Source organism: Rhinolophus hipposideros, assembly GCF_964194185.1.
Source record: "Rhinolophus hipposideros genome assembly, chromosome: 14".
NCBI classification, from domain to species: Eukaryota; Metazoa; Chordata; class Mammalia; order Chiroptera; family Rhinolophidae; genus Rhinolophus; species Rhinolophus hipposideros.
In genome coordinates, this window is record NC_138060.1 from 57247440 (window position 1) to 57318115 (window position 70676).

Sequence of the window (70676 nt, forward strand, 5' to 3'; positions counted from 1 at the left end):
TAACCTTTGTCTGGAAGATGGCGAGCTAGATATCGTTGACCAGCTCTAGTGAGGACCGTAACTGAGTTTCTTGGAAATGGTCAAACAAAATCTCCATTTCAGCAGAGAGCTCTGCATGATTGAGAGCTCCACTGGTACATGTGTGTGGTGGTGGTGTGTGTGCGCGTGTGCTGGGGTGCAGGGTGGAGTTTAAGGAGGTCCTGTTTTCCTGGAAGAATAGTTAGACCTGAAGGTCTAAATCTCCTCAAAACTTTGGCTCAAAACTTTCAAATAATACTTTTTTCACTCTCATCAAGTGTTCAAAGCCCACAGAACTGAGTCTAATTCAAGGCTCAGCTGTGAGGTCCCGGGTGCTACCTGTACTCCCAAAACCTCTGCAGGAAGGCCCTGTCCCCAAGCACAGGTCTCGGGTCTGGGAAGTCCCCTGAGCTGGGACACAAGAAGGTAGAAGGTCTTTCAAAGTCTCTTTATTGTCGTACGTTTTGTACAGTAGGTAATCAGGTGGTATACTTAAGTAGCTTGTAAAGGTGTAATGCATATATATGAGGATATACTCAAAAACTTACTGCTGCTGAGCTGAATAATCAGAAAAATCTGGAGCCTGCTGGTATATATTATGAGTTCTTTGAGGCTAGAGAACGTACGTGTTAATTTTTGTTTTACGTAGCTTTTTATTGAAAGTTAACATACATACAGACAGGTGCACACTTCACAAGTACTACAGCTCCATGCATTTTCATCTGTAATTGGTACTGACACCAGTAGTAGCCAGATGGAGAAACAAAACACTAGCAGCACCACAAAAGCCCCTCATACCTCCTTCCCCGTCATCACCTTCCTTCTGGGCAACCGCACACCTGAGTTCTAACAGCAGAAATTAGTATTGCCTGTTTGTGTACTTCAGATATGTGGAATCAGAGGCAGGCCGATTTTTGTGGCTGGCTTCTTTTCCTCCACAGAGCATCTGAGTGTCATTGTGTATGCAGTTCATGAATTCTCATTGCTGTAAAATGCTCCACTGTGTGAATGTGCCACAATTAACTTATCGTTTCTACTGTTGATGGATATTTGGATTGTTTCCAGTTTGGAACCACTGCCAATAATGCTGCTATGAGCATTCTTGTACATGGCTTTTGGTGCCTAGTATAGGCAGTTCCATTGGGTACAGGCCTGGGAGTGGGTTTGCTGGGTCACAGAAGACGTGGACATTTAGCTTCAGTAGATAGGCAGACAGTTTTCTAACACGGTGGTACGTCTTCCTTGTTCTTGACATTTAACACCAAACACAGGGTGTGCGACAAATGTGTTCTGGACGAATGCATGGAGCGCGAGGAAGCAGGAGGATGGAATGAGAAAGGGCATTGACAAAGAATGTCAGCGTTGTAGGCATGTTGAGGCACAGAGTCACAGGCACGGCGGAGGAGGATGTTATCATGGAGGTAAATCGCCACATCTAAGATAATCAGGATAAAGTGGTCTGAATGATAGGACTCCAGAGCTGGAAGGAGTCAGCAGACACCAGGAGTTAGGAAAGAAAGGGAAGTTGATTTTTCTAGGCAGAATCCTGCAAGGGCCAGGGTTGTCGCTGCAGAACTGGGGTGCACACCCAGCTCGGTGGGTCCAGAACTCAGTTTTATCTGCTTATCCCGCGTGGTCATTCGCGGAGTACTGACTGCTCATGTTCAGTCCAGGTGACAGAAGTGGTAGTTGTTCATTTACAAAGGGAGTTCCTACACTCACCGTCTGGGAGCCCCCTTAGCTGAGCAGAGTATCAGGTGCTGATACAACATGGTGCTGAGCTTGGGAGTCAGGGAATGTAGAATTTTGACTCTGTTCTTACGTGACACTTCATGTGGCTGGGCCAGGTTCTGGAGCAGCTTTTCGCAAGTATGTCCCATGAGTCCTCTGACCTGATTCCTCTGAAAAAGAGTTTTGCATCCAGGAAACTTGGGAAAAACTGGGCACTCTCCTTCTGTCTCAGAAAACCTCAGTGCGTATTAACCTCAAAGCCTCTGACAAGTTCTACTGCAAAAACCAAAAATCTGTTTAACTATGCTCAGTGTCCTCACACTTGACCAACAGAATCCCTGCCTTTTAAACTCTTTTTATATATAACAGATATATTCTGCAGAACACCACAAAACCCTTTGAAAACTCTTAAAGAAATCGCTCTGTTCCATTCTCTAGCACAGTGTTTTTCAAACTACACTCCTTCGTGGATATTAGTGAAAAAAAAGTTAGTGATTTGAGACCATTAAAAAACAATTAAAACGGAATAGAAGAGAACACAGAGTGTACCACATATAATAATGGTTTATAAAGCTTTTAGTTACATTTATACACACGTGTTTGTGTAAAGAGTCACCATACAGAATGTACGCGTTACGTGGGTCGCAGACAAGGGAGGACCATGTCGTCGTCTCCCCAAACGCTTGGACAAAGCACTGAGAAGTCTGGAACGTCGCACTGCCTCTTCTCACTCCTCATCCAGTGCTCAGTCTCTGCACCCGCTCGGCCCCCTGTGCACACACACGCTGCAGTTCTCAGCGCTGCACCTGCCTCGGCTTTTTATCAATGTCTTCCTGCACCGCGAGCTCCTGCTCTGGTAGATAGATTTTGGTTTGCTGAACTACTTCCTGACCGTCCTCCGTCAGGAAACTCACTTCAACGCCCTGAGCCTCAGTTTCCTCATGTGTAAATGGTAATAATAAATTTGTTCTCTTAGGATTGTTTATGATGATGACACGAAATACCCTACAGAACGCATATGGATCATGATAAGGACTGAAAATACTCTCCCTTAGATCTGTGCCCCCTGCCCACACTTTAAGGAGACTGTCTGGGTCGTTGCTCTGCTTAAGTAGCACTATTATCAGTGACAACTTCAAAGTATTCTGCAGCGGGGCACTCCTGGGAAGAGGCCAGTTTCTGACCATGAACAATGATTCCTGTTAGTTTCAATCTCGAGGGTCACACACACGTCAGCCTGGCTCCAGGTTCTCTCAGGGAGCTCTACCGCTGACTGCCTACAGGCTCTTAAGAATCCTGAGATCCAAACCTTGGGTTACTCAGGGACACAAGTTTCAAAGAGGTCCAGGCGCTGGTTGAAGGTCCCTCAGCTGTTAACAGAGGAACCAGCCCCCAATTCCGGGGCTGTGGACTCCATGCCCAGTCCTTTCTTCAAGGAGCGTGCAGACCCTTAGGTCCTGCTAACACTGTGCCATAGCGCACCTGTAGGTGACGCAGGGGACACAAGGCACTGTCTATCCATCCATAGTGGACGGCTCTGTAACAGTCACTTACTCCAGCTAGTATCCTTAAACACTGATTAGTTCTCAAGGAGAGAAACTGTTCATGTGTTCAACAGATTTTCCTTCCAAACTGCCCTGGGGTACTGAGCCCTAAGGAGACTAGCAGCTGCCAGGAAAAGAGACTTGTTTTCCTGCGGGTTTGCCTCGTGCTCACTGAGCGCCCGCACGCCTTGGAGGTGGGATCTGGGCACTGCGCCCAGGCCCTGCCCGCGCCCCTTGCCTCCTGCCTCGGTGGCGGCGGGACGGCTCCTTCCTAGCACCTGGGCCTCTGCTTCGCGCGGCTGTGGCCGCCTGCGCCCCGGGCAGGGCTTTTATTGTGAAAGGAGCTCCCCCCTCCCGCGCTTTCGGGGACGTGGGGAGGCTGGGCCGGGAGCCGCCGGCAGGGACTTTGCAAACTGTGCCAACGTCCCTAGCTGATCCCGGAGGCTCGCGGCTGCGGGAGGGCCCCCGCAGACCCGCAGACCCGTGGTGCACTCGCCCAGACCTCCTCGAACAGCCCCATCCGCACAGCACCCCGCGCGCCCCGCACGCCCGGGAGTTGTCGCGGGGCCACTTGCCGCTGAGAAGCCGCAGACTCTCGGTCCGAGAAACCCGCGTCCCGGGAATCCCGGGCGCCGCGGGATGAGCTGGTGAGCCGGTTGAGCGCGCCACGCAGCGGGTCCAGCCACCGCGGGGGACATGGTAGGAAGCCCGGGGGGGGGCCGCGCGGGCCGAAGGGAGGGGTGGACACCCCGACAGGTGGCCGCAGACAGCGCTCACAGCTGTGGGCACGCAGAGCGCGCGCGGTTTCCGGGGCCCAGAACTGCTCCCCGAAGGCTGCAATGGGGCGGCAGCAGCTTTCATTTGTGCACCTAGGACGGGGGTGGGGGAGGTGGGAGGGCAGGACAGTCGGCGTTCCTGCTCCCCGAGGCGGGGAGGAGCGCCAATCAGGGGCTTGCGTCCGGATCCGCACGCCCCGGCTGGACCCACACCTACTAGCAGCGCTGCACCGACTTCCTCAACCCACAGCGCAGGGAGAGGAGAGGGCTCTGCGGGGCACCCGCGGCGGCCTCCGAGGAGTGAGACACATGCCTCTGAAATAGCTTTCTTCTACTGAAAAATGCATGTGAATTTGGTGTTGTCTCCTGTCGCTTAGCCATGTTTGCATATTAAACAAGGAGTGCCTTACATTTATCACCATAGAATTCAATTGGCTCTGGTAAGGTCGCAACGCCCAGCTCCCAGGTGCCCCATCCTTCTCTGCCTCCCAGGACCACAGGGCGGGTGTGGGAACGCTGGTTGGTCTGGGATGTCCTTTGTGAAGCCGGGGACCTTGTGAAGGTCGCCCTTCCATTGATAGAGCTCACAGACCCCAACAAGTTGGTAAGATAGACCCTCTGAGAACGTGACCAGGCAGCTTAGCTTCAGCTCACGTCTGGCCTCAGGAAAGGGGCTTCCCCTGGGGCTGGCAGCTGATGGGCTCTGTCCCAGGTAGAAGGTACCTGCAGCCCCCACGCACCTGCTCCTGCTGGTCCCCCACTGCCCTGCCCTGGGGGTGGGTGTCAGCCATTTTGATGAGTTTGAACTCTAGAAGAACCCAGGGGGCCTCCTGTTGGCTTCTATGACCTACTCCCGCACCCCAAACTCAGACAAGGCAACATGGAGCTCACCAGAGATACTTCTCTGGGAGTTTAGCTGTGGGCCAGGAGTTTAGAAGAGTGTTTAGAGATTCTGCATAGGATGGAGGTCTCTGGGAAAACAGCTCCTTCTGTGCACCTGAGGCTGAGGGCTGGTCAGCAGGAGCTGGGGACTCAGGGAAGGGTACTATGGGGCAGTGTGTGTGTGTGTGTGAGTGTGTGTGTGCGCGCCACTTTCCGCTGCATAATATCCCCTCCCTAATCCTTCTAGGTTTTCTTCGCAAAGCTGCTAAAGAGAAAGAAATAATAGAATCTTAAGGTTGAAAAAGGGGAGTGATCACAGATACAGGATGTGAAACTAAAAAAGTGTAGAGATTTTTTCCTATACAATTTCCTGTTGAGGGGCAAGAGTGTTGCCAGAAGAGACTGGGGGCCAAGCCATCCCTCAGAAGACCATCCCTGGTGTGCAGGAGTCTCGGGCTTCAAAAGTCTATGGCAGAACCTCTCAGGCCTCCTGCGGGGGAGGTGGAGTGCCGGGAGGGGAGAAGATACCTGCCTTCTGCTCTGGCAGCTTAAGGCTGTGTGGATGTGTTTGCTCCACTGCCAATGTGGGCTTCCTGTTCCCGTGAGCCAGCCGTCTCCTGGCTTCTCATCCTCAGCTCTGGGGTTGTGTTAGGAAGACGACTTGAGTCAGGATTTCACTGCGTCAGGCTCCACTTGCCAGAGATAGAGGCCTTTTGGGTAACCCCTGGTCACAAAATAGCCTTGGAGATGGGAAGGTTTCCTTTGCTTAGCCTTCTGAATGAAGGGTCCTGTGGTCCTGTGGTCCAGAGGCCTGCAGGCCCAAGGGGCAGCCTGACACTGGCTGGAACCAGCAAAAGAAGAGGCAGGGGACTGGGAATCCTGCCTCTTCCTTGGGGCAACTTCAGTTTCCTCCTCTATAAAATGAAAGATTGGATTAGATGTCCATTGAGGCTCCATCTAGTTCCAAAAATGGGTGATATGTGAATAATTTTGAGGTTGGACCCCCTCCCTGGTGTTGACCTCTTCTTAGCATGGGCAACTTAGACAGTGTGAGGAAGAAGTGGTTCTCAGCCCTGGCTCTGACTGTTCCCCAGGCCGAATCCAGAGTGGGACCCAGGCCAAGGGGTTGTTTGAAGGCTCCTGAGTGAAGCCAGTGCACAGCCAGGACTCAGGACCACAGGACTGGAAGGCTGAGGGAACAGGGAAGGCTGGGGCTCACCGCTGCACTTCCCCAAATATCCCTGCCACTCCTTCATCGCAAGTCTTAAAATAGAAAGTTTTGGTGAAAGTCACCTGGGAAATAATACATGGTACATGCCCATCTTGGGGAATTCTTCGGTAGAGAAATCTTTTTAAACTCATTAAACCTGAGATGTGAGGTTCCCCAGCTTGTTTGAAAATGGAAGCCCTTATCCAGTAATTCCTCAACACCATCATGTTACGGACCCAATGTACATAAGATGGGAAAGCCTGGGTTAGAAACATAAAGCTACAAGTCTGGAATTCTTAAATGTCTTTTTGAAAAAGTAAACACTGAGCTGCAGGAGCTATGAGGGCATTTTTTGATCATCCTGAAGGGGTGTGGGCCTCTGCCATGGCTTGGTGTGTAAATTTCTAAAGCTAAGATTGGAACACTTGCCATCTTTCCTTACAATAATGATGGGAGACTTGATGTATGCCAGAGACTCTGAGCTTGGATGAAAAATATTGGTAGAAGTTAAGACTATTGCTGGCAACTTAAAAATAAAAGTTTTCTTCCTGATTCTTGGGGGGTAAATATATATATACACACACACACATATATATGGCAGCCATACTGCCAACTTCTACGGTAACCATTGTTATCATTGTATTGTATTTCCTACTCTCTGGATATTATTTTAAAGAGTTGAAATTATACGAAACATGCAGTTTTACAGCTTGTTTTGCTTCACTTTTCATTAAAGAATGTTTCCATGTCTACATCTCTAGAAAAAAATCTTCATAACCATACTTTTAATGGTTATGAAGGAGCAAGAAAACTACTTTAATGGTAGTTTAATGGAACCAGGATTTTGATAATCATCTCCCTGCTTGTGGACTTGAGCGCGTTTCTACTTTGGGGCTGTTTTCAATGGCGTGTGGCCAGCTTCTGATTATCCACGGACATGGGGATCTGAGTGCCCGGCTAAGTGGAAATCAGACCAGCTCATGAGAACAAATTGCTTCAGCCTCTTCATCAAAGATTTCACTGCAGCCACCCTTGAGGGCCCAGAGTGTGGGTGTGGGAGATGTGTCTGTGCTTTAGGCATGACATCAGGCAGGCACCCTGTGGGGAAAGGGGGTCCCAGGAGAGCCCACACGTGGGTCAGTTCTCCTAGGAAGAAACAAGAGCTAAATCCCTGGATTGTAGTTCAGAGGGGGGGTCTCCAGGTGAAGGAGCCAAGGACAGAGAAGGAATGTGAGCTCCAGGTCACTCAGAACTGGCCTAGAGCCCAGATCTCCTGGTTCTCCCCGCTGCCCCCCACCATGCAGGCCCCACCACAGACACAGTGGCCTCTTCATATATTTGAGGCGTTTGATACAGCTTGCACAGGCACAGGGTGTGAAATCAGAAGGAGGTTTGTATCAGACTAGGTTAGCGTGTGATCTGAGAAAGCACTCCAGTACTCCAGGCTCCTTATCTGTAAAACGGGGTATTAATAATGGGTTGTTATGTGGAGCGAATGGGATCACTGAGGTGGAAACACGTGGGACCCCAAAGGAGCTATCAGAATGGGGGTTTCACAGAGGACCCACAAAAACAGGCTTTCTTTGTCAGCAAACAGTAAGGAAGTCACCGATGCATTTCATTCACTTCCAGTCAAGCGGATGCTTCTGGGACTCTTCTCTAAATGTTGGTCCAGTGTAAATAGATTCTATTCTAAAGTAGTTTTCTTGCTCCTTTAAAACTCTCTTCTCACCAGGCAGGAAACACCCAGTCTGTGGGAGATGTTGGCCCAGTCTTTGTTCCCTGGGCCTCCTTGTCGGATGGGGAGGCAGCCCCCACTCAGCCACAGGCCCTGAGGTCTAACGCTGGGGTAACCAGCAAATCGCCCTGCTGAAGGTCTGGGCGAGTCCCTTAGGAAGTTAAACCGGTTTTGGAATCAGAACTGGGAATTGAGGCATCCAGCCCCTGGAGCCTGCCGGGAATTTGATACCCTCTCTCTTGTGGTCACCCCCCTCACCTTGCAGCTCCTGCTGCAACTATGAGTCAGGGTGTCCACAGGGCTGGCTGGGAGCAGACGGTTTTAAATAATCCACAGGCCTCCACCAGAGCAAGCAGGGGTTGGTCTGAAAATAGTGGGTTGGAAGGGGTCGGGGTCGGTCTCGCAGATGAGTTCCTTAAGCTGTTTCAGGGGCCAGTGAGAGAAATGTGCTTCAGATGGGCCTCAGTTATGCTGACAACCCCCTGAGAAAAGGCCTGGGAGGCCTAGCCTTCCCTTTCCACCAATATAGGTACCAACGTAGAAGTGGAGTGCCCCAGGGTTCCTGGGGGCCCCGGGTGCTGTGAGTGGCCGGGACTGTCTTTCTTTGGATCGCTTCTTGATGTGACTGCTTAAGTTTTTCCGTCTGGGGCATGTGGAGTACAATCCTGTATCGTCTGCATGTGTCTTCATGGGCTTGCTCTAAAGAGCCACCTGGCCTGAGAGTGAGGATGGATCAGTAGTTTGTGGGTCATCCCCAGGCTTCCCTTCTCTGTGTGAACCCCTTGGTCCCCCCACAAACACAGACACATATTCTTGGAAGTGGCCTGGTTATATTCCCAAGGGTCTGGCCTGGTGGCTCCAGAACTGTTCGCTGAGAGGAAGCTGGAAGGTGCTTTAAGGTAGCTGGTGAATTCAGGGGTGAAGGGAGATGAGAGTGAAAGGGAGGGTGACGGAGATGTGGCGATGAGGAAACAGTGGGGGCCTCATGCTGGTCTCTGGGCCTTGACAGGTTCTGAACAAACGTGTGTCTTTTTTGGGCAGGGCCTGAGTCTTATCCCAGTGCTTTGGAATTCTTGTGGCACATCTACGAGGCCACAAGAGGGGAATTAACAATCTGTGTGTAAGTGTGTATTGGTGCTCCCTCTCTCTCCCTGCTGCCTTGACATTCATTCCTTCATCCACCCACCTACCCATCCATCCATCCATTCAGAAAACAGCTGCTGTAAGCCAGACATTGTGTTAGGGTGCAAGATATAACAATAAATAGAGATGCTGCTTGTGTGGGTGTGTATGTGGAGCAGAGCAGGTAGCAGGTTCAGGGGTAGCAGGTGCTTCCATTGAAGCACCAAGAAATGTTCCTTTTCTATGAGCTAAATGCTCTGATGAGGATGCAGATAAGAGAGCCCCCCAACCCCAGCCTGAGGAGTGAGGGGACACGGGGAGGCTCTAGGACAGGGAGTGTCTAAGAATAGCCTGGACTTTTCAAGTGAAGAAAAGAGAAGCCACTGTGTATCTGCCGGAATAGCTGGCAAACAAAGCATCCTGACAATGTCAAGTGCTGGCCAGGATGCGGAGCTACTGGAACGCTCAGTGGAAATGCACAGTGTTGCAGCCACACTGGAAAGCAGTGTGTCAGTTTCTTCTAAAGTTAGACATACACTTACCACATGCCCAGAGATCCCATGTATTTATTTACCCAAGAAGAACGAAAACTTATGTCTACACAAAACCCTGGATCCAAACATTTGTAATGGCTTTATTTAGAATCCCCCTAAACTGGAAACAACCCAGATGTCCCTCAATGGTAGATTGGATAGAAACACACTATGGTCCATCTCTACCATGGAGTCAGCAACAAAAAGTACTTACCTAAAACAACAGGGAGGACTCTCAGAGGCATGATGCTGAGTGGAAGAAGTCCATCTCCAAGGTTATGTACTGTGTGATTCTGTTTACATGACATTCTGGAAAAGGTGAAACTATGGGGATGGAGAACAGGTAATGGTTGCCAGGGGACAGGGATAGAAAGGTTGTCACTACAAAGGGACAGGACACGGGAGATTTTCGGGGTGATGGAACTGTTATATGCTGAGTCTGGTGTTGGTTAAAGGAATCTGTACATGTATTCAAAGTCAGACAACTGTCTGTGAAGAAATTTAGTTTTGATGGACGCAAATTTAAAAAATAATATAACAACAAGAAGAGGGAAAGGCAGCCCAGCAGAAGGAACAGCATATGCAAAGCCCTGGAGGCAAAAGTTGGCTGGGAGGAAGTTGGGGGGCACCTCCTAGAAACGAGGCTCCTGGCAGAGTGGTCTCCCAACCCAGCCAGGAATTTGTATAATTCTGAGGGCAGAAGGGACAATGGGAGCGCTTTTGAGCTTGGAGAGGTGAGATAGTGTTGGAGAACAGTTTTGGGGGTAGGGGAGAGTCCAGGGAGTGGAGTAGAGGGAGGAGTGTCTGGGGAATGGTGGTGATCCTGGTGGATAGCATGGAGGAATGGGCCCTGCGGCTGGCCAGAGGGAGCCGCTGGGAGGCATATTTGGGCAGGAGAACCCCAGCCCTTGGTAACCTCTGATGGGGAATCTGAGGGTAGGTCAAGAGGGACTTCAGCTTCTTGTTCAGACTTCTGGGTATACAGGCCTCTCCTTGTATAACTGCCTTCCTCCTTGCTCTTCATCTTCATTTTTATTTATCTTACGTGTCCTTTAATTACACTTAGAAGTAATCATGATATGGAAGTAACTTATTTAAAAATGATGCTAATCATTTTAATTCTATAATTATGTTATATTCTTAATATTATTTGTTATATTATTATGTTATGTTCTTACGAGCAATGGTGAAGTTTTGACATTTTCCTCCAATCCTCTGAATTGGTTTTCCCTTTCTAATCATAAAGATAGGCTAGAGATAGTTGCCAATAATAAATGATGGAGATGTTATTTACTTGTTTGTCGCCTAAGCCACCTTGCCTGCGATCCCTGGTGCCCTCTGCCAGCCAGCTCAGCTGCACCAGTTCCCTTCCTCCTGGCCCCAGGCCCAGCTGACCGCCACTGCTGGACGGTGGGTAGGGGCTGCGGCTGCTGCACCTCTTCTAGCCCAGCTCCCCACCGACCAGCCTACCATGGGCTTGGGTTTCTGCTAAGTGGCAGCGGGAAGGGGCTGTGTCACATGTTGTTTACTTGTGGGCAGTTTTTGTTTGGCTTTTGAGGGTGTTTGCTTGCAATGAGCAAACAGCTCATTCTCCAGAACCATCTGGAGAATTCAAATCCTTCCATCTTGGCTTGGGCAGCAAGTTCGCGGTTCCACGTTTGGGAGCCAAGTCGGGTAGAGATTTTTCCAGAAAGACCATCAGCCAAAAAAACTAGTCAAAGACAGCAGAGGGGATAGGGGATAGGGCAGAGAGAAAGGGAGAGAAAAAAGAGAAAAATCAGAGCCTGCAATGTGTGGACGTGAGATGGGACAGTGAGACTCAGAGACCAAAAGGACCTGCCTGTGGATGTCCCAACACACATGGGTGTCCTTCCGCCCCGTGGGCACCTGCGCTGGAGTAGACAGGTGCTCCTTGCAGCTTGGCAGCGTGCCACTGGAGGGGCCCAGCAGTGGGTGGTGCACTGGGCCTGGGGTTCTGAGCGGGGTCTCAGCAGTGTGTTGCCCTCCAGCAGGGCAGTGACGTGCTCCGCTGGCCTGGCTGGCGGGGCCTGACTGCCACTGCCTCTCTGTGCTTCACGAGCCCCAGGCGTCAGCCCTGTGCCCCTGATGGGAGAGCATTATCCGCGGACAAACTCGGCTTGTCCAGGCTGGCCTTGCCTCTGTCCATGCTGGTTTTGCACCAGTGATATGAGGTGACTTCCAATGGACCCGGCACCACGGAATTCTCAAGATATTCTGTCAAGGACTTACAAAGTTGCTTTCGTACTTTTAAAAGCTTGGTAATATGTTTGTGTGGGAAGGGAAGACCCAAATATAGTCAAGCTTGTACCATCAAAGGGCCATGATTTCAAAAAGTACAGGAGCCACCATTCCCTTCATCCTTTTTCCCAAAGGAGGTGAATGAACTCCGGCCTCAAGGGTAATCTGATAGCCCCCAGAGCATCTGCAGATGGTGGGGGTCACAGCACCCTGCTCTGAAGCAGGGATGTTTGTTGGAGTGGAAGGGCCAGAGCTAGGCTCCAGCGGTGCCCAGGCCTGGGTGGGGGCTTTGGGACACGCCGTCTGGGATGCCTGGACCCAGTGGTGGTGGAGGCTGCAGCCGGTTTGAGGATGGGAAGCTGGATGGCCAGGTGAATGGGCCGTTTGGATGTCCATCCTGTGCTTGGAGGACGGTGGGCGGGACACACAGGCCTCCTTCTCCAGGACAGAGTGGGTCTGTTGTCTGTCCACACAGAGGCTCAGTGTGCACCTCCTGGGGGACCTGGACCCTGGCTCAGGAACTGGCTGTTGGCAGTGGGTGGCCTCCTGGATATCATGAGCGTTCCCTGCTGGCCGCGCTGCACAACCGGCCACTATCTGCAGGTCCCGGTCAGAGTCAGCTTGCCGAGCTCTGTCTACCCCCACCCCCAACTACCCCACTTCTGGTGTCCTAGAGATCCTGTCGCAGCTACAAAGAGGCTATTGTACTCCTTTCTTTCAAAACGCTTTCTCTTGAAACTCTAGTTAGAATCTCCTCATTTCCCCTTGAGGAGGGGGTGCCACCCTATTAGTCACTTTGCTACAAGTCAGGAAAGGTTCTTGGCTCCTCATTCACACTCACTCACCTGCCTGGCAATGGCCCAGGGTGACTGGGTTTAAATTGTCATTGTCACAACTCTTAACTTGGTGCAATTGCAAGACTTGAAGAATTCGGAGGGTGAGTTCTAATCAGAACTGAATTCAAGCCCTGCTTACCCCCTTGGGCAAGTCAGTGAACCTTTAACCTCTCAGCCTCAGTTTCCCCATGAAGCATACACTGCCCCCTTGTGGGGTTGTGTGTTTGATGTTATAATGAGCATAAAGCACCTTGTACGACCATCATTGGCATATACCGTGTTTCCCTGAAAATAAGACCTAGCTGGACAATCAGTTCTAACGCATCTTTCGGAGCAAAAATTAATATAAGATCCAGGCTTACTTTAATATAATACAAGAGTGGATCTTATAATATAATATAATAACATAATATAATACCAGGTCTTATATTAATTTTTGCTCCAAAAGATGCATTAGAGCTGATTGTCCAGCTAGGTCTTATTTTCAGGGAAACATAGTAGTAAGTGCTCAATTAAGGGTGAACTGTGATTACAGTGTCCCTAAACAACAAACAAGGCTGGAGAGGCAGCCCTATTAGGATTCTTCAGGGGAGCAGGAGTTGGGGGGTAACCTCGACCCCTAGCTCCCATGCCGAAGGGGTTGTGGAGTGGGCAAATATGTACTGCAAAGGGACTGCCTTTATATCAGCCATGTGGACCCATCCCTGTAATGGCGAACTAGAGAAAGACGGCAGCAAACGGTAGGCATAGAAGGGTACCTCGTTCAAGGGTTCTCTTTAAAAAAAAACAATTTGTTTTCCAATTACAGTTGATATACAATGTTGTATAAGTTTCCAATGTACAACATAGTGAGAAGACACTTATGTACCTTACGAAGTGATCACCCTGATAAGTCTGGTCCTTAAGGGTTCCCAACCTGGGGTTTATGCCTAGAATTCAGGGGAGCCCTAAATCTGGTTGAAGAAAAGCTCCACCGTTCTATTCATCAATCTCTAACTGAAATGCAGTGTTTCCTCAGTAAAGAATGTAGGCACTAAACACAGTGTTACTCGGCAGGAACTGTGACTTTGTCACCCAGAGGAGTCACAGATTCTGTGACTCCATCCTAAGTGGGAGTAGATGCCCTGACACACAGGCTTTCCTCCTCAATACTTGGAAAGAGCATTTGTTATTAGGTGTGCTGATAGATCTTGTTACTTAATGAGTTAATCAAGAAACACAGGCATGATTTTCTCACAGATTTGTTTTTGTGAATATTTTTTTTAAATTAATTTTATTGGGGTGACAATTGTTAGTAAATTTACATAGATTTCAGGTGTACAATTCTGATTACATCGTCTATAAATCCCATTGTGTGTTCACCACCCAGAGTCAGTTCTCCTTCCATCACCATATATTTGATCCCCCTTACCCTCATCACCCACCCCCCATCCCCTTACCCTCTAGTAACCACTAAATTATTGTCTGTGTCTATGAGTTTTTGTTTCTCATTTGTTTGTCTTGTTCTTTTTGGTTTATATACCACATATCAGTGAAATCAAAGGGTTCTCTGCTTTTTCTGTCTGACTTATTTCACTTAGCATTATACTCTCAAGATCCATCCATGTTGTCACAAATGCTCCTATATCATCTTTCCTTAACGCCGAATAGTATTCCATTGTGTATATGTACCACAACTTCTTTATCCATTCATCTATCGAAGGACATTTTGGTTGTTTCCATGTCTTGGCCATCGTAAACAAAGCTGCAATGAACATTGGTGTACACGTGTCTCTATAGAGAAATGCTTTTATATTTTTGGGGTAGATACCCAGGAGAGCGATTGCTGGGTCATATGGTAATTCTATTCGTAATTTCTTGAGGAACCTCCACACTGCCTTCCATAGCGGCTGCACCAGTCTGCATTCCCACCAACAGTGTATGAGAGTTCCTTTTTCTCCACAGCCTCTCCAACACTTGTTACTATTTGTTTTGTTGATGAAAGCCATTCTGACTGGGGTGAGGTGATATCTCATTTGTGAATATTTTGATAACTGTATTTCAGTACTGTTGATTGTCTTTGTAACCTATGTCTTTAACTTTATACGTTTAAAAATGAAACCTTCCGGAGAAGGAGCTACGGCTTCACCACGTGGCCAGAGCAGTCTTTGTCACTAAAAAGATTCCGAACCTCTGCTTCTGTGTAGATATTCATCAGTGTGATCTGATCTGGGGGTGTGCCAAGACACTGTCTGCCTAAAAGGGTCTTTCCTCAGCCTCTACTCCAGGGTCATTAAAAAAACAATCTTCAGGAAACTTCCAGTGTGTGCTACACCCCGTGATGGATGTTGGATGATAATTCCTTCTTACTACTAACAACAACATATATTTGCATTGGGCTTTGTAGCTTTCTTATCCACGGTCTCATGGAATCCTTGATCCTTCAAATGCTAAGACTTGGTATTATTACACCCATGGTGGAGACCAATAAATAGCGTTTTTTAGAGATCAGCGATGTGGAGTAATGTGTAAGTCACGCATTTCATAAATAGGAAGGGCTTCAGGGCAAGCCCTCCAATCACTTACGTGGTCTACTCAGTCTACTCAGTCAACCAGAAAATCCTTCCCTTAGACATAGGCTTTTATTCTGATATCCACTCTCTGGAAATTTTCTGTCAAAAGTAAATATCCTTGGAAATTAGTTTCTTTGATAGAGTGTTGACTTGCGGGTCTGGGTCTCAGGTATGGTGTTTGGATTGAGGTGAGGGAAAGGCAAGCAGCTGCAGCAGGAAATCCTGGAAGTGGAAAGACCTGGATAAGGAGGGCCCTGGGGAGAGGACGGCATTGGGGGCTACGAAAGCAGGGGACACAGGCAGTGGTGTGTACTGGAGCTGATGTGGGGGGCATTGGGATGGCCAAAGCTGGGGAGAGATGCCCTGATAGCGAGGGTGAGCTCTGAAGCCCAACTTGACTCCCTTTTTGTTTTGCTTGGGGAGCCTCCAAAACATGTGAGGTGGAGCCCCAGACATGGAGCAGCATCTGCACGAGGGGCCGAGGGTGTCCCCGTTTCTGGAAGCCTCCGACGAGACTGCTTGGGACTGGGCTGAGAGGGCATGTGATGGGCCAGCAGACATTTTTTTTTTTTGTATCTTGAAAATAGAGACCTGCTGCTCTTCTTTGACTCTGAGAAGGTCCCCGTGACACTACCAGGCACGTGCCATTGTCTCTTGTCTTTAGCTGTGACTTTCTCCTTGGTCAGGTAGTGAACCCCTGGAAGGCAGCAGCCCCCCACTCGGCCCAGCACAGTGTGAATGCAGAGGATGTGCCCAATAAGTGTTGTCACTGGTTGGTAGCCTCCTGTCTTTTATATTAAAATCTCTCCGGAGCTGTGCAGTGCGACGTCCTGAGATGATGGAAACCTTCTCTTCGGTGCTATCCACCATGGTAGCCACAACTCACAGGTGGCTGTTGAGTCCTTGAAATGCGGTCACTGCAACCAAGAATGGCAACTTTTAATTTTAATTAATTTAAATTAATGTAAATAGTGGCATGTGGATAGTGGCTCCCATATTTGGACAGTGCTGCTCTGGTCCAAGAAATAGAAACTGAGTGCTGATGGATCCCAGGCCACAGGTACAAGTGGGTGAAATGGCCAGGTGCGATGAAGAAAAAGTCAGCCTGGGTTTTGTTTTCTCAAGTTTTATTGTACTGCAGTCAAAGAAGTGTGTCTCTTGTATGAATAACAATAAAGTAAGTGAGATCCCAAAGGCAATCTCCTCTAGGCCTTACCCTGAAGAAGTGGATTGGGATGGGATGGATTGAAGGCCAAGAGTGAGCCAGATTCTTCCATAATTGACTCAGCTTCCCCTGTTGTCATGAGTTTGGTCAGAGAAGGGAAAAAGTGTGTCTGGAAGATAGAGACTTGCCCCCCCTCTCTTCTCTAGGCCTGTGTCCTGGCCTCTGAGTGGCCAAGAGTAGAAATCTCTAGAAGGCTGAAACATCCCAGAGAGAAACTTGCTTAATTTTTTTTCACCAGCAATCCCCACTCCTTTCCCACCCCAAACCCATTCCTGGGCCTGAGAGTAAAATGTATGGCTGTTAATACAAAGGCAGCCAGAAAAAATTTCCAACAAATGACAGGGTCTCCAAAATTCCATCTGCCTGTGGTGTTCCCACACTGGCACTCTTGTGAGCTGGAACAAAATGGTAATTCAGTTACGGATGTGGAGAGGGCTCCTGGGGCCAGCAGGGCTACAAGAGCCTCCATGTATAATCAACGTAGAGACTGGAGCCCAGCAACCAGCAAACGGGGAGGGAGAAGTAAAGGACACAGCGGTTAACTGCCTCCCACCTTGGGAGAAGGCAGGGGGTTCAGGGGCCCACCGATAGGGCAGGTTCCCTGCCAGGTTCCAGGAGCCCTACCACGGAGGTAATCCGTGGCGTGGTCAGGAAATTGTGGTCATAGTAGCGGTAACAATACTGATTGAACACCCCTCTATGCCAGCCTCTGTTTTGAATGCTTTGCCTACAACACCTCACATAACTCTCACCGTACTTAGTGGAGTGATTTGGTTTTTATTTGTGACAAGTCTTTTCCCACCAGAATGTCACCTTCGTCCGGGGAGTGATTTTTGTCTGTTTTGTCTATCTTCTGCCTGGAGCCGTGCTTGGAATATCAGGAATATCTACTCAATGGACTAATGCTGGGCCATCCTATGAGGGAGGTGCTGCTGGTATTCTTATCACCATTGTACAGAGGAGGAAGTTGAGGCCCAAGGTCACGCACAAGGATGCAGTGGAGCTGGAATCAACGTCCAGACAGGCTGGCTCTGAGCCCAGTGTTCATGGGCTGGTGATGGTAGGAGAGCCTGGTGAGCTGCTGCCTTCTCTGGGCCCAGAGAGGAAGCTTAGCAAACAGCTTGGGGACTGAAGAAAGGTTGGGTGAGCAGATCTGTCCTGGGGGCTGGTCTTTCGGTTGGGGACTGAGTGGGGCCCTCTCGGCGCATTTGGACATGGGGTGCTCAGTTCTTTGCTGAGCCTAGGCCGGTGGGCTGGGGGCTGTCCACACGGAGCCTGAGGACCTGTGCCGTCCCTGGAGAATGTGCACAAACCCGAGAGGCTGTTTGTCTTTCTGATGACAAGTAGGTTACTCTGTCTCTGGAGCCGAGACGTGGCAGCTGCACGTGCCAAAGGCCTCGTGCAGAAACACGCATTCCACGCTCCCTTCCTATGCTGAGCACTGAGTCAGAGCTGAGGTTGGGGCTTGGGCTGGAATACTGTCTCCTCTGTGGTGGGGCCCTGTGACAGGCGACCCCATGAGCCAGCGTTCCTTGCTTGGCACAGGAGAGGCAGAAGTTTTCCTGACTGCCCACCTTCCACCCTCTGCGACCCACACCCTGGGTGACACCTGCAACTCCCTTTAGCAGAGTCACAGGAAGGTAGTTTTGTGTGTGATTGTGTTTGGGGATTAGTAAGGGGGTCTGGGATCAAATTCCTGGGTCCGAGGGTGGGCAGACCCCGGACAGGTCCTGCCGGTCCCACTGCTGGCCTCTTCTCCTTGCTCAGCAGGGCTCCCTCTTGGCCTGCCCTGCTTTTCAAGTGGGAAGTATTAAGTGTGCAGGCTGCTGTTTGAGAGCGAGGGAAGGAGGGTGGGAGGGAGAGCGAGAGGGAGAGAGAGAGAGAGAAAGAGAGAGAGAAAGAGAGAAATAGATATCGGGTGTCCACAGAGGTGGGGAGAATCTCCACATTGAAAAACAGCATATTCTTCTGCGAAAATGCACCTCCTGGGGCCTCCCACCCAGGCCGCTCTGACCTTCACTGTGCAGACTCTTCCCTCTCCAGCTGTACCTCACATGACTCCACACAGGGAGAAACTCTCCACCTCTGCCTCTTCCTTCTAGCTGACATTTATTGAGCATGTACTATGAGTCTGGAATCGCTGAACATTTGGCAGTTACTTAATTCGCATACCTACCCTATAATGCTGTGTCTTAGGTTGGCTTCCCCCAGAAGCAGACCTTTAGATGAGGATTACAGTGCAAGTAGTTTATTTGGAAGGTGTCACCAGAGGACAGCAACGAGTGGGGGGTGGGGTGGGGGGAAGGGCAGCTGATGCAGAGTGCATGAATGAGCAGGTCACTGATGTGGGCAATGGGCTCCTTCCTGCTGGGGACTTGGGGGAGCCTGTGTAGAACATGTCTCAGGGTTGTCCTGCCACAGGGGTCATGACATGGAGCCTTTGCCCACCAATTCCTGTCGGAGAGCTGACCTTGGCTGTATTAACTTCCCAGCAGGCATGCTCCAGCATCCAAGGGAAGCCAGCTGGCAGAGAGCCAAGCTGCTTGTGGGAGGGGCCACCAAGAGCACCTACTATTGGTAAGCGTGTCAATTTCTCCCAATTTACAGGTGAGGAAATTGAGACACATTCCACATTAGTGAGTCACTACCAGGCTCCTTATTTAGGGAAAGGAAAAGGAAGAAAAGAGAAGACAAGAGAGAAAGAAAATGAGTCATTGTACCTCTTAAGGGTAAGTTTCATTTCATGAAACTTTTATTTCAGTTATACTTACATGTATTGGGTCAGTATGTCAAATGTATTTCTATGAATATGGGTAAAAAGGAAGTTTGACTGCTGGTAGGACAAATGACAGCTGTGGCAGTCAGGACCTGTTCAGAAAAAATGGTCAGTAACTTGCCCAAGGTCACACAGCAAGTAGGTGGTGTTGCTGGCATGTGAACCTAGACCGTCTGACTCGGGAGCCCTTTGCTGAGCTGCCATCTTGCCGTTGACCGCTTCCGAAGTCTTTTATGTCATCCTGATCACCACCATGTTGTTCGTCTATATGGGAGGATACTGGTTATGAGCACAGAAGGAATAGCTGGAAGAACTCAGAATTGAAAAGGTCTCTGCCCAAGAGTTGGTTGGATGAAGAAGGCCCAGCTATTGTGGAATATTCTGGGGACCTCAACCCCAGAACCAGGAGAGGCTGAAGGAGAAGAGGCGGGGTGGACATGAGGAGGGGGCAAGGCCAGCAAGGTGGGCACGCTCAGAACCAGCTTCTTCAGGGAGGTAATGACGGGCGTCCAGGGTTTGGACCTACGGCCAGCTCCTCAGCCCAGTTGGTCGTTCATTGTAGTTCATTCTTAATGGATGATCATGGCAGCTACCATCTCTCAAACGATGGCTACATCCCTGCAACTTCCTTGTGAGTTTTACACACATTAACTCATGAAATACTTGCATCCACCCTAGGAAGTAGGTGCCATGATTGCCACCATTGTAGAAACAAGTGAAGAGCAGGGTCACCTGCCCTGGGCGTTCTCCCCTAATATGGACCTGAAGTCTCTGCCTTCCGCCTCCTGGGGTGATGGGCACAGCCTTGTGGGGGGCCCTCGTCCTGATGGCTCTTCCTGCCCACTGGTTCACGCCCCCTCTTCATGACCTTTGTGCCAACCGGGAGTTTGCTGGTACCATTTCACCTGATACCACCTCTGTGGTCATTCCTGGTGCTGACTTGGTCTCCGTGGCTCTTGATGACGCCCAGATTTGGGTGGGGGCAGTGTCAGCTTTCTTAGGATGCATATGGTGGGAACAAACCTCTTTGATTTCTTGACAGGTCCTGACTGTCACCACTATGTCATTTAACCCATTGTTTTTCAAACTTTCATCGCTCGAGATGCCTGGGAATATGTGGCATTGTGACCTGATATGTGTGTGTGAGTGTGTAACTGAAATAAACGTGTCATGAAATGATACTCCCCCGTATAAGGTACAAAGACTCATGTTTTCTTTCTCGTTTCTTCTGATGGAGATGCAGACAGTACTAATGGGTTTTAATCTACAAGGCGACTATCTGATTGAACCCCCTCTCATTTTAATAGAGCCATCCCTCTTCTTGAACTTGGTTCAGGTTCCCAGGAAGGAAGCCAGTTTGGAAGCTAGTGTGCCCGTTGTTGCATTTTCAGATCACCACATCTCCTGCCAACATATACTCCACGTTCTGGACCAAGCTGGCACATACTGGTGCTTCTCCATAGGCCAGCACCCTCTACACCCAGCAAAGCCCAGGATGAAGGTGCTCAGGATCTCTGTCCTGGACCAGCTGTCAGCCCCAAGGCCACCCCCCTGCTGTTCCACCTGAGGTGGGGTGCAGGGGAGGAGGTTGTCCATTGGCTGTGCCTCCCCCGACTGCCCACCCTGACGTGGACGCTCAGATGCCCAGGGTGGGTATGCCAGACATGGCCCTCTTGGAACCCTTGCTGCTCGGGGACAGTAAGACATCTTAAAGGAGGCCATATGGCCAGTCTCTGCAGCGGCCAGGGTAGGGGGTGTATTAGTTTCCTCTTGTTGCTGTTACAAATTACCACGAACTTGATGGCTTAAAACGACACACATTTTTTCTCTTACAATTCTGGCCAGAGTCCAGAATCAATTTCCCTGGTTCCTTCTGGAGGGTCTGGGGAGAATCCGTTGCCTTGCCTTTTCCATCTTCTTGTAACCACTTGTACTTCTCGGCTTGTGGCCCGTTCCCCATCTTCAGATGGCATCACTTCAGTCTCTGCTTCTGTCATCCCACTGCCTTCTCCTCTTCTGCCATCAAATCTCCCTCTGCCTCCCTCTTCTAAGGATATTTGTCATCATAATTGGGGCCCACTCAAGTAACCCAGGATAATCTTCTCAGCTTGATACCCTTAATTTAATCACATTGGCAAAGTCTCTTCTTCCACACAGAGTAACTTTCACAGGTCCCAAGGATTGGGATCTGGATTTCTCTGGGAGCCATTATTCAGTAGACCACTGGAATCCTTCAGCCTCTGCTCTGAGGACCATGAGTTGTTTCCTGTCATCAGCTACCTACTCCTGTGAGGTGGTCAGGCTAGGGTATGCTCCTAGGGGTCCAGTGAGACCAATGTGACCTTCCAGTGTTTTCCTACTCCCATCTACCAAAACGAGGCAAATCAAGTTATTAGGTATGTAACAGATAACTTGTGTTCTACCACTTCCAGTCAGGTTTGCAGCTCTTCAATCGAGTTCCTCTTTGAGTCTTTGGAAGCACAGGGAGCCACAGAATCTCAGAAGTGGAAGGAACTGAGAGATTGTGTAAATCAGGGATCTCAAACTGGTGCCCCCTGGGCCAAATCATCCAGATTCTCCAGGCTTGGCCCTTGATACTAAAGAGAGAGAGATAAAGGAATCTAGGAAGTCTTCTCTCAAGACAATAGTCGTGCCTACAAGTGCGTGCATTTCCACATAATTCTGTTTCACACGTCAGACGGTGGACGTTACCTTGGTCTAACTCTGTCACTCTCCTTGTGATACTCCCAGGTAGATGGATAAGATGAAGCTCAGGTTCTTAGGAATGAATACAGGCAAAGCATGTTAGTAGTTTGTAAATACTGTCCTTTGTACATTCATTGTTGTAGAGTGCTACGCGCAGGAGATAAACCGTATAATTGTCCAACAAATGGCTGAAGTTATGGACAACGTAGGATGGGGGGCGTGGAGGACCCTGAAGACTAATTTCTCCTACTTGCTTGTTTTGCTTTTTAAAGTCTTGCCCTGGGCCCATTTCCTGAACTAAAATTTACATTCTCTTGAAGACAGGGAAAACCTCGTATTTTGGACCCCCGTGCACTGGTGGGGTGCCCAAGAGGTGCCTGCCACAGTAGGGAGATGGAGTGCAGTTCACGTTCTCCTGCCAGGAGGGCTGTCTCCTTGGCGTTTCTTCCCTTTTCCCTCTCTGCCCCTTCCCTGTCCAGCAGATGCACCATTCCAGGTGCCCCAGTGTTGGGAACGCCCAGCGCCAGACCTCTGTCTAACAAGGGCTCTGGCATCGAGCACTTATCCAGAGAGCCCTCCCTGGGTCAGATGCTGGATGAAGTTCCACGCATGACACAGAGGAGAGGAGCGTCACCCTTCCAGGTCTTTTTCTGGGTGGAACTTGGTGATCCACAGTCCGGGATAAGGGACCATTCCTTCTATCACTGGACTTAATCCAAACAGCATGTGGTCACATCCAGCCTGAAGTGGATTTGGCCCAGAGCCAGACCAGGGCAGTAGGCCAGCACAGAGGAAAGGGAGCCAGAAGTTATGAAATATTGGTTTGTGCTCGGTACGCTCACACAACTGTCACCAAGGACGTGGTCAGGGTTGCAGCCCTTGCTCATTTATTCAGACACAAAGCTGAGATGGGGCAAAGGCTGATTGACGTCATCGTTTTCAAAAGAGGAGAACTGACACTCAAGGTAGGGGGCTACAGCTACCGACTTCCAGGAACACCTAACTGCCAGGAGCCTCAGTGAGAATCAGAGGAGGAGAGAAAGGTAAGAGTGAAGGTGTGGACAGGTAATTAGAGCCCTGGACGCTCGGGCAACAGTACCTTTTCTGTTGACGTGGCCAATGAGGGCAGTCAAGCTTGCTTTAGAGAAAGAATTTCTGAGGCTCCCTGCCAGCTGGTTCCTTGACCCACTCCTCTTTCTTGCAGGCTCTGAGGACATGACCGGCTGCCTCTCTCCTTAAACACCCTCTCTCCCACCTACGTTGTGTCTTCTCAAGGTCTCCTCTGTGCATGGGGCAAGCTCCCTGATCTCCTTTTCTGTGGTCACACCCACCCACCTTTCCTCTCTGGATTCTTCTTGTTACTAGAAACTACACAACGTAGAAACTTCATTGACTAGAAAGCTGGTGTTGGTCATCACTAGTATCCTTCTACGTATGAATGGAGCTAGGGTAGGTCTGTCCTCAGACCTCCTCTCCCAGAACGCCCTGTTAGATGGTCCAGCGAACTTCTCAAGACTGATGGTGTCAGAGGCCGAGTGTGCTCCTAGAATTTTCCAGCTCTGTGGTTTTATTTTATTGAGACAAAACACTCAGCATCTGTTCTAAGGTGGAGGAAAAAGGGGTGGTATATCAATTGCTTTCTGAAGGGATTGTCAAGGGGAATCTTGATCTAGATTTAATGTTTGCCTAATGTGCTCTCTTAGCATCTAATTCCCATATGTTGGAGCTCCACTGTGCTGTAATTTTTATGCCTGCCTTTTTGTGTGTTTACAGTTACATTGGTCCAAGGGATCTGGTGCTGTTTTTCCTTTAATATAGCATATCTCAAACACTCTGTGGATTGCTGGGGTTCCCAGGACCTATGTCCCAGTTTAGAGCTGTGCTGTTCAACATGGTAGCCACCGGCCACATATTGAAAGGTGGCTAGTCTGAACTGAGATGTGCCATAGGTGTGAAATCTGCTTTGGATTTCAAAGACTTACTACAAAAAAATGTAAACTATCTAATTAATGATTTTTATATTGATAACCTGTTGAAAGGATGTTTTGCATATATTTGGCAATGTTTCGCATAGTAATAAAAATATTATTAAAATCAATTTCACCTGGCTTTCCCCCCTTTTTTAAATGTGACTACTGGAAAATTTAAAATCTTATGTGAGATTAGCAATATATATTTATTAGGCAGTACTGATTGGATAAACACTAGCTCACAGCAGAACCTCATTCTTCAGTTCTGTTTTGTTTGTTTGTTTGTTTGTTTGTTTTTAAGGAGGGCGCAGCTCACAGTGGCCCATGCAGAGATCGAGTTCGCAACCTTGGTGTTATTAGCACCGCGCTCTAACCAACTGAGCAAATCGGCCACCAGTTCTTTTATTCTTGAAAGTCATGCTCAACAATTCCCACACACCTTGTTTTCTAACCCTATTCTCTAATTTTCATCTCTGAACATGTGGGAACTATAGAGGTTCATTAGACCCCAATTTTCTTATTCAAATGTACCTGGACTCCATTTGATCCACATATTTCTGAGAGGAGTCTCTAGGCTGTTGACCTCAATCTTAGTAACTCTACTGATTTACACAAGAAAATATGTACTTTATTTGGTCCCATAGCCCTATCAAAGTATCTTTAGCACACTCGGGGTAAGTGTGCATTTAAAAAAAAAATAGATGCTCATAATCAAACTCAAATTACTCCCTGCCAAAGATATCTTGTGTGTGGAGAAAGCAGACGATGTCTGGGTCAGTCTCCAGAGTGGGGCTCAGTCAGCTCAGTGGGCACAGCACACAATCCACTGGGTTACGGTACGAACATATTAGAGCTTCTGTTCACATGTATTTTACCTAATCCTTTTATGATTTGTAAATGTTTTGTTCATGTTTTATGATGAACATAGTCATGCAGCACTCCCTGCTTATGGTTTGTAAATATTGGGAAAAATAATTTGTAGATACTGGAGGGATATGCTCAAAATTTTTACCAATAAGGGCCTGTCATCCAAAGGTTTTGAGACCCCTGGTTCAAAGAAAGTGATTTCCCCCCCTAGTGTTAATGAACCCCACCACTGTATCAGCTATGCTTTTGAATTTACACACTTCATTCATTCATTCATACATTTATTTAGGATCTACTAGGCAGTTGCTTTGGTGACATTTGGTGGCAGTTGCTTTGGTGACATTTGGTGGCAGTTGCTTTGGATTCTGAATCCGTTGTTTTTCTGCCACCTCATGGCTAGAAGAAGTTTCGGCAGGCTTCAGGCATTTGGAGGTGGAGAGATGAGTGACGGAGGCCTCTTTTCTAGGGCTTGCCAAGGGGGCTTCTTAGTACTTAGCATGTCTAGGTTAAGCTTTGGGGAAACAAATTAGATGATTTCAGGTGAGAGCTGTTCAGTTGGCCGAGGAGAGGTTTCACTGCTCAGAGCAAAGGCCAGTTTCTCCTCAGCAGCTGAGACTTGGGAGCTCTCACACATACTCTTTGCCTCCAGTCCCCTCAGGTGTCTGGGTTAACCTGTCACAAAACATAAATCAGCTAAAGAGAGATCGTCACTGTCATGCAGGGTGGCCTGTGGGGTGTCTGCTCCTGCTCCCCACATAAGAACGCAGGACATGGTGAGGCCAAAAAGGAACACCCACAGAGCCATAGATGGGGGAGTCATACCACTATATTCTTGCTGGTGGCATCCGCCTCTCTGCAATCTGCGCTTGCTAGCTCAGCCACCATCTTCTTGCTAGCCCCCATTTGCTGCTAGTGTAACCACAGCAGTTATATTAGTGGCCAATGGCTCACTGGTTACAGCTCACGGCCAACTAGCCACAGCTGATGGCCATCCAGTCACAGTTGATGGCCATTTACTACCTGAGCCAGCACCTTTCCACGTGAGGACGAGAGCCTAGAAACTGCACTCCTGGCTCTGTCCCCACAGTCACATAAGAGCCCACACCCAGCCACTCTCTTCTCAGGAGAAGCTAATTCACTGGATAACAACCACAGCTCCTGTGGGTTTCTTCCTCCTCATCTATGAGAAGTGAGAGTGGAGAACCAGAGCAGTGCTTCTCAAATGATCTGTTTTTCCGTTTTGATCATTATTTATTTACTTCCCTTAATGGAAGATGAGAATTTGTGTCTTTCCCTACCTCTGTCTCTCACACACACACACCGTTCTCATCCATCCATCTTCCCAATATAATAAGATAATTTTAGTAAGATCGGTGTTTACATAATTATCACTACATAAAAGCAATTCACGGCTGTATTAGTTTCCTGTTGCTGCTGTAACGTATTGTCCCAAACTTGATGGTTCAAAGCAACACGAATTTATTCTTGTGCCGTTCTGGATGCCAGAAGTCTGAAATGAGCCTAACAGAGCTAGATTCAAGGCTCCTCCTGGAGGCTTCAGGGGAGAGTCCATTGCCTTGCCTTTTCTGTTTTTTAGAGGCCACCTGTATTTCTTGGCTTGTGGCCTTTTTCTCCATCTTCCAAGCCAGAGGCATAGTATCTTCTCTCTCAGTGACTGTGCTTCCCTCTGCTTCAGTCATTGCATGGCTTTTTTCTTCTCAGTCAAATCTCTCTCTGCTTCCCTCTTATAAGGATACATATATTTACATTGGACCCATCTGGATAATCCGGGATACTCTCTCCATCTCAAAATCCTTAATTTAATCATGGCTTCAAAATCCCTCTTCCCATGGAAACTAACTTAATCATGGGTTCTGAAGATTAAGATATGGACATCCTTGGGCCATTTCAGCCTACCATGATAGCTGAGCTGTCTGTTGCTTTACGATCATTTTTCCTTTCCCATGTGACTTTTTGTTTCTCTGTGGTTAACAACTGTCTTTTTTGTTTGCTTGGCTTTTCAGATGTTTCTCACCAAATCAACTTCCTTGTACTAGATTGAAGCACATATCAATTTCGCCTTCTTAGGAACCCACCTGCCTGTCACGGTTTGACCTGCCCCCTCCTGAACTGGTGGCTGTGTTGGCTTGCTGCACAGCTGTTCCTTAGGCTCTCCTGTCACCACCATGCTGGGAGTCCTGCTGCCTCTCTGTCGTGTCGGATCTCTCTTTTCTGCGTCCCACATCTTCTTTCTCAGTTTACACGTTGGTGTTGGTGGAGCAATTTATCCAATAGCTTATTCGAACTGATGCATGAGGGAAAACCCATTTTGAAATGTTATGTGTCTGAAACTGCCTTTATTTTCCCCTCGCCCTGGACCGATAGCTTGGCTGAGTGTAGAAGTCTAAGCCAGAAATCATTCTCTGTCAGATTTGGAAGGATTTGCTCAGTTGTATTCTAGCCTCCAGTGTTGCAATAAAGAAGTCCAAAGCCATTCTGATAGTTGATCACTTTGTGTAAAACCTGTTTTGTTATCTCTCTGAAAACCCATAGGCTATTTTCCCTAGTGTTCTGAAATTTCACAATGACGAAATTCCTTTCTCTTTGCCTGGCTTCCCAAGAGCTGAGCTTGCGGCAGAAGGCTTACGTGCTAGTATTATTTTGTTTGAGAGTGCAGTCTTGGGGAACACACGAGAGTAGCAGAAGTGGGGAGAGATGACATGAGGGTGCATTGTTGAGCTGACTGCTGCTACCTGCAATTGATTGCATGATCTGATAGACCTGGCCAAGAAGCTGCCTAAGTGGAATTCAGGACCACTTGAAATTTCCCACTGGCTGCAGTCTCCCAGACCAAAGGTTTGCTCCACTCGACATAAATTTCCCCATACTTCCAGGCGGTGTGCTCCTCAGTACCACACACCAGCTAGTCATGGTGGGGAGCAGGTGACAGGCACAGCACTTATGGTGAGACCCTCAGGATGTGCCTATAGGTGGCAGAGAGAAACGCACGGAGCCACTGCCGTGCAAGCTTTGGTTTTTAATGGCTGCAGCAACAAACTGTCTCCATGACTACGGGACAAGCAATGCTACTGCTAGGGCTGATCCCATCAAAATGCAAATGCATGAATGTGTGTGTGTGAGTCTGAGTGTGTGCACGCACGCGCCTGCCCATGTGTGTTGGGGGGGTTGCAAATAATTGAATTCACTACAGTTTGAGTCTTGTTTTTAACCAAGAGGGCACCCTTGTTTTCAGCTTGGGGGACCCTTGCACTATTTCAACGTTCAGTATGTAAATGCTCCCTTAAAACTCCTGGTCTTCCGGCTGTCAGTCGTGCCAGATGCCTCCCGGCACATAGATGCTCTGGCTTTCTCTCTCCATGGAATAAACCCTGGGCTTTAGCTGGGTGCAGGAGTGGCAGTTACTTGGCTTAGCAGTATGGATCAAGGGGTCTGGGTGTCCACCTCCTTCTTAAGTAGACTTTCAACCGTCCCCTGGTTTTCGATTTGCCTTCACACCTCCTCTGGAGGTACCTGCTGGCACCAATTCTGAACGTGTTGGGGGCTTCTGCCTTCCCGTTTAGAAGTCAGGTTTCTCGGGTCTGCTAAGGCCACTGCCACTCATTCCCCTGCTTTCCTGAACGTTGCTTGCAGTGGCCTCTTCTATTCTCTTCGTCCTTATGGGTTTGTCCCTTAAAAAAATAAGAGCGCTTTGCTATCATTTTAGTGACATTTGAGGAGGGGAGAGAGGGAATCGTGTGTGTTTCATTCACCATTTTGAACAACAGCACTGCTTTTCTAAATCAAAGTGCCTGGCCCTAAGCCAGCCCTCACTTACGTGACCTAACGTTTGTCAGGCAGCCCTGCTCAATTTGTCTCTAGCAGAAGTCTTGGCTTTTGAAAGCAAAGGCCTTTGTTTGCTCTTCTGGGGCAGGAAGAGGCCTGCTCTCCGGGTTTGCTCGCTTGCTTGGAGAAGGGTGGCAGGGAACGAGACAACTCTCGTTCTTTGAGGCTTCTATCACGGCAGAGAAGACACTGATGGAGTCAGCCAGACCCAGGTTTGAATCCCACCTCTGCCACTTAGCTATGAGGCTGTGAGAAAGTAATGTAAGCTCAGTTTCCTCAGCGTGCCTCCTTTTCCTCAATGCCCTATGTGAACGACGATGCCTTCCTTCTAGGGAGGCGGCAGGGAGTAGAGGAGCTGTTGTCAGTCAGGTACCCGGCACAGGAGATGTCCCTAATGCTGGCTACAGTCGTCGCCATGGAGTTCCCTGGAGGGAGGACCTCTGTGCCTCCAGGTGCTTCCGTCGGTGCCCCTAGACATGGCTGCCCTGTTCCTCCCTCGTCCTCCTCAGCTCCAGGCCTTCTGCTCTATGCCCTGAGCCCCAACTTTGAAAACACCTGCTAGCATTTTATGTCCTAACTAAAATGCAGCAAAGTGGGCTGAGAGTTAAAATTTCAGTTTCTATGACTGTCCTTGAAGCATCATTTTTATTTTGGCTGAGCCTTTGCGGAAACAATTTCTTGAATTGCTTTTCTTATTTTCATTTGGATCTTAGATCTCTGCCGTCTCTAACTGTAACACTCTTCTCTTTATTGTTTTTATAGCTTGTATTTTCTAGGGGCTGTTCTCCCTGTTTTGTGTCTACCCTTGGCTGAGAACCATCCCTTTCTAAGATGCCATTTGGTCTTCATTTCCCTCCCCAGCACTAGCCATTGACATTTGTTCAACAGGACGTTTTCATCACATCCCAGGGTTACTGTGTCCTTGAAGTTATGCTATGGAAGTGAAGCAACAGAACCTGGGCAGGCAGCCAGGGACTCATTTGCTGGGGGTAAATGAGATTCAAATCTGAGCCTCAGGAGAACTTCCAACTACCTCCCTGCGGTGGACCTTTAGCCACCCTCACCCCCCACCGCCATAAATCCCCAAGGCCAAATATCAAATATCTGTAGTGCTTTCACCGGTTCAAAAATGCTTTTCTTCAAGCGTGCCAAGGAGAGCATTTGCTTGGGCAGATTAGGGAAGGGTGAGGAGGAGATGAAAAGAGATTTTCATTTTCAAGAAAGACTTTGATCTGTCCTTAAGAACCCCCTGTGTGGACCACCATTTACTAGAGTGAGCTGACTACTTGGATGCAGCACCCTCCAAATTACTGCAAGTAAGACTGTGAAGCCACAGGAAGTTGTTGAAAGAGGCAGCAAAGGGGCAGCAAAATCCCAGGGTCCTTCCCACATTTAACCCCTCCCTGAACTCCCCTCTGTCTCCCAAGGTTCTCAGAGTCAAGCTTCATCATTCTGTGGTACAGTGAATAGGGCTCCAGGAAACTCGCATCCTGCCTGCCACTGACCCGCTGTGTGACCTTGAGAAGGCACTTCTTGAAATCTCAATTTCTCTAACTATAAAATCACCACCTTAGTACATATCTTGGGAGGCTTTGAGAGCTCCCGGTACATGGTCTGTACTTGGTAAGTGCTATGGTTAATACTAGGACCTCCTGTTTTCACCTCGCAAGTCAGATAGTATATTCCATTTCCTGGCTACAGTCTTGAGAATACTTAAGATGAGAGCAACTTGGGCACCTTCTGGTTTTGGAAGAAGCCGGAAGCGTAGAAACTGCCCTGTTTTGAGATCAATCCTGAGAACTAATTTAAGGATAAGAGATTGTTAGCAACCCGCTTCTGATGTTACCTCTCAAGATTTGAGTGGGACAAATGGTGGCATTTTCTCACTGATATTCTTCTATTTCATAAAGAAGGATACAATACATAAGTGAATTATTTTTATTTTTATTATTATTTTATTATTATTTTTATAAATGTAGACTGAAAACGTTTTTATTTTCCCTCAATTGGCTCCAACACAAACAAACTGCCACTACCCTGATCTCACTCAAGCCTCACTTTACAGATGACCAGACCAACACCAAAGAGGGTAAACGTCCTTTTTGAGCAGGGCCCACCCCTGAGGCCCAGTGCAGTCTTTCGGAATCAGGGCTACAGCAGGGGCTGTGGGTGGCCGCCCCTCCCCAGGGTGGCACAGTGATTAAGACACCACCTCTGGAGCCAGACTGCCTGGGTTCCTGTCCTGGTGCTGCCCATGCTAGCTTTGGGCCACCTTGATTCTCTGTGCCTTGTTTTCCTCACCTGTAAAATGGAATAATAATACTAATACCTCGTAAAACCGTCATGTAGATTAAATGAGGTAATAAAAGTAGTTTAAACTGTCCCAGTGAACACTGAATAAATGTTAGTTATCATTCCTTTGTTTTTGTTTTTTGTTTTCTTTTTCCTGGAAATTGGGCAGGCCAGCAACAACAGGGACAAAAGTCCTTCCTTGTCTTGAAGTTGCTGATGTGGAAGGAAAATCACAGCTCTCCAATAACGCTGAGAAAAGGGGGCCTGGCCTGGTGGTGGCTTAGGAGACAGGCAGCCCCGGGGTTCTGCCTACCGTGGAACACACAGGACCCCGCAGATCTGACTAGGAGAGGGACACTGTGTGCCTGGAGGTCCTAACGGGCTGTGCATGTTGCCTTTGCCCCCAGACGCCCATGCTGGCCCAGCTCCTCCTGCCTGGGGCCTGCCTCTGGGTTCAGCCACAGGAAGCAGGGTTTGACCAGGTCTAGCCGCGGCCTTACTCACAGGACTGACATGTGGTTCTAATTCAGGCCTCTGACAATATGCTTATGTATTCCCTCTCACACCGCCCATGGTTTTGTTCTGAAAATTATTTAGCTGATCTTTAAAAAATGGAAAAGCAACTCCAAATTTTAACATTTCTGGTAGTCTCACTCAGAGGCTGAGTAGCGACAAATCAGTCATCAGCCAGTGGTTATGTTTAGAAGAGGGCAGAGGTCAGGGGACAGCACAGAAGGACACCTTAAGTGATGACTCCAGACCCAGAGCCAAACTCAATTTATATCACACACACACACACACACACACACAAACCCCGTTGTTGTAGTTGTCGTCACATGGCTTTCCTCTGCCCCTTCTTCCACCCAGAAAACTCCCACCAAGAAACACTTTACAAGTGTTTTGTGATTTTGCCTATTTTCCTGCGGAGAGGCACATGTGATCTCTGTCTTCTCTCCACCTTCCCTGCCCAGCATGTTCTTCCTCATCCATGGCGGTTTAGTGGAAGACCCGATTTTGTCATCTTTTTTTGAGTTGAGAAAAGATGGCTTTCCCCATATCATTCCCTCTGCAGTGGGAATGATAGCATGAAACACAGCATGTGTCAGGGCATTCTGGGAGGCGGTCTGGGGAATGGAGAGCTAGTGCCCCAAAGCGAGGCAAAATCCTGACTGGATGTCCCCAAAGTCCAAGAGCGTTCCTTTCCCTGTGACCCGTCAGAAATGAGAAAAAGTCTCCCGCCAGCTGTTCCAGTACACACTCTAATTGAGTCCTTTCCTCCAAGTATATTTGTTTCTCAGACTGTCTCTGTGCAAAGACCTGCAGTGTTTGTTGGAATTTTTTTTTTTTTAAAAAGTCCTTCTCAAAAAACGTCTCTATTTGACAGAAGCCTCCCCATGCCATTTGCCCATTTTATGGGGGCCACTGGTTCGTGGGGTATACCTGTGGCCAGGTCCTTGTCAGCACAGCCTGAGCCCCCTCTGTAGTGACAGCACGATGCCCTTATTACTTAAGGGACAGATGCTGCACTTCCACCCAGAAAACTCCCACCAAGAAACACTTTACAAGTGTTTTGTGATTTTGCCTATTTTCCTGCAGAGAGGCACATGTGATCTCTGTCTTCTCTCCACCTTCCCTGCCCAGCATGTTCTTCCTCATCCATGGCGGTTTAGTGGAGGACCCCATTTTGTCATCTTTTTTTGAGTTGAGAAAAGATGGCTTTCCCCATATCATTCCCTCTGCCTAATTGTTTTTCTTTTCGGGGCACAACATTATAATTCGGTATTTGTATACGCCGCATCGTGCTCACGACTGTAAGTCTAGTTACCATCCATCGCCATACAATTAAGCTGCCATATTGTTATCTGACCAAGGGCACACACTGCGCCCCACCGAGATCACCAAGGGATCTGGACCAGCTGGGTTTTGCTGCCATAATGCTGCCTCACAGGTAGCCTCACCATCTCAGTGGCTTGTGACAACGGACACCTTTATGTTGGTTACAGGGCGCTGGGTAGGCTGGAGCCAGCGGTGTGGTTGGGTTGGCTCCAGCCTGGGAATTGGGTTCAGGTCTGCTCCAGGGGCCACACCTGGGGCGTGCTCCCCTCATGGTGGAGGACAAGTTTGCAAGCAGGCAAGTCAATCCGCACAAGCACATTTAAAGCCTCCACTGGACATGGCACGTGTTATATCCACTTACATTCTGTTGGCAAAAACAAGTCATATTACCAAGGTCAAGGACAGTGGGCAGACAAGGATACTCCACCTTCAGTGAAACCATGGCAAGGTGAGGAGGAAGAAGGAATTGTGAGCAAATAATACCATCAATGACACTGTCCTTTGCCTTCCACCCAGTATGGGGGCAATGCCAGGGAGTAGGGAGGTGGCTGCAGAACCCTGCAGCACAGCCCTGGGCTTCGCAGTGGGCGGGGCTCTTTACTGCGTTCCTGCCTTCCCTTCCCACAGTTGCTAGGGAACCCAAACCCCACACCCCTGTCAGAATCTCAGTCTTTTCCTTTCAGCCCTCCCACGTATTTCCCTCCTGGCTTTCACCCTTTCTCTCCTCTCCTTGCCGCATGCCCTTAAGCCAAGCAATTCCTTCCGGTTTCTTCCTGGATATCTTTGGATGGAGTCTCTGCAGGAGGAGACTTTTCTCACAGCCAACGTGGCCTCCTCCTGGCTTGCACTTAGGTTTTTATGATGAAAGAGTTTCTTTTTCTACCTCTGCCTTGAGTTGTGCTCCCAAATATCCCCCCCCCCTTTTTTTTTACTCTGACATTACAATGTGCCAAAATTCAGGAAGGGGGGGTGGATATTTTTCAGATTCCAGAACGGTAGTGGGAGTTTGGAAAGTAGGGGCAGAAAAACCCTGACCCCACGACTCATTTAAACGTACCAAGCCAGGTAGTGGGCCCTTTGTTCTTTCGACGCATGTGTTTCCCATGCCAATCCTTAGGGACGAATAATCTCACTCTCCCCCATTTTGTAACTGAGGAAATGGGGCAGAGAGGTTGTGCAACTTGCCCCTTATAGCACAGCTCAGAAGGGCAAAAGCTGGTCTAGAAGCCCAAAGCCCATTCCGTATGCTTTTCCGCTACCCTCTTTTCACTTTTCTTCTGCAGCTGGATGTGACTACTGGGCTAGCAGGCATCTTCCCTAAGGAATTAAAGGTGGGAGGTGGGGATTTGAGGAGGAAGGAGAAATAGACCCATGGTAGGACCAGACAGTGAAGGGCACACTGTTCTTCTTTCCCTCCTCCCACCATCATCACAGGGCGGAAAAGACCACGTGTATTCTCTGGATGGGGAAATTGGGAAGGGGGGTGGCAGGTTCAGCTGGCAAGTGTGCGGCCCTGGGATCAGTTGGGTTCCGCCTGCAAACCTTCTAGTATATTATGGCTCACCCCCCTTTCTCCTTTCTCTAATGTACTCTTTATTATTCAGCTGAATATTTCTCTTCAGAGGATGTTTTTTCAGTTTTGATCAAAGCTGCCTTTCTTTTCCCAAAGCTTTACTTGTGTGGCCCTGCAGGGACATCGGCTCATAGCCGTTTTGAACCTTGCTCTCTGCACAACTGCACAATTGCCAACTTTCCCCAGGTTGTCTGAAGCCAAGTAAGGCCGACAGAGGGATCAAAACATTCTGTCTTCTTGAGACATTTTAAAAAGATGATTTATTTCTCCCTAGTGGTATCCAAAAGTTGGAGAACGCAGATTATGAATCCATCCAACTTGAAAACATAATTTTCTTTGTAGAAGGGGAAAAACAGCCAGACAGACTCCTTGGCCATGGCCATTTCTCCTTTTAGTTTTAATTTGAAATATTAGCATTTTTGCTAGCTGTGTGAGCCTGGGCAAATCTTAGCACTCGGGGCCTTTGTTTTCTCATCTGTAAAATAGGAATGATATGATTCCCATTTCCCTATGTTCTTGTGAGGATTAAAGGAGATACTAACTGGTATGCGATGAAAAGTTAACATCACCAATAAAGTGTGGGACCCAACGACTTTATCTCTTGGGGTCTCCTCTACAGAAATCCTCACAATTTCCCCCAGCGCTGGATATTCAGTGCAGCATTGTTTGTTATAATAAAAATTGGAAATGATCAAAATATCCTTCCTGTTGAGGAAAGGGCAAAGAAATTATGGCATATTTCCACATGAAGTATTATGCAGCAGTTAAGTAACTCTATATTGAAAAAGACAAAAATGAAAAAGCCTCAGGACATAGTGTTGTGTCAAGCAAAGCAAGTGGTGGAATCGTCACCTCCTTTATGCTAAAATAATGACCATGTGTAGTAGACTGAAAATGAGTCTTGAGTCTAAACCACAGTGGCTCAAACAGCTCTTGGCAGCTCTACTCCCCTGTGGTCATGCAGGTTCCCCGGCTCCTTCCTTCTGGTGGCTCCGCGGGGTCCAAGCAGCAGAATCACCTGGAAAACTTGTTAAAACACAGGATGCTGAGCCCGTTTCTGACTGAGGAGTCGGGAGGGCGGGTGGTGCTGAGAATTTGCCTTTCTGACAAGTTCCCAGGTGTTGGTTCAGAAGCCACCCGTTGGAAAATCACTGCCCCAGGGTGGGTCCTTGCCAACCCGTGCAGAGCTCGTGCTGCTACATCTGTGAGCCAAGAGAGAAACGCTGGGCTGCCAACTTCCTTTTGAGCAAGTAGGGCAATGTCATGCAGGGTCCCAGCCCCCACTCCCCGCACAAGAACGCAGGACATGGCAAGGCCAAAAAGGAACACCCACGGAGCCATGGATAGTGGGTTCATACCACTATATTCTCGCTGGCGGCTGAGTTGGAGACACAGGAAGTAGGATCAACAAGATCCGCAATCTGCCGTCCACTTCTCTGCCAACCAACCAACCCACCAACGCAGCCACGGCAGTTATATTAGTGGCTAATGACTAACCGGTAACAGCTGATGGCCACCCAGCCACAGCGGATGGCCATCTGATCACAGCTGATGGCCATCTAAGAACCGAGCCAGCACCTTTCCATGTGAGGCCAAGAGCCTGGAAACGGCTCTCTGGGACTCAGTCCCTCAGGCAGTAGTGACTGACTCCTACCATGGGCAAGGACTTAGTCACATGGCCACCTCTGGCGGCAAGGCAGGCTGGGCAAAGCCGTCTGTAGTTGGGCCACTGTGTGCCCAGGAAAAGGGGACAGCATGTTTGTGGGAGACAACTAGAGGCCTGCCGGAGTGGCCCTGGGACTCACACGAAGAGGAAAAAAAAGGGCCAGCCCTCAGCAGTGGGGACAGACGTGGAAGAGATTCTTGGTGCTTGGTGACCAGTGTTGTATGGCAGTTTATTCAGAAGGGAGCCCAAGTCTACCTGCATGTATCAGCAAAGGCTACCCCTGGAAGGTGAGCAAGTTAAACTTTGAAGCAGGAGCGCTGGCTGCAGTGCTGGTCCCCTCCTGAACGCAGCTGGGGGTCACTGTGCTTGGGCTCTGTTCTTTTCCCTTTGCCAGCATCCAGGATGGGCCTTCGTTCACCATCCACACTGTTTTGTGGGTTGGGGCTGACATTTTTCCCAGGTCTCAAACTTTCTGTTTCTATCCCATCCCCCAGGCATTTGGGCTCGGGAGAAAGCTGCGCGGCAAGAGGCGGATGGTGGTGGCGTTTTGCCTCTTACTGACTCTGTCTGTGGTGGCTGTCACCCGTTTCCCTGCACAGCGTCCAGACGCCATGGAGCCCCGGCGGGTAACCAGCACTCCTGCCCCTCACAGCCCACAGGCTCTGAGCTCCCGCCGGAGGCAGCAGGCAAGAAACCTGCGGTTCTGGAGAGGCTGGGCCCTGCCCAGGAATTCCATCCTGGTGTGTGTTGAGGAGCAGGGCCACAGAGAAAGAGTGGACAGCAGCAGGCCGTCCCCAGGAGGGGACAGCAGGCGCCCAGGGAGGGTCAGGAGGGACATTCCTTTGGAGTCTCTGGGAGATTCGAGACTCAGTACCCAACGTCCTGTGCTCCTGAGGGAGGATAAGGTCAAGGGGCCAGGAGCCAAAGGCCTGGGCCCTGCCTGGCATGATGGTCCCACCTGGAAGGCACAGAGTGAGACGGGCATCCTGGTCGGCCCCCTCGCAGAGCAGTGGAGACCTGCTGATGGACCAACCCTCCAGCCCCATCCAGTGGAAGGCAGGGATCTGCCAGGAGCTGGGAACAGAGCCTTGACTGGGGGGCGGCAAGCAGGGGACCCCACTGGGGCCACAGGGACTCGTCAGCCTGGCTCTGTTGGGGAGCTGCAAGGATCCATCTGGTGTGCCTCTGAGAACCCCGCGCTGCCAGCTGCCTTGAGGACCGGTGGGCAGGTGCCCCCATGGCTCACAGAGCATGATGTGCAGACCCTGCGGCTCTTGGCCCAGGGGGAGGTGGTGGGCAAAGCCAGGGTCCCCGGCCACGGGCAGGTGCTACAGGTCGGCTTCTCCACCCAGGGTGCCCTTCAGGACGTGTCTCCTGGACTCAGCCGACTCTGCTCCCAGGGCCTCTGTGGCCTGATCAAGAGGCCTGGGGACCTGTTTGAGGTCTTGTCTTTCCACGTGGACCGGGTGTTGGGGCTGCACCGGAGCCTACCCGCTGTGGCCCGGCGCTTCCACAACCCCCTGCTGCCCTACCGCTACACAGACGGTGGTGCGAGGCCTGTCATCTGGTGGGCACCCGACGTGCAGCACCTGGGTGACCCAGATGATGACCAGAACTCTCTTGCCTTGGGCTGGCTGCAGTACCAGGCCCTGCTGGCGCGAGGCTGTAACCGGCCAGGCCAGGCCCAGTGCCTGGGCATCCACCACGCTGAGTGGGCACGCCTGGCAGTCTTTGACTTCCTGCTGCAGGTATGTGGAGTGGGGCTGGGTGGGGCAGGGCCAGGCTGGAGAGCAGCAGAAGTAGGGGATTCGGGGTGAATCAGGACACAGGAGTTGCTGACCTGAGGATGGACTGTGACTCTCCTCCCATTCCTTGTCTTTGGACCAGCAAGCACCTGTTTTTGTTACTTCTCTGCCTCTGTGTTTATCCATCCAGTGGAATAGCTTGTATCAGCTCACGAGTGGCCGCTGCTCCCTTCAGAGGTGGCCATGCTCTCCTTACTGTCTGACACGCACCCACTGTCCCGCCCCGAAACCTCTGAACGGTACTTGTCTGCTTGTGGGTGTTTGTCTCCAGGCCTTGGACTGGCTGGTTCCCTGCGGTATTTCCAGCCCCTCGTCTGTGTCTCTATGGCTGCTTTGTGGAAGGAGGAGCAAGCGGCCTGGTGGTCGTCATGGGCTTTGCCATCAGCCAGGCTGGGGTTTGAACTGCCCGCCCCAAGCCCCTTCTTGCTGTATGATACTGAGCAGATTACTTCCCCTCCCCCCTCTAAAAGTGAAACCTTTTAGAGGTTTCACTTTCCTCACCTCTAAAACGGGACTGGGTGTCCCTTGGGCCTGGTCATTTTAGCACGTGGTAGTTCCAGACTGTCAGTACCTGCCTGAGCCCCGGAGCCTGCTCTGCCTAGCAGGTGACAGGCTGGGAGCTGAGGAATTAAAGTCCTCCAGCCAGTGTTGGGATGGAGGGGATTTCCAGACCATAGGACTTTCAGTGCTGAAACTGGGGGCGTCCTGGGCAAACTGGGAAGGCTGGCCATGCCTCCTCCAGGAGCAACACCTCCTTCTGGGTGTTTAAGGACCAGCTCCCTGGCTGGGGTCACTCCTCAGTGAGTGTTCTACATGTCTCACTGAGTTCCCTACCAGGATTGAGCCCCAGGTCCCTCAAGTGTCATGGCTAGCCCTTCTGACTCACTCCCTCTGCATGTGTTTTTGGATTAGCTCACAGATAAACTGCTTTTCCTTAAATCCTCATCTCAAGGTCTGTCCAGATGATAACACTGACCTTGGGAGGTTTCTGCACACAAGATCGTTTGTGGAATGTACTTAATACCATGCCTGGTGGGTGGTACACACTCAATAAGATGCCGGCACTGTGCCCACTTTACAGGAATGAGCTCATCCAATCCTCATGGCACACTTACAAGTGAGATATCACACTTATCCCAATTTTAAAGTTGAGAAATTGAGGCCCAGAGATGTGAAGTCACTTGCCCAAGATCACGGCTGATGGAGCAGAGCCGCAGCCTGGACGGTCTGACTCCAGAGCTTACCCTCTCTGTCACAGAGTCACTATTAACCGGGCCATGACTGGGGGCAGGAAAAGGGACTTTACTGGGATGCCCTGGGGCCTTGAGGTTGGAGGCACCTCCTTGCAAAGCCCCGGCCCAGCTGATGTGCACATAGCAGCTTTCTGCTCCACACAGAGCCCCTCTGTCCATCCCGTGTGGTTGCGGCATGGGACCCTTCCTCGGCTGCCAAGGCCTGCTGTGGGGACAGAAGTCTCAGTAGCCAAAGCACACACAGGTTGGGTGTGTGGTCAGACGTGACTCGGCTGGCCTTGTGCCACCTCTTCCCTGGTCTGCTGAACACTGGTCAAGTCAAACATCCCTGTCTGGCTGACGCTGCCTTCCTAGAAACCACTGGCAAGTCGGAGAGAGGCGGGGCTGTGGGTTTCCAAGCACAGGAAGCTGAAGTACCTTCTGACTGGGGAGCCGGGTACAAACTCCACATACAGCCCATTCTGCGGTATGCTTGGTCCTTTGTTTTGTTTTATCCTGTATAAGCCCTGGTTTTTCTGTGTTTGTGTCTCATAACATACCATTTACCAAGACACAAAATCCACAAGCACTGCACACACACACATTCCTTATACCCCCACGAATCATACCCTGTGCTTTGTAAATCCCACATAGTGTATTAGTTAGTGATTGTGGAGGTAATGGTGCATAACAAACCTGTCCAAAACTCACTGGCTTAAAACACCAGCTCTTGTGTGCTTGCTCCAGGCTCTGTGGGTCAGTTGGGTTTTGCTGAGCTGTGGGTCTGCTGTTCACTTCTCATTCTGGAGCCCAGGCTGCACCATCTGGGGCAGACTCTCCTCATGGGAAATGAAAGAAGCCCAAGAGCTCAACCAAACTGCAGAAGCACATTTAAGGTCTCTGCCGATGCTACTTCTACTGATATTCCTCTGGCCAAAGCAAGTCAATGGCCAAGCCCAGTGTCAGAGATGGAAAGCATACTCTGCCCAGAGTGGAAGGGGGAGAAGAGAAAATATTTGTTGGGCAATAATCAAATCAATCACACACGTCCCAAACAGACATATCGTACGCTTCCTTATATGAGAATCATATATGCTCACATGTACCACAGCCACACATTCACACGCACACCATTCACAGGAACCACACACCCACATATATTTCATACGGTGCCCAGACACTGCTGTGGGCATCTGGAGCTCAATCCTGCTGAGATCTTTTGGGGATTGTGTAGGACATGTCTCAGAGTTGTCCCACCCAGGGGCCAAAGAAGCTAGGCTATTTACCCACCAACTCCGAACCGTCATTGGTTGAGACAGCTCCTGAGGGCGTGGACTTCCTGTCGCTTGTAGCGTGGCCCATGTGCTAGCCAGCCAAGCATGTTGCTGCACCCAGAAAGGGGCTAAGGCAGAGAGTTACAGGCACTTGTGCAAAGCATTGGTATGTACAGGAATCGTGAGCACCAAGAGCATATGAACTGTTTGTTCATATCTTTGCCCCATTTTCTGTTGAGTTGTTGGTCTTTTTCTCAATGATTTGAAGAGCTTTTCGTCATTTAAACAAATTAGCCTTTGGTTTTCATTGTATTGTAATATTTTTCTCAGGTGCAATTGTAATTAAGCTTTGTTTACAGTCTTTTGGCTGTGCAGAAATTTAACAAATTTTTACGTTGTTAAAATTATAAGCTTTTCTTTTTGTAACATGTAGGTTAGTGTTAATATATCATGTTTTAAAAGGCCATCCCCAATTCAGGGTTATTTTTAAAATTCTCCCATGTGTTTTCGTATGTCTTTGATCCATCTGGAAGTTATTCTGGATTAATAGAAAAGATGCAAAACAAAGATTTTTATTTTGTTTTCAAATGGCAACCCAAATGTCCCAGCACCACTTGCTGAATAATCAATCTTTTCCCCAGTCTGAAATGTCTTAATCATATAGTCAATTTCCATATGTATGTAAGTCTATTTCTGGACTCCTTTCTGTTCCAGAGAAGGGTCTATTTATATGCCAGAATCACACTGTTTTAATTATTGCAGTTTATATTTTATGTTAATAACTAGTAGGGCTTGGTTTTTCTCATTGCTCTTTTTTAGAATTTTCCTGATATTCTTGCATACTATTCTCATGTGAAATGTAGAGTCCGCTTATTACTTCCTTCTCCTTCCCAAGTCCTTTTGGGAATTTACTGGAATCAAATTAAATTTGCATGGACTAACAGAGAGAATTTACATCCTAAAGTGTAGAGTCTTGTAGCCAAGAATAGGATATGTCTCCCCATTTATTCATGTTCTTCAAAGCATTTTTCTTTAGCCGGATCCTCACTTTCATGTTGGGTTATTATTCCTGAGTAATTCATCTTATGTGGCCATTGGAAATGGGATCTTTCTTTCCATTATATGTCCTGGCTGGTAGCTCTTGGTCTGTGTGAAGGCTGTTATTTCTGTGTAGTAGTTTGGTTACTGGCCACCCGCTAACTTCATATTGCTTCAACAGTTGCTTGGTTTGTTCTGGGTTTTCCAAATACACCATTTCATCTGTAGAGAATGCAGTCTCTTCTCGTGGCCTTTTCTTTCTTTCTCTTACCTCATTACATTGATGGTACCTCCAGAGCAATAGTAAATATTAATAGCATGATGGACGTGACATTTCTAGAGACTTGGGACAATTTCTAGTGTCTTGCCATTAAACATCATGCTGGCTCTTGACTGAAGATATGATGAAGAACTCTTCATTATTCCTGCTTTATTAAGACTGTTCATTGTCAGGAATGGATGTAAAATTTCATCAGAAGCCTTTTGAGTACCCGGGAAGATAACAATATCCCCCTCTCTCATGTGTTCAAGTGGAGACTTTTGTTGGTGTCCTAAAGGGGACTCATCCTAGCTTTCTTGGTTGGAACCTACTTTGCTGTGGTGGCTGCTGGTTTTTGTGTTGATGTTTTAAATGTAGAGTGGTCTACAGATGTCTTTTGAGAGGAAATCTAGTTCTTCCCAACCCATTTCCTCAAACCCCATCAGCTGGTCTATTCACCTGAATCCTAAGCTGGTGCCTGACTTCTGGCCTCAGGCTTGGTGCAAATGAAGCGTCCAGCTGTTCTTCCCTGAAGCTTCTGGAAGGTTGCCCTTTGTTGGATACATGGGGAACACTGCAGGATGAGGCCTTAGAGGAGAGTGAGAGTGGTGCCCAGGAACCCACTCCTCCCCCAAGCTCTGACCTCCCCAAAGCTTCATGAATTCTCCAACAACCAGTCAGTGTGGGGCCAGCCCACTGCCCTCCTTGGTGAGAGAAGCTGCCACCTTGCGGTAACCTGACCCCTAGGCAATCAGCCAGCCCAGCTAAAAGCCACCATTTTCACCCAGAAGGACCCAGGCCTGTGCCTCCAGGTTGGGGCAGGGACCCTGCATGGGGGTGGAGCCACGATTCGGCCCTAGATCCATTTGAACTCCATCCCAGGGGTCAGAAGCATGGCCCACAATGCAGGCCAAATTCACTCCTCCACTAGTTTTGTACAGCCCATGAGCTAAGCATGGTTTCAGTATTTTTAAATGGTTGAAAAGGTTGAAAGAAAACTATTTTGTGACATCTAAAAATTATATACAATTCAAATTTTCATGCACATAAATAGTTTTTTGAAACATGGTCATGCATATTATCAGTTTGCATATTATCTATAATATATATTATACATTGTGCACTGCAGATGCCGTGATGGAGACCTCATTTGAGCTCTAATTGCCTCACCCTTGCTGAGCTTCGAGGAGGCAGAGCAGAGCTGGGTTTAAGCCAGGTAGACCTTGGTTCAAACCCCAGCTGTACTGCTTTTACCTTAATGACCTTGGGCATGTGTAATGCAGGGTCTCTGGTCCCCTCTCGGTGGGTGGACACAGAATATGGTGAGGCCAAAAAGGAACACCAATGGAGCCATGGGTAGGGGAGTCATACCACTATATTCTCAATGGCGGCTGATCGGGACACAAAAGCAAACATATGCCAGTACCCCAACAAGAGGGCTTCCTGCACCCCCATCTTGCTGGTGGCCAGGCGACACACAGGAAGTAGCATCAACACAATCCGCAATCTGTCATCCACTTCTCTGCCAATCAACCAACCCCACTTGCGAGCTGCAACCCGCACTTGCTAGCTTAGCCATGGCAGTTATATCAGTGGCTAATGGCTGACTGGTAACAGCGGATGGCCAACCAGTCACAGCTGATGGCCATCTACTACCCGAGCCAGCACCTTTCCATGTGAGGCCGAGAGGCTGGAAACTGCTCTCCGGGCTCTGCCCCACAGCATGTCTGGGGTAAGTGTCCCCATGTGTAAAATGGAGATAATAAAGTCTTCCTGGCAAGGCTGCAGTGAGGTATGAATGGGATAGAGACAGCAGTGATGCTGGGATGGTCATCTTGAGTGATGCTGTCTTCTGACGCCAGCCAGTTCTCCAACAGCAGCTGCGTGTCCAGCAATCCAATTCTGACGCTCTCTCCCTGTAGTAAGTGTCCGATCCCACAAGTTAAAGGGCTCAGTCCCATAAGACTGCCCCCACTTCAGGTGCCAGTCGCACATCTTCGGCTAACTGTTCTTCGGACCAACTGGCTATAAACGGGGTATTCTCAGGACCCCTCCTCAGGTTTGATAATTTGCTAAAACAGCTCACAGAACTTAGGAAAACACTTAATTTATGTTTATTCGTTTATTATAAAGGTTACCAATGAACAGCCAAATGAAGATGTATACAGGGTGAGGTCCCAAGCCCGTGGGGTTGGGGTGCACCACCCTCCTGGCATGTGGATATGTTCACCAAGCTGGAAGGTCTCCAAATCTCCTGGCTCAAGAGTTTTTATAACCTAATCTCCAGCTCCCCTCCCCTTCCTGGAGGTTGGAGGGTGGGACCAAAAGTTCCCACCCTCTATTCCCTTGTCTTTCTGGGGACTAGCCGGCTTCCTGAAGCTATCTGGGGGCTCCCCTGAGTCACCTCATTAGCATAAACTCAGGTGTGGTCCAAGGGGCTCATGATGAATAACAGAAGATGCTGCTATCACTCGGGAAATGCCAGGGGTTAGGAGCTCTGTGCCTGGAAGGTGGACCGAGGCCAGATGTATTTCTTACATGGCTTTAGTGGACGTAAACAACTGCGTGTTTGCTCTGGGGAAGCTCTGGCTGTTCTGCATCATCACTGGGAGGGGCTGTCCTACGATCCTGCCAGAGCTAGGAGTCACAGGCCACTCCGGAGTCCTGAGGACTGAGAGAGGGAGCGGGGGCTCCCTTTCCGTGAGTGCCATCTGGGTTCCTGCAGGCTGCCTCCCTCTCCCCGACTTTCGCTCCTCTCCACCCTGACTCTGTCTCCTTTAGCTTGGTCTAGACAGTTGCTCCAACTAGAGGATGCTACCTGGAGTTGGTTTCTAGGTTCCCAGGCTGGCACCTTCCTCACCAGTGGTGTCCCCAGGCTTCCCAGTGAAGACTAGCCATTCTGTAAAGGCAGGACCTGCGTCTCCATCCTGGGTGTTCCCACACAGGACTCTTTCAGGAACCAAATACACTTTGAGTCCTGAGACTTAGGCAGCCGATTCACCATCCTAATTGGTAGGTTTAAGGAGATGACACAAACCCTTGGTCCCACAAATGTGAAGCCCTCCTAGGATTTGGATTACTCCTCCTGTTTCCCTCACCAGGCATACTGCCATGATTTGTCCCATACCAAGCCTGAACTCAAAGCTTGGCCCCATGACCTCCAAGTACTTCCCAAGGGCACCAACTTCACTGGGGGAATGGGAGGCTCACGGAGGGCACCTCTCATACCCTCAGCCTCTTGCTGCTCCCTGCTTCACTTCTCTCTTCCTCTCTTCTCCTCCTTCTACAGCAACAAATGGATTTTTCTTCTTGTCCCATGCAAAGCAAGTCCTCCCACACCCAGACCTCTTGAGATCTCATCTTCTGCCATAAGCATTCATCAAGGTATTGTATCAAACCAAGTTTCCTTCCTAAGAGGAAAAAGGGTGCATCTTCTCTACCTCGCCCTTCCTGTAAGTGACGGTGACACCCTGCTGTCCCCAGTCCTCACCTCTGTCTCTCCTCCACTTCCTAGCACATTCCAACCTTTTCCAAACCACCTTCCCCCTTCAACTCCTATCCCTTTCCTATCTTTCTCCCCATAGTAAGAACCTCCGCCCGCCCCCCACCCCCAGTGGACTCTGCCAGCTCTGCTTTTAGGTTTCTCCTTTCTTGACCTCTATGTCCATTATGTGCATAGCAGATAACGTCCCCTATAGGTCAGGGCTGAGGTGGATTCACATTTCTACTTAATTCCTGACCTGCAGCCTATAACTCCTTCCTTCTGAAGAAAGCTACTGAAAGCAGCTGAGTGGGAAGTGTTCTTATGAGAATCCTCTGATCCGCTCTAAAACATCACGTACACACATTATCTATATGTGTGTACGTAGGGGACTCGAGGCACAGCTCCTCACACTGGACCCCACACCACACTTGAGAATTCCTACTTCAGGCATTTAGTGTGAAATGAGCCCATACAGGGAGTGCCCTCCTCCTTCCCCACTTGGATTCTTTCCTGCTGCAGGTGGAAGGACTGTCCACTCAGGAGATGTCTAGATGCTCATTAAAGGACTTTTATCTCCGAAAAAGGGAGATGTAGCATTTGCTGCTTAAAGAAAAAGTAGAGTCACGTGTGGGTCTCCTCCGGAAGATGAACGGCCAGAGTCCAGAGGACCAGTGACCTCAGGCCAAAGTGCAGGAGCAGCACTGTGGATGAAGCAGTGGGTCTTGGCCTGAGGTGTGAGCAGACAGCTCTGGTGGGCAGGGTCAGCTGGCCAGAGGAGCAGGGCACCAGCCCATTAGGAGCTGGAGGCCAGCAGCAGGGCCACTGAGCAGGGCCCTGTGTGTGGCCAGGGGTAAGTGCCCTGATGCTGGGCCTGGAGGCAGGTGCCATGCCCCACGCCCTCAGAGGATGGTGTCCCCACAGGTCCATGACCGCCTGGATCGCTACTGCTGTGGCTTCGAGCCGGAGCCCTCGGAGCCCTGTGTGCAAGAGGGGCTCCGGGAGAAATGCGGGAACCCCAGCGAGCTGCGGTTGGTCCACATCCTGGTACGTCCCCTCGCCACCCGGACTCTGGTCCTCCTGTCTCCTTCTGAAGATGCTCTTCGTGAGTTTCAGAGATCATGTCAGGCTGGGGTCCCTAGTCCTGTTCTTTTCAGCAGCAGAACCCTTTGTTTGAATAATGTAAAACTGACAAATTGGAGCTCTGAGAATGTGGTTGAGCTGGTGTGGGGTGGGGATGGAGCCGTTTTCATCCACTCCACGGTCCCCGCGGGTCACCAGGGTGCCCCCTAGGGCTTCTGGACACCGAGTGTGAGAACTGTGTGGCTTGTCGGACATCCTCCTTCTACCAGTCATTGAGGAAATCATGACTTGGAGCCAGGAAGGGCACTTCCAAGGCCACATGGCTGGTGGCAGTGACAGGGTCCTCTCCTAGGACCCAGATGGTGCACGGGCTGGTGTGATCAGGGAAACACTGTGCTGCCTCCCATTAAAACCAGAGCCCAGGGTGGGAAGTGATGTGCTGAGGCCATCAGAGAGGGGACGGGGTGGCAGGAGAACATTCCTACACAAGGAGCAAGGTGCCACCCGAGGAGGTTTTCTCGAGCTTCTCACCCAGTGAGGCCGGTTGAACTGGGGGGGGTCATTGTCAGCATGGAGCCTTCAGGCAGCTCACAGCAGCCTGGAGGCCAGAGCTCCTTGGGGAGTTGCTGGGTGGTGGGAACTCTCCATCCCTGTCCCGCAGGGCAGTCTATCCTCTTCCCTGGAATAAGGTGAGGCTTTTCTACCTACCATTTAACCCTGGTGGGCAGATATTCCACAGATCCCTGAGGACTGCAGATTTCTGTGGGAGGAGTCATCAGGCTTCAAGAAATAGATGATCCCTGATGAGGAAGAGAGAGGGCAAGCTGGGGCTCTAGAGACCAAAGTTCATAATTTAAGCCTAGGTGTGGGGACAGAGTCCCAGAGAGCAATTTCCAGGCTCTCGGCCTCACATAGAAAGGTGCTGGCTCAGGTAGTAGATGGCCATCGGCTGTGACTAGTTGGCCGTCAGCTGTAACCAGTGAGCCATTGGCCACTGATATAACTGCCGTAGCTGAGCTGGCAAGGGCAGATTGCAGTTAGAAAGGGGTTGTCAGTTGCTTGGCAGAGAAGTGGACTGCAGATTGCAGGTAGCAAGTATGGTTAGCAAGCGGAGTGTGGATTGTGGATCCTGTGGAGCCTGCTTCCTGTCTCCAACCCAGCCCCAGAGAGACTATAGTGCTGTGACTCCCCTACCTATGGCTCTGTGGGTGTTCCTTTTTGGCCTCACCATGTCCTGCGTTCTTATGTGGGGAGCGGGAGCAGAGACCCCGCATGACACAAGGTCACTAGAGAGAATTATGGGAAATTACTATGGACTCTTGGAGAATGCATAGGAATGGGGTGTGTGCATGGGGGTGGGAGGAGGAGGCCGGCAGAGATGGCCTCTCGTGCCCAACCACACCTTCATTTGAAGGTGCTAAAGAGTTTCCTGCTGCTGATTTTAATTTTGAAGAGTTTGAGGAGGTGCTAAACTCTTCTCCCATGGGGATGGAGCGCGGTCGGTGCTCCCAGAGGATGATGGGTATCATGTGTTCTCCGTGATGCTCAGGGGACACCCAGGGGCACAGGGGCACAGGTGACACAGAGTGGGGGTGAGCATATGTGGGTGTGATACATCCTGCAGCCACAGCCCTGCTGCCAGTTTACCTCTGTCCCTGCCGATTGCCACCCACGCTCCTCACCCCTGTGACCACCAGTGCAGTGGGACCTTGTGCAAATTACTTCTTTGTGCCTCTGTTTCTGTAAGATGGGGCTCGCTAGATGGTGCCTGGAAGCACTGACATAGTGCCAGCATAGAGTAAGCTGACTGCTCAGCCCCTGGGGACCATCGAGGTGGGCAGCAGGGGGGATGGTGAGATGGACCGCTCAGGCCCTCCCAAGCCCCTTCACCCTGCCAGCATTCATGGGCGCCTGCTCGGCTGCACCCTTCCCCACCTCTTTCTGTCCTCCCCTGAGGTCCGGAGCACTGATCCCTCTCACCTGGTCTACATTGATAACGCTGGCAACCTTCGGCGCCCTGAGGACAAGCTGAACTTTCGGCTGCTGGAGGGCATAGATGGGTAAGGGTCAGGGGGGTTGGGTGGAGGTTCGGGGACTTAGGCTCCACAGTCCTGCTGTAGACCATGGGGCCTCAACCCGGAGCTGCTGAGAAGTCTGCCGTGGACCAGACAAAAGCTGTTGGATCTGAGCCTCAGGAGGGGGTGGGGGCCCCGGGAAAGCTGAGTGGAGATACAGTCAGCAGGCCCTTCAACTCCTGGGTGGAGTGCCCCCACCCCAAGTATCCAGAGGGCCACCGGGACCTACAGAACACTAGGTGCCCTGGCCTGGCTGGGGGAGTGAGCCTGGAAACCTGCCTTCCCTGCTTAGCCTCGGCAAGCAGTTCAGCCTTCCTAGGGCTCTGTCTGGCATTTGCCCAGCAGAGCAGCCAGCATTTCACCAGGGAGAGCAGACTTGACTTGCCCGGCTTCTCTGTGAGATGGGACCCATCCGAAGGTTTTATCCCCTGCCTGCTTTCACAGCTGAGCAGATGGGAGGACCCCTGATAACTAATCAGCGGAAGTGGCCCAGGGACTTTGCAGGCTGACTTTGCCAGGTTTTCCCAGATGTGCAAGTTCTGGCCATCTGGCTTTGCCCTTCACAGGAACTCTCTGAGCTCACTTTTGCTTTTCCTTTCTGTTTTGGCGCGCGGGGAACCCTGGTCCAGGTTTCCTGAATCTGTCGTGAAGGTTCTCGCATCAGGGTGTCTATACAATATGCTGCTCAAGTCGCTGCAGATGGACCTGGTGTTCTGGGAAAGCCAAGGTGGGCGACAAGGCCTGAAGCAGGTCCTCCAGACCCTGGAGCGGCGAGGACAGATCCTGCTGGGATACATACGGGATCACAACATGACACTGTTCAGGGAGGAGGACACGTGAGCCCCCACCACTGCCCCGGCAGGGCTCTCGCCTCGCTGCTGGGGCGCTCACAGCACGAGTGGGTGAGCACCCATCCTGATCACCGCACTTTCTTGAGTTCACCCATCTTGAAGACAAATGGGAAAAGCCAGAAACCAGAGAGCACCATGGATGTCACCTGCTTGGGATGGCGGAGGTGGTTGTGGGTGTTGGGTTTTCAATCTCGCCACATTCCTTTCTGCCTTCTCAGCTCTGGCTATTTACTCCCTTGCACCAATAAATACATTCAAGAATGTTCTAGGAACTGTTCAGTATATTGTAAAATTGTGTACCCACATTCATATGCAGAGTGGGACAACTGTGTGTGTCTTTTCTGTGTGTGTTTCTTTTCTGCGTGCGTGCGTGTGGGGGTTTTCTCTGTGTGTGTGTGTGTGTGTGTGTGCGTGTGTGTGTAGACATGTATATGTGTAGGTGGCATGTGTTCATGCCCTCACACATACATAAGATGAGCCTAACAAGGTCTTCATAGAATTGTACTTGTGGCTTAGAACTGCTCTGGCTGAAAGTGGACTCAGGTCTAAGAAATGAAACACTAAGCGTTTTGTCTTTATAGGCTTTAGAGGTTCAATTCTTAGTAAGTTATGTTTTTGGTTTGAGAATTATAAAAATGATACATGCTCACCAAAAACAAATTCATAAACAATAGAAACACATAAGGTAAAACGTGAAAGTTTCAGAAACTCCCTAGAGATGTGCGTGTATTTTATTTATACTCATGCTACATGCAAATTAAACGAGAATAAAAGCAGGATCGTCTGTGTTTGTCAACTCACTTTTTTTACTTTAGTATATTTTCTGTATTCGGTATCAGCCATCTGGGTTGACCCAATTCTCATTGACAACTACATAGAATTCCAAGGCAGGGATGTGTCAGATTTTATTTAGCTATTCCTATTGTGATAAATATTAGGTAGTTCCAACTTTTCACTGGTTATAAACAATCTGCCATGAACACCTTTGCATAGTGTGCAATGTGCAATTATTTCTGCTAGCTATATTCACATAAATGGATTTCTGTGTCAAAGGGTATGTATAGGCATTTATTATTTTGAGAGAAACCTCTAAATTGCCCCCCAAAATGGTGGTACCAATTTAAACCCGAAGAAAGAGAAAGGGAACTGACTTTCCCCACCACCTCACCAACACTTGGCTATTCTCAAACTTTTTATTCAACTGATAGGGAAACCCACTTTTAAAACTGCATTTCCTTAATCACTGCTGAGGTTATCTTTCCAATTATTTACTAGTCACTTATATTTTATTTTCTATGAGTTGTCTTTTTCTTTTGAGATATTTGTTCTTTCCTTGTTAATTTGTTAGAGATCTTTGAATCTAATTACTGTAATCAATCTTTTCCATGTTAGTTATGTTGTAAATATTTTCTTCCAGCCTGTCATTTGTCTCTTGACTTGTTTATGGAGTCTTTTGCCAAGTGGAAAATTTTAATTTCGATGTAGTCAAATCTATTTATCTGTCTTTTAAGTCTTCTGAGTTTCATGGCTTCTTATAAAGGCTGTCTCTATTTCAAGATTATTGAAATAATCTCCTATGTTTTATTTTAGTATTTATATAGTGTGTCTTTTACATTCTCTCTAAATCCATATAAAATTTATATTTGGGAGTGGTGTGAGGTAGGGATCTAACTTAAGTTTTGTTCTCGTCCCACATAGGTAATCAGTTGTTCCAACATCATCATTCAATGGTCTACTTTTACTCTGCTAATCTGAGAGTACACTCTTGCCATATACACTCCCTGTTCTGTTGCATTGACACTTTTTTCAGTTTCTGCATCAATATGACACTTTTAATTAAAGTTAGTTAATATTTTTCTATTCGGTAGGGCAATTCTCATCTTTTTATTTACTTTAGTTATTTTCTTTGCTATTTTTATGCATTTTTCTTTAATATAATAGTGTCAATCTATGAAGCATGCCACTCCCCTCCCATCATCCTCAAAATCCCATTAGTGTTTTGATTGGGATTGTAATGAATTCATAGATTAATTAGTAGGAATCTGACTCATTTGCAATATTGAGTGCTCTCATTCAGGGACATGGTTTATCCATTATTCTCTGATAACTTCCAGTAACATTTTAAAGTCTTCTTCAACAAGTAAACTCATTTTAAAGGTATTTTATAATTTTTATTGATGTTCAGAATGAGTTATTTTTCTTGATTAGATTTTCCTAGATGTTTAAAGGCATATCTTAGAGTTTTTAAATAGAAAATCATACTTTCAAATAATGATAATTTTACATTTTTGTTTCACAAACGTGTGTACATAGGGACAACTTCAATTATTTTTGTTGTCTCATTACTTTGGGATTTCTGGAGGAAAGTTGAATAGCAACAATAGCAAACATCCTCATCTTATTCCTGACTTTAATGGGAACACCTCTAGAGTTTCACCACTGAATATTATCAGGTTTAAAGAAATAGTTTCTAATAAATATCTTTCATTAAGTTAAGGAAGTTCTTTTTATTCTTAGCCCAAGAACTCAAACCACAACATCTGCAACAACCCCGTTTCCCCGAAAATAAGACCTAGCCGGACAATCAGCTCTAATGTACCTTTTGGAGCAAAAATTATAATAAGTCCCGGTCTTATTTTACTATAGTATAAGACTGGGTCTTTATCATATGTCATTTATCATATCATAGCATAGCATAGCATAGCATAGCATAGCATATCATCATAACATAACATAACATAACATAACATAACATAACATAACATAACATAATATAAAAGACCAGGTCTTATTTTATTATAAGACCAGGTCTTGTATAATGTAATATAAGACCGGGTCTTATGTAATATACTATAAGACTGGGTATAATATAATATAAATAATATAATAAATACCGGGTCATGTATTAATTTTTGCTCCAAAAGACGCATTAGAGCTAATGGTCCTGCTGGGTCTTATTTTCAGGAAACACGGAATCAGCCCAGAATGGCCCAGTCTTGGTCAAGTCACTGCCAGCTTCATTAGTTTTTGTCTCCACTTTTAACTCAGGATGACCAGAGAAAGCCAAATATGCACCCGTAACCAGTCACCTAGGAGGCCCCACTTCTGGTTACCACCTCTAACTGCCCCAGGTCCACAGCCTCCAATCAGAGCATCCCCGAAGCCTTCCGTTTCCACTAGAAAGCGTTCGCACTCTTCTGTCTGCCTTGGAGTCTCTGTGGCAGGCAAGGGATGGAGCTGACTGTCTTGTTATTATTACAAGCTCTGAATGAATAGCTTCTACTTGGGTGGTCTTTATTTTCACAGCGCTTGACTATGAGGCTTAAAGTTAGAGGGTAATCTAGGTGAAGGCAGCTGGCCAGTGCCCTACAGGGAGGCAAACTGAACCACACCCCAGAGCAGCTTTCCTTTACATGGAAATAGGTTTGGGTGGCTGCCTGGGAGAGAAGGGGAAATCAGCCTAGTGAGTGGGTGGGTTGGCTGGTGTGTGGCGGTGGTGGTAGTGGTGGTGGTGGTGATGTGTGTGTGTGTGTGTGTGTGTGTGTGTGTGTGTGTGTGTGTGGTAGTTTCTCTCTGAAGATACCAAGCCAGAAGCTTCTTGTCAGTGAGTAAGGTCCCAAGCTTCCAGCAGGCACTTTTGTGTCCTGATGTGAACAGGTCTGCTCAGCATAAAAAGGGGGACGGACCATGGACAGATACTGTATGGCCCCTACCAGCCTGCCCAATTCATATCAACTGTCTGTGCACCGTGGGACAGGGGCCAGCTCTCCCTGTTTGGCCCACCCAGCGAAGACACCGTTGCTGGTGCTCCCTTCAACACTGGCCTCTTCCTGCCTGAGGGGCATGGTGGAGGGTGGATGGTGAAGGGAGGAGGTTCCAAGCCCAGCTCTGCCCAATCCTGGAAACTCCGGGGTCCAGCCCCAGCCCCCACCTCAGCCCCTCCTCAGCTGAGAATGGCTCCAATTTGAGGGCACCGGCCACTCAACAGGTGTCCCTTGAGTCCCTACCTTCTGCCTCAGAAGCCTTTAAAAATTATATATATATATATAATAAATTTTATATATATATATAATTTTATATAAATTATATATATATATAAATATTATAAAATTTATATTATAAATTTATATATATATAAATTTTAAAAATATATATTTTTAAAAAATATATATATATAGAGAGAAAATATATATATAGAGAGAAAAAAATATATATATATATAGAGAGAGAGAGAGAGAAAGAGAGACTTTCAGAGAACTGGACTGGAATGCAGGAGCTCTGGGTTCAGGTCTGGGCTTGGCCACGTAATAGTTCGCACTTGACATATGTTTACTGAGCACCCACTATAATAACTACTAACATTTACTGAGTGATAACTATGTGCCAGGCGTGGTGACAGTGGTGTCCATGGTTCAAGGCATTTAAATTCACTAGAACCTGATGGGTAAGTGTGCTTATTATTATCTCCACTTCACCGATGAGGCACAGAAGGGTTAACTAACTTGTTCAAGGTCACTCAGCTGGTAGGTGGAAGGGCCATAGTCAAACCCAGGCAGGAGCTGTGCTAGCTAACTAGTCTTGAGCCAGGACCACCACTCAAAGAGGCTCCCACCGCCTGCCCCAGTTGTTCTGACAGCTCCTGTTCCTCTAATCCCTTCAGATTCAGAGCTGATGACGTAGGCAGGGTCCAGTTCCCTGGAATGTGCAGCAGCAAACTGAGACTCTGGCCAAGCACATTCACTTACATTTGGCTCCCGGCCCATTGCTCTTTGCTTGTTAAAGTCTGCCCAGGCTATGAAGTGCGTCTTTCCTGCAAACTTGAAACTTCAGCTGCTTTTTATCCTTTTAAAAAAGCACTCTCAACGTCAGTGTGTGCTGCTTGCCCTATGTCTCCCCCAGCTGTTACCCCCGGAATGAGAATGATTTGCCAAGTGAAGCCAGCTGCCAGGAATGGTGAATCAGGACATTCCCATCAAACTTTAAGATGCTGTGAGGGCAGGAGCTGCCAGGGGTCTGCAGTATGTGGGGGTTTGGGGGTGGGGGTGTGGGGGGATGGAGGAGGAAGGGTGGGCAGGCCAATCAGCCTTCAGACAGAGGCTGGCAAAGACTTCCAGCGAGGTGATCTCAATAGCTGACTACCATGCTGCCCGATGGGCCCCACCCCTGGCCTGACCCTGTTCCTATGCACCTCACCCCAAAATGGCTATTCCAAGGGAAATGATGACCTTTCCAAGCGGGAGAGGCTGATGATACTAACAGGTTCACAGCTCTCTAGTTGCAATTCCAATAATCCCCAAGCTCTGAAAATCAAAAGCTTTTTCATAGGTTGGGTGCCAGAACTCATGTCGCTTGCTGCGTGAATATTCATAGGTTTCACTGCAGAGACGTTGTGTTCAGTTAGTGGGTGTAACCTCAGCCCCTGCTGGGAGGATTGCATAGTACCTGGTATATGCACCTTATTACCTTTCTGCATCTGAAAACCTCCGACTTCTGAATCACATCTGGCCTCCAGGATTTGGGTATGGGATTCCGGAGCCATAATAACTAATTTATGGGGCGGACAGGTGGCTCAGTTGGTTAGTACACGAGCTCTGGGCAACGGGGCTGCTGGTTCAATTCCCACATGGGCCAGCGAGCTGCGCCCTCCACAACTAGAATGAAGACAAAGAGCTCCCGGATGGCTCAATTGATTGGAGTGGCGGCTCTCAACCACAAGGTTGCTGGTTTGACTCCTGGACTCCCGCAAGGGATGGTGGGCCACGCCCAGATGGCTCAGTTGTTCGGAGTGCGTCCTCTCAACCACAAGGTTGCCAGTTGGATTCCAGCAAAGGATTGAGCCCCTTGCGCCCCCTGCAACTAACAACGGCAACTGGACCTGAAGCTGAACGGCACCCTCCACAATTAAGACTGAAAGGACAACAACTTGACTTGGAAAAAGTCCCGGAAGTACACACTGTTCCCCAATAAAGTCCTGTTCCTCCTTCCCCCAATAAAATCTGGGGGAAAAAACCACCCAAAAAACTAATTTATTACAAGGCAGGTGTGGTGCTAAGGGCTTTACACAGACGATTTCCTGAATGCCTCACGACAACTCCAGCTGTATGATCTCAGCTGGGGAGGGAGTGACTTGCCCGAGGCCGCACAGACGGAGGCAGCAGATTCCACCCATGAACCTGGGGAGCAGTGCCTGGCATAAAGTGAACAAGGACAGTAGCCTCCACTGTGCCAAAAGCTTTACCTATGTTCCTGTGGGGACAGAGCCAGGAGTGCAGTTTCCAGGCTCTTGACCTCACGTGGAAGGGTGCTGGCTCAGGTAGTAAATGGCCATCAACTGTCATTGGATGGCCATCAGCTGTGTCTAGTTGGCCGTCAGCTGTAACCAGTGAGCCATTGACTACTAATGTAACTGCCGTGGCTACACTAGCAGATGATGGGGGCTAGCAAGAAGATGGTGGCTGAGCGAGCAAGCGCAGATTGCAGTTGCCACGGCAGATTGCAGTCATCAGGGCAGTTTGCAGCTAGCAACTGGGGTTGGTTGGTAGGCAGAGAAGCGGACGGCAGATTGTTGACCGTGTGGCTCCTGCCTGTATCTCCAACCCAGCCACCAGCGAGAATATAATGGTATAAACCCCCATCTATGGCTCCGTGGGTGTTCCTTTTTGACCTCACCATGTCCTGCGTTCTTATGCGGGGAGCAGGACCAGAGACCCCACGTGACGCCCTGCATGACAGTTCTTTATCACAAACCTTTGAAACAACTCCAAGAGGTGGGCTTTTATTGATCCCACTTGACAGAAAAGGAAGCCAAGGCTCAGAGAGGTTGAGTCACTTGCCAGAGGTCACAGAGCAGATAATACGTGGAGCTGGGATTTGAACCCAGGCCCGTATGACTCCAGAGACTCTGCTCCCACCATGATAGCTTCCTTCCTTTCTTCCTTCTTTCCTTCCTTTCCTCCCTCCCTCCCTCCCTCCCTCCCTCTCTTCCCTCACTCATTCAATAAATCTTATTGAGCAACTTTCCCCCAAGAATGTATCATTTAGAAGGAACGAGGCCGTGTGCTGTGGCAGCCACATGTTCCAGATGTTTGGATCCAGGCCCAGTTTTATATATTCTGTCTGGTTGTCAGAGCGTGAGTCTTGGCACTGTGTGATAAGCAAGGTTCCCGTAACTGGGGATGCAGGAAGTGTGAGGGCAGCTCTGTGGACCAGACGGCGTCAGAGGAAGAGCTCTGCCTGTCAGGAGGGCAGAGGAGAGGCGGGAGGGGAGACCTCTGTGAACATCCTGAGATGTTTCCTTTTGGCCTGGGCTTTCGGAGGAGTGGGCAGTCCCCACCTGAATCCCTGACACTTGCTGGCCAGCTCAAGTAAGATACTTGCTGCAATCCCCACTCCTGGACCACCTGGAGGCAAGGGCTGTCTCTCAGGTTTTTGCTTTCCCGCGGACACTGGTCTATTGCTCCCACTTTTGGATTTATGACCACTCTGAGGGACAGTGTGGAGTTCTTCCTCCTCGTCGCTCTTCCACTCCCCTTTGCATCACCCCTCTGTCTCCACCCCGGACCAGCAATGGTGCTGCCCAAGGCCTCTCCTGGCCCACCTGGGGTTCTGGTTAGCACTGCTCAGGAGGTGCTCATTTGGGGGGTGAGGACTGGTGGGGCATTTGGATGAGTGAGAGCTGGGGTAACCTCTGGTACCTCTGGTTTTGTCCAACTTCCAGGAGAAGAGTCATCAAGTCCCCAAGAAAGTTGACCAGAGAGGAAGGTGTCTCTAGGTAGAAACTCGGGCTCCACACAATAGCAGAGGCGGACTTCAGTTTTCGTAGGAAAATAACATGACAGGTTGTGAGTCCTGGGGATGTAAAAGGTAATGGGTTGGGAAGAGGGCTGGACTGCAGGACTGTCTGCTAGGGTGATGGAGGCAGGGTCAGGCAGGGAGGTAGGTAGCAAATGGAAGCCCAGAGAACCCCAGAGGTGGTGGGTCTTGATAGTAGGGGTGCTGGGGATCGGGGGGCTGGCCTCCAACACAAACCAGGCTTACTTGTAGGTGGGGAGGGTAGCACATGTGAGACGTGACTGAGGAACTTTCCGAGCAGCCCAGATCTCAGCTCAGACTCTCCTGCCCTTATTCTTCACCTGAGTCTTTAATGGGTCGACGTGTTAAGATGCAGATTTAAAACAAACAGGATCGAGAAATAATACCCCTAATGTTAAATGCACTTTAATAATTCTTATATAATAACAAAGAAATAGTTCTTGCCTATTACATTTCTTAAGTTTAGCAAACTGCAACTATGGGGACGATGGAAAGAATCTTATCGTGTAGAGGTGTGGGGTACATGGACGGTGTTATCTGTCAAACGCATGAAACTTGACACTGAAGAGCTGTGCATTTCACCATAAATTCACTAACCATCGATTAAAAATATGTTAAAAACAAAAAGAAGCAAAGCCGGTCACACTCAGTGCTAGCAAAGGTTGGCTCAGTATTTCGGCTTGCCAAATACTGTGACCTGGGGAAAGGATACTAGTTTCTTTGTGAGTCCATACAATGGAATGTTCTACAGCCAATCAGAATCTTGTTTTCCAAGAATAATGTTGAGTGACAAGGTAAAGCATTTGTTATAATGTTAAGAGAAAAAAATACCAGGACAAAAGTTTCACATAAAGCAAGATTTCAAATTTGGAAAAAGCGATTTGGATACAAGCAGAAACCCACCGTTTTCTTGAACCAATGAACCATTCAGGGAGTTCCTTTTTTGTCATGATCTACAGACACGAAACACCCATACTGAGCTTCTAGCCTGTGGGCACCCCCTTGTGGGAGCTGAGTGTCTTCCGGAAGGATACACAGGGCAGCAGAGCTGGGGTTTGGGGAATGTGGCAGGCCTAATTACCAGAGGGCTGGGGGAGACACACACGGGCTTTTCTAGAAGTTACCACTTGAGGCATTTTTGCTGAGGTGTCACATGCATATAGTAAAGTGTGGAAAGTGCACTCATCTTGTGTGTAAGCAGATGATCGCTTGCATGGACAGCCATTGTGTAACTGCCACCCAGGTCAGCATTCCCTACCTCCCAAGCTCCTCTGTGTTCATCCAGCTTTTACCCCGTTCTTAGTAACCACGATTCTGACGTCTATTGCTACAGATTTGTTTTCTTATCCTTGGATTCATATAAATGGAACCAGACAATATATATTCTTTTGAGCCTGGCTTCTATGAGATTCACGTCACTGCATGCACCATTTTTTAAAATTGTTGTGTCCTTTGCATGAATATATCTGATGACGGCCATTTGGGTTGTTTAGTTTTTGGCTATTCAGAGCTGGAAATATTTAGTACATGTTTTTGATGACATCAGTCTCATTTCTCGGGTATATTTCTAGAAGTGGAATCGCTGAATATAAGGTAGCTATGTGTTCAGCTTTAGCAGAAACTGCCAAATGGTTTGCCAAATGCAGCATTTTGCCTCACCAACAGTGTCTGAGACTTCCGACTGAACTGAATCTTTATATGTGGACTCATGTGGCAGTTTGAGATGGTGGCAGATGGAGGGTAGAATTAGGGAGAAAGATGTTCTGGGTAAAAAGGAATGCCATGAGGCTCAGGACAACCATGAAAACATGCCCTTCAGGTCTCCTGCACTGAGGTCACACTTCCCACAGTGGCTCTCAGTCAGTGACCAGGACACTCATCTAATAGACCACTTTGGCTTGAGGACTGCCGACCGGCCCGGTGCAACTCTCAGAACTTAACTACCGCCCGAAGCTCTCTGCTTCCTTCACAGGAGTCAGACCTGCATCAGGGTCTCTCGGTGAAGAAAAGGTGAAAACTCTTTCTCCTTCTCTAAAGACAGATTTGGTCTGGGGTTAACTTTCTAGCTCTGTTTCCATGGAAGCCAGAGGATGATGGAATGTCAGGCGTGGTATTCAGCAAAACTGCTGACAGTAAAAATGACCTCTGAAGGGGTTGTGAATGAACTAAATTATCTGGTAGGACACCATAGTGTAGGCTTCTCTGAGCACAACTTCCAACTGTGGGCATGTCCCTTGAGGAACCCTAGGAACCGCCATGTTTCCCTGAAAATAAGACCTAGCTGGACCATCAATGCTAATGTGTCTTTTGGAGCAAAAATTAATATAAGACCCAGTCTTATATTTATTATACCCAGTATATTAATTATATTATATTATCCGGTATTAATTATATTATATTATATTAAGACCCAGTCTTATATTACAGTAAAATAAGACAGTGTCTTATGTTTTTGCTCCAAAAGACACATTAGAGCTGATGGTCCAGCTAGGTCTTACTTTCCGGGAAACACGGTATGATCGTGGGTTAAAAGATAATGACTTGTATGGGGCTTCTAAGCCAAAGTGCCCCCAACAACTATCGACGTGGGTCTCTTCTCATCACCCTGAGCAGTCACTTGGGGGAGAGGGCAGGACAATGGCCCCTGGACTACTGTGAAGAGGCCTTCTGCAGAAGGGAAGTGCCTGACTGGCTTGCTCAGTGTCCTGTCTACGTCCTTCTAAGTGAATCTGATGCCAGGTACGTTCTATTGTCGTCTGGGAGCCTGAATGCCCAGTGGACCGTAGGAAGCCCTGGTGGTCACTGCTTTTCCTCACCACAGCCCTCTCCCACCTTCTTCCAGACTTTTATCCCACTGAGACGGCACTGTGACATATGTCCAGCAGTCAAGGTGAAATAAAACCAGCCTGCCTTCCTCTCCCGTCCTCGACGCCTTTCCCCTGCCATGTCTCCTTGGTTGACAATCAGGATTAAAGAGCTTCTGGTATTGACTCGCAGCCTGCCCCTTCCTACCAGCCAATAAAAAGACTTGACCAAGATGTGTATAATCATTTAATGAATGTTTCAAGCACACCTTCACTGGGCTACAGGTGAGTTTCATGGTGATGGAAGCTGACGAACCACCCACCCAAACCACTAAATGATTACTCACAGTTTCCAGAAACCTGGGTACCAACCAGAAAGACTCAGTAGGAGAGAGCATGATCACTCAACCGAAGAGGTTCCTTGGGATTCTTACCTTCCTTCTGCCTTCTCCTCTTCCTCCCCCTCCCCCTAAGGACCTTCTCCAGGGGTATGGATGCTCAGGATGGGAGAAGGTCGGGGGGAGGGGGTGTCCCATCATCCCAGCGCACAGGGGAGTGCCGCGAACCCCACACCCCACATGCAGTAAGAAGACATGGAGGCACAGGCCTGGGGCAGGCCTGCTCAATAAATAAATAACTCCCAGAAGCCACGGTGTGGGGGGCAGAAGGGGGTAGCAGGGACACTGAGCTGGAGGGGCCACCCTCCCAGGCCCGGCCTCTGATCGCTCGCTACGTGTTGCACACGAGCACGTCTGCAAAGGGTCCCAGGAGGCTCTTGTTAAAGATGCAGCGGACCCACACCAGGTAGGTAGTGAAGGGCTTGATATTCTCGGTGAAGGTGTGGTTCTGCAGGGCCAGGACGTAAGGCACGTAGGCGTTCTCCCCCTGCTCCTGGAGCCACACCTCGTACTTCACCTCCCTCACCTTCAGGTACTTGAGGTTCCAGGGGGTCTGCCAGGAGACGGTGAGGCGGGCCTCCGAGGCGCCCTGCACCGCCGCCTGGCACCGCGCCTCGCGCACCTTGCCTGGGTAGAGGCCGACTGTCCACTTCTGCCTCCGCGGCCCTGGCCGGCCCCTCACCACGCGCCGTATGGTTTGGATGAGGGACGGGATGTCCACTTTGGTGTCCTGGTAGATGCGAAAGAGCCACTCGGGGTTCCGGCAACAGAGGTGCCGCGGGACCTCACGGCTTTGCAGGATACGGGCCTGCTCCGCCCGGTCCAGGTGCGTGATGCCCCCCTGGTCCCAGGGCCGCTCCGGGTGCGTGACCGTGTTCTCCGGCACCATGTTCCGCCAGGCTACGTAGTGGAGGTCCATGCCAGGCAGCATGGCCAGCGTCTTGTAGGGGGTGTAGTGGTCAGGGTTGACGGCGTAGGGGAAGAGCTCCACCACGGTGGCCCCCCGGGGCAGGAAAAGGGCGGTGACCAGCTGGGCCCCGTGCATGCTGACCAGCATGGAGGCGTTGCTGGCCAGGCGCACGACGTCGGCGAAGGCGTGGTCCTCCAGGGACACCGTCACCGTCTTCATCTGGAACTCCTGCGCCAGCGCCAGCAGCAGCTCGGCCTCGTTCAGGATGAGCCTGTTCTCCGTGCGGCTGAAGAGCAGAATGTACTCCTCGCCCGGCGGGGCGCCCGCGCGGCTCACGTTCAGCTTTTCCATCAGGAACCGCGCAAACTGCCGGATCTCCGTGCCGGAAACGAGGATGTTGGCCTTTGGGCCCTGGGGCTGCACGAAGCCGTACTGGTACCAGGTGGTGACCTTGGAGAGGCCCACGAAGGCCTGGGAGAAGCACAGCAGCCGGCCCAGGGGCTTCAGCTGCGCCCGCAGCAGCGGCTGCTTGGGGCTGAGCAGCTTGTAGAGGTCGAAGTGTGCGCCCTCGCCCCGGCCCTCCATGAAGAAGAGGCGGGCCTCGCGGGCCAGGCCGGGGAACTGGCGCAGCGTGTAGAACACGGGCAGCAGGTCGTCGTGGAACACGTGCATGAGGTTGTCGGGGTTGAAGCGGTTGGCGATGACGGCCACGTCAGGCACGAACACGGGCTTGGGCATGAAGCGCAGCGCGGCGGCCGGCAGCTCCACGAAGTTGAAGTACTGCGTGTTGTGGTCGTCCACGGTGGACAGGTCGAGCAGGGCGGGCTGGAAGCGCCGGGAGCCCAGGTTGGGCAGCATGACCGACGTGTTGCCGTGGAAGAAGATGAACTCCTCGGCCTCGTTGGAGTAGCAGAGCCACTTGAAGCGGCAGATGCGGTCGGTGTGCGTGCGGCCGGTGCACACCATGTGCGTGCCGCCCTCCGTCAGGACCTGCAGTGCCTTCGGGTAGTCGAGCCCGTGCGCGTGGGTGGCCTCTGGGGTCTGCCTGCTGAGCGCCAGCTCCTCCTCCAGGGCGGCCGCGTGCTCGCGCAGGCGCACATGTTTCCACAGGACGGCCGCCAGCACCGACACCAGCAGGGCGTTGAACACGGCCGACAGGTGCATCCTACCGCCACCAGGGGGCCCTAGCGAGACGACGGCCCCTGGGAAGCGCCACAGGCCTGCGGGGCTGTACCCATCCCTGCGGGCACTCAGAGCTCCGGCAAATGCCTGCAGGAGAGAAGGAAAAGGAACAGTTGTTGGCACAGCCTGTCGAGTCATCTGAAGCTCGCGCTGTGTGCCAGGCACTGTGCTGGGCTCTGTATTCGTTATAGCATGGGCGTCTGTGCACCATTTTGCACATTGGTAGTATGGTAGATGAAACCTTGTTCAAAAGTCCTCACTCTCCCCTCCCCTCCTGCTTCCAGGGGACAGTATATATCCCCGCACCTTGACTCTGGGCTTGGCCACATAACTTGCTTTGGCCAAACAGGAAACAAAGAATCAAATAAATCACTATTATCAATGACAGGATTCTGGATTGTGGATGAGCAATAAATTGATATTCAGACAAAAGAAAGTAAATAAAGTCCTCCCTGGAGAGATGGGAGGCAGACGCGTGTGCCACAAGCTGATGCATGTTTTGCTCTCATCACAGACAAGAACGCTTCCAATAAAAGCTAAAGCTAAAACAGACACACCCAGGGGACATCAGGAAGAAAGACTCCCAGGGAAATGAGGAAAGACCCACCTTCATCCTGAGGGGGCATCTCAGCCCCGGCTACTCACACTTCTCTAGTGAGCACTCTGCTACCTGCCCCTCTGCTAGGTGTCCCGGTGGTGAAAGAAGGCTTGGCAGCAGGTGGGGCTATGGGGCAGGAGCCCAGGCAGGAAGGAAGCCAGGTTTCTCCTCCGGACCTGGGGGGCTGAGTGTGCAGTAGCTGATCCACTGAGCTCGGGCCTTGAGGTAAAGTTTATGGGAACCAGGAAACATGGAGGTGGGGGCCTTGTGGGGCAAATGGGCAACTAGGCAGAGAACAGTCTTGGAGACTGGGCATGGGAGAGGACTGTTTCTAATTAGATGCTAAGTCCTCCACCCAGCCCCTCAGCCCCACTGGAATGGTGTTGACAGACAGCAGGACAAATATAGACTGGCCCACAGGGACCTTCTCTGGGCGCTTCAGGCTCTGTTACCCTTCCAAGGGGGAATGTGGAAAGGAAGGTTTGCAGGGGACTGACTGAACATTTTGCTAGAAATAAGTGTGGTGTTAAAGCACGGGGTTTGGAGGTCGGATTGCCTGGGTTCCTAACTTGACCACTTACAAACCAGGCAGCCTGCACCAATGTCTGATGGGACTGGATACACAAACACCATCCTCTCCGGGTGGCATAGCTCTGAGGCGTGTTCTACACAGGCTCCCAGAGTTCCCTAAGGATTAAGCAGTTGCCCACAGTGGTAAGAGGCCCAATGGACACGTTTCCCTTCCCTGTCTCACTTCCCCACTCCCCTATTCATGTTTACTGAATAACATGAATAACAGGAACGAGTACAAATAATCGACTTGCACTTGAATCTTTGCCTCAGGATCTGCTCTAGGGGAACGTTAATTAACACAGATATTAGTGTATTTCCGCACTGTGGAGATGGAAAGCCGCCCTTGCACTTTTACCTGCTGGGAAGTGGCCCAAGTGTGGCAGGAGAAAGCCAACACCTACTCGGGCACTCAGTGGTTATTACAGAGCCTTCCAGTCTGTGTCCCACACTCCTCCTCTGGGTTCCTCCGCGCCCTCCCCCTCAAAACCGGGAGAACTGAAGATCAGGCAAAATCCTCAGAACGGTTTTCAAAAGATAATAGATGGAGGCCAAGAGTGCATTAATCAGACCCCTAGCCCGAAAGGAGATAAGAGGCCTTCCCCCATCAAAATGTTCCTGCATAATAGACACACAGTTCTCTAGGAGGAAAATTCAAAATGGTGAATAAATGGGCCAAGCTGCTTAGTGGGCAATAGCCTCAGTGACGCCCTTTTTCGAGGCCAAATTTTCACTGCTCCTGGGTCTGCCGATGCCTGGAGAGGCTGCTACCCTCAGTGACAACACAGCAGTGGTAGGGAGACAGGGTGGTGAGCGAGAACGCGGTTGCCGTCTTTGGCCCTGGAGACGGAGAAGGACCTTCGGCCAAGCTACTGCAGGACGGCAGTTTGTCTGACTGACAGGGCGTGCTGTCTGTTCAGTCCTGATGTTTGACCAGCTGTTCAGTGCCATTCTGTGCACCAACAGCCTCCCCAGGACAAAGGTGACCGGGGGATAAGGACTCTTTCAGACTGACGGTCTCAGGGCCTCACTTTGTCACCTGGACCTGCGGAAATGCGTGCAGAGGCCAGAATGCCAGCATGACAAGGTACCTTGCTCTGTTCTGATGGGGGCTCCGTCCCACTCCTAAACAGTCTGTCTATCTTTACGTACTCTAAGGGCTTTGTACACTTTCCCAAGACCTCAAAAGCTCAAAAGCAAAGCTGGAATTTGCCTCTCTCTCTCCTGTCCTTATTCCTATCTCTCCCAGCGAACCCCCTTCCGAGCAGTGAGGGCCTGGAGGGGAAGCGTCTGTCCTCCGGTGACTATGACCAGAACTCCCATGTCTCAAGTTGCCTGTCAAGTCACTTGGTCCCAGACAAAGCCTGGTCTGGTGCAGCAGACACTCTCCCAGGAGAGGTAAGGAGCAGGGGAGGGTGCCCATGCTAAACAGGACAAGACTTCAAGGCTTGCAAGACATGGAAGGGACACTTGCCTGGAGCTCCCATCTCCCAGCAGAGGCAAGCTCTGAATAGACCCCCCCAAAGGAAACCGCTCCTGAAAACATTTGCTGAGGCCTGGATCCACGGCACATGGTGGAAAGCTGTGCCCTCGAGTCGTTCCTGACAAAGCTTCTTAGGTTCCCTCCTTCATTCTCTTGACTATAGGCTTTGGTTAGATACCAACATGGCAGAATCACCAAGGGATGGCAGCCATGAACGCTGAAACAGTGCTCCTCCCCTGGAGGGCAGCACTGGCGCGGGTGCCATGGCAAGCAATCCTTAACTTCCGCTGACTCTACCTAAATGAAGGTACGGTGGGTGAGCGATTATCTACAGAGGCAGTTCTTACCTAGTGTAAAGCACGGAGGGGCTCCATGCTTCGGAGCACTAATGGAGGAAGCAGCTTAGCTGCTGGGGGACGGGGTGAGCCCATCACTGTGACGCTCTCCTGCTGTCCCAGGAATGGCAGGGAAGTGCTCTGTGGAGGCTGCAAGCTTCCTTGTTCAGTGGGACCAGCCCAACTTGATCGGATGGCCCTTGGGTCATCCTGATAGACGGTCATCTGGCCCTGCTTAAACGTCACTGTCTCTCACTGGTCTCGCCCAAAGTACTCCCTAGAGAAGAGCACCGTCAGGTGGATAACAGAAGAACCTGCTTAGGATGCTGGAAAAGCCTGGCGGATTTCCTACGCCATGTAAGTGTATTCAGTCTGGGCTCAGTGCAGGCATTAGGACACCCAAAAGGCTGCAGGGGACATTTAAAACCCTCTCCCTAATGGTGATGGTCAAGAATTCTTCCCAGGTCACAGCTCACACTCACCTTCCTTCAGATTCTGGGTGTGAACTGGCTTTATCATCTTGGCAGGTTCCTTTCCCTCCTCAAGCCACAATTTCCTCATCTGTATTATGGGCATACTAACCCTAGGGTGTTGTGAGAGCTAATGCATGTGAAGTATCAAAACAGGCCTCACAACACATTAGCTGTCATAATTATATTTCCCTTAAGGCACCTAAATTAACAATATAAGCAAAACAGGTCGTGGTCACATAGCTTCAAGCCGATTCCCAAAGGGACTGAACGCCCACTCACTTTGGATGGCACACTCCGTCTCGCAGGTTCACCCAGTCTTTCTAATGACTTGCCTCCCCTTTCCTGTGAAGATGGCCCCATAAATTTAGCAAAAGCTTCTCCCTGGCCTGAGCAGCCAGTTTTCAGTATAAAATTAACAGTCAGTACCACCACCACCTCCAACATTTTATGTCGGCCGTGTACTAGAAACTTTGTGCCTTTTCTCCTTTAATCCTTAAACCAACACCAAGGGACTAGTGGAGCAGCATTACCACTCTCCCCATCTTACAGATCGGCACACAGAGGCTAGGAGAAGCTGAGTAAATGTGACCCCCGTCCCTCAGCGTGCATGCACTAGTCAGGATTTGAACATACAGCATCTAAGCACTGGCTTCTGCAAAACAGCCCTGGCACCCTTTGGACCTCATCTCGTCATTCCAAGGCCAAGCAGTCCAGGGGACCCAAATGTCACCAGTTCATAATTCTCTGCCTCCTCTACGTCAGGCACTAGATTTAGGATCCAACTGGTGTGGCGCACAGAGCTTAGTGGCTCAGCCAGGATAAAGCATGACAGAGCAGGAATATTTTTTCAAAAGAAAGGGAAAAAAGTAAATAAGGGATAAAAACATGTCTAAGAAAGCCCTTTGGAAACTGAGGCTGACAGAAGACGGCTGCCAGTTCACACGTCCCCCCAGCGTTTCGCTTAGCTCCCAGAGGAGCTATGATCAGATTGCCACGGGTTTCTGAGTCCCCCTTTCTCGGACCCCATCTGTTCTGAGAAGCCCTGGAGGAAGGCGTCCCTGATGCTGCCACACCTGAGAACACAGTAAGATCTGGGCAGGTGGCATGGGGGCCACCTGCCATGGGGCTCACCCTCCGAGGCTGGGCATCTGGCACTGGTGCAGGCTCCACTTGTGGGAGGTGCTGGCCAGCTTAGACACAGGCATAGAAAAGTCACTCACAAGGGCCTTGGGATCTGATAAGGAGGAAAAGCTCCAGGAATTCTAGGCCTAGAGCAGGATGTACAAACTCACTTGCTTTACAGGGGCCAAGAGCCAAAGGGGAGAGTGCAGCCAGGGGTGAGCTGTGTGACCCGGAGACCGAACACCCAGGGTAAAGCTCAAGCCAATGGGGACGTGGCAGGACCGCGGCCTGGTGGGGCCCACTTGTCAGTCTGCCCGGGCTGCCGCAGCAAAGTATCACAGACTGGGCGGCTGACACACCAGGAATGTATCTTCTCACAGTTCTGGAGGCTAAACGTCCAAGGTCAAGGTGTGGGCAGCTAGGGTGTCTCTGAGGCCTGTGTCCTTGGCTTGCAGATGGCGCCTTTTCGCTCTGTGCTCACTGTATTCTACGAGTGTGCACGGAGAGAGCGAGGTCTCCGGTCTCCCTTCCTCTTCTCATAAGGACACCAGCGCTATCAGATTGGGGCCCCACCCCAATGAACTCATTTAACCTTAATTACCTCCTTAAAGGCCCGATCTCCAAATAGAATTACATTGGGGGTGAGGGTTGGAACATAAAATTTTGTGGGAACACAATTCAGTCCACAACGCTACTCTGCTGGCCTTTCCGGAGAAGCCAGAAACCCACTTACGATGTGAAATGTGCTAATGTGTCACTTCTGGCAGCCATTCAGATTGAGTGACAATGACGTGCAGGCCCAAGGGCTGGGGCTGCCGGCCTCGCTGCTGCTGGGTGCAACGGACACACGCGAGCAAGCTCGGGTGTGAAGGGAAGCCCCCCTGCTGCCGGCCTCTCCAGCTGCACGGCTGCCAGAACGGGCTGCTGCTCACCGGTCACTCCTACAGGAGCAGCGCTGTGAAGGTCGGGGGACCCACTGGACTGCCAGCCCCGCCAGCCCCAGGCTGCACAAGAGCTGGCGGGGCCCAGGCCAAGTCAGTGCCTAGACAAGAGTTTATGTAAGTATTGTAACGATTTTACTTCTAAGGGCTCTTTACATAATCCTGCTCATAGAGAATGACAGCAGTCTTCTTTTGTCACTGAAAAGTGCCTTTTATCCGAAATGCTGCCTGAATTACTAGGGCTGAATTATGGAAGCTTTCGGTCCTACATTCATGTGTCTCACACACTGTGAGTTGGTAAAGAGCAAACAAGTTCCAATAACACACATTCTAGAATGATCTCTCCCCCACTCCGTCCTCCTCCTTTTGTGACCGGAAGCAGTACATGGAACCGTGACACATTGCTTATTTGTGCTCCAAGATCAGGCATTAATCCGACGCTATTGACAAACTCAGACAAACATTTACAGGGCATCAGGTTTCCTGACAAAAGTATGGACCCTTTGGCAAAATGTTGGCAGCCTCTGAGTGCTCCTTGTAAAACCCAGCATTTAAAAGAGTAGGCATATTTAACACTTCGAGTTCACATTCTTTGACTAAAACCATAACATGGATAATACCTTCTTGCTTCAGTATAAAGGGCAAAGCTGTATAAAGTATAAAGCTGAAGACAAAATAATCCTGTATTAACAGCTGGTCACTGACTCTACTTCCTTATCAATGAACAGGTACGGAACTCCTTCATGGGGCGGGGGGAACCCTGATAGAATTGCAGTCCGTGTGACTCGGGCTTTGCTGAGGAGCCGAGGCTCCAAGGCTCTCAGTGCAGATGGGACACTGGAGCAGGGGGTGAGCCCAGGCTCCCCTGGCTTGCCTGCCAACGCAGGAGCCTCCCAACGCAGAAACCTTTAGGCACATGGCCCGCTCTGACATCTGGCTTTTGCTTGGCACACGTAGGTCACTTAGAAGTTAGATCTCCCTGTGTGGGCCTCTCCTGCAGAACAGAACAGCACGACAGCGCACCCATGTGGTCACACACAGGGACGCCAGCTGGGACAGAACCGTGAGCCTCTGCTGAGACAGAGGCTCACACAGGCGACACGGCGCAGGCCGCAGCAGTTTTTCCAGGTGAAACTGCAAATCCAAACAGACACAGCTCCTACAGGGAACGCTCAGACCCCGGGGGTACAGGATCCCAGGTGCTCTCGAGTCCGGTTGGAGAAGACAAGTCATTGCCACGGTCAGAGGACAACTCACTGGAGAAAGCATAAAACAGTCACAAAGAAGCAAGACAAAGTGTGCACAGCACCCAGGGTGTGACAGCAAATCGCACTGGCTGGGGACAGTGGGGAAGTGACCTGGAGGGTGAGTGAGTTCTGAGCAAGGTTTGGGAGGTCTTTTGGTGCTCGTGGGGGGTAAGATCAACATCCGTGTTATGTGCCCACACATCCTCGTGGGCAGGGACGGCTACACCTCCCTGTCCACAGCAGGCTTCCCCATGCCAGTTATTTACCCCCCAAGCAAGTCCCAAGGCCACCAAACCCTGAGCTCTGCACCATCCGAGGGCAGTGCCAGGAGAAGGCAAGGGGATGAAGCTGCCGGGGGACCTGGGCTTTACCAGTGGAGCCACATGGGCTCCGGGGCAAAGGCCTCTGCAGGTGAAGCCATGTGGTGGGGGGCCAGTCACTAGCCGCCCCTGCCAGGCGTCAGGGAGCCTGGAACCCAACATCAGCAAGTGGGAAGGTGACGGGCCTTGGCTTGGGATTCCCTTTGGCCTCATCGTCATGGTTCTCCACTCCTCCCTTTCCTAACAACACTGGCAGTCACCAGTTGCCAGGGTCTCCACTTCACAATGACAATCTTCATTTTACAGACGGTGACACCAACGCACAGCGAGGTGCGACCTGCCCAAGGCTGCACAGAAAGCAATGAGGAGGCTGTAACCCAGCAGGCCGGCTGTGGCCTCTGCGATCTTGTTTTTTGCTTCTTTTTATCTAGAAATAATTCCAAACTTACAAAACAGTTGCCTGGGTAGTACAAAGAATTCTCCTACAGATTCACCAACTGTTGATGTGACTTTTGTTTTATCGTTCTCCCTTTCCTGAGCCATTTAAAACTAAGTTGTAGACATCTTGCCCTTCCTTCATCATGTATGTCCCAAGAATGACAACAGTCCCTTACGTAACACACATTTGGGAAATTAATCTTGATATGAGACTATTATTAATCTGTGGTCCAGAAGGCAAGCCAGGATGAAGCAAGGCAGCCAGTTGTCATGTCTCTCTAGGCTCCTCCAATCCGGGGCAGGTTCTCAGTCTTTCCTTGACTTTCATGACCTTGACAATTTTAAGAGTCAGGGTGAGTTATTTCCCAGGATGCTCCTGGTTTGGGTCAGTCTGAGGTTACCTTGTGACTAGACACAGGCCCTGCCCCTTTGTCAGGAATCAGAGCCCACAGGGTTGGACCATCCCTACGACACGATTCCACGGGGCAGTCAGGATCAGGAAGGGTCAGAAACGCACCCCGTGCAGGATGCCCAAAGGGGTAGGGCCACCTCCCTGGAGAAGAGAAGCCCAAACACCTGACGGGCTGTGCAGCAAGACGGAGGCTGCACCAGAGGGGTGGCTGTAAGCCTTTCTAACTGACTCGACACATGTGCATGACGGTGACACACGCACGACAGTGACCCTTGCAACTCAGGCCCCCAGGCATAAGTACGGCCTTTGGCTACTGGCTGCCATTCTGTCCCTGCCCCTAGCAGAGCTGTGTGGGCTGGTCCAGGCCCTGGAGTGAGGCCTGCAGAAAGAAGTCACAGGGCGGGGAAGTCTACAGTGTGGTGGGTGGGAAGAGGACTTCTCTAAGGGTTAGAGCTGCTTAGACGTGGAGGAGGGAGGGGTCAGCCACTCTGTGAGCCCCTGCCTGGAAGTGGTCCAGCAAAACAAGACCTTCCTGCGAGGGCTACTCCACAGGGAGGGAGGGGGCTTGTCACAGGTCC

The 70676-nt window shown here is 49.8% G+C and overlaps 2 protein-coding genes across 6 annotated transcripts in view; one reads left to right on the forward strand and one right to left on the reverse strand.

The window, feature by feature from the left end:
• The first annotated feature begins 3671 nt into the window (after positions 1-3671).
• On the forward strand, positions 3672-49678 carry GASK1A (golgi associated kinase 1A). Of its 4 annotated transcripts, none has more exons than XM_081071549.1 (5): positions 3672-3940; positions 36450-37703; positions 45969-46091; positions 48084-48187; positions 48832-49678. In XM_081071549.1, the coding sequence occupies exons 2-5, from the start codon at positions 36489-36491 to the stop codon at positions 49040-49042; spliced, it is 1653 nt and encodes a 550-aa protein (XP_080927675.1). In that variant the 5' UTR covers positions 3672-3940; positions 36450-36488; the 3' UTR covers positions 49043-49678. The 4 variants fall into 4 exon arrangements, with proteins under 4 accessions (XP_080927675.1, XP_080927673.1, XP_080927676.1 ...); XM_081071547.1 differs by having other exon boundaries at positions 3672-3992; positions 48832-49677; XM_081071550.1 differs by lacking the exon at positions 48832-49678 and adding an exon at positions 47875-47925 and having other exon boundaries at positions 3672-3992; positions 48084-48143.
• A 10220-nt stretch (positions 49679-59898) lies between these two features.
• Positions 59899-70676, reverse strand: part of POMGNT2 (protein O-linked mannose N-acetylglucosaminyltransferase 2 (beta 1,4-)) — a 14783-nt gene continuing 4005 nt past the window's right edge. Inside the window, exon 2 of one of the 2 annotated variants that reach the window (XM_081072353.1) lies at positions 59899-62246. In XM_081072353.1, the coding sequence (XP_080928479.1) occupies positions 60399-62141 (1743 nt within the window). In that variant the 5' untranslated portion in view covers positions 62142-62246 and the 3' untranslated portion in view covers positions 59899-60398. The remainder of the gene's footprint in view (positions 62247-70676) is intronic. The other variant, XM_081072352.1, reaches the window with a different exon arrangement.

Excerpts from the sequence above, each read along its gene's own strand:
- GASK1A (XM_081071547.1), top strand. Across the intron at positions 37,704-45,968 it reads TCTTTGACTTCCTGCTGCAG|GTCCATGACCGCCTGGATCG; the intron begins GTATGTGGAGTG and ends GTGTCCCCACAG. Across the intron at positions 48,188-48,831 it reads CTGCTGGAGGGCATAGATGG|GTTTCCTGAATCTGTCGTGA; the intron begins GTAAGGGTCAGG and ends ACCCTGGTCCAG.